The 71,641-nt window shown below is 43.3% G+C and overlaps 1 protein-coding gene across 4 annotated transcripts; it reads left to right on the top strand.

The window, feature by feature from the left end:
* The first annotated feature begins 36,579 nt into the window (after nucleotides 1-36,579).
* Nucleotides 36,580-69,173, top strand: DPY19L4 (dpy-19 like 4). 4 transcript variants are annotated; one of them, XM_062570498.1, is made up of 19 exons: nucleotides 36,580-36,756; nucleotides 39,898-40,005; nucleotides 40,980-41,104; nucleotides 41,768-41,858; nucleotides 43,624-43,745; nucleotides 44,580-44,725; nucleotides 46,574-46,697; nucleotides 47,274-47,408; nucleotides 48,650-48,781; nucleotides 48,872-48,970; nucleotides 50,225-50,298; nucleotides 52,157-52,315; nucleotides 54,086-54,205; nucleotides 55,384-55,504; nucleotides 57,354-57,410; nucleotides 60,503-60,585; nucleotides 62,363-62,495; nucleotides 63,471-63,629; nucleotides 65,846-69,173. In XM_062570498.1, exons 1-19 carry the CDS (start codon nucleotides 36,618-36,620, stop codon nucleotides 66,008-66,010), a joined length of 2,292 nt encoding a protein of 763 aa, XP_062426482.1. In that variant the 5' UTR covers nucleotides 36,580-36,617; the 3' UTR covers nucleotides 66,011-69,173. The 4 variants fall into 4 exon arrangements, with proteins under 4 accessions (XP_062426482.1, XP_062426483.1, XP_062426484.1 ...); XM_062570499.1 differs by lacking the exon at nucleotides 48,872-48,970 and having other exon boundaries at nucleotides 36,684-36,756; XM_062570500.1 differs by lacking the exons at nucleotides 36,580-36,756; nucleotides 40,980-41,104 and adding an exon at nucleotides 39,645-39,710.
* The last annotated feature ends 2,468 nt before the right edge of the window (nucleotides 69,174-71,641 follow it).

The raw sequence follows: 71,641 nt of genomic DNA, 5'->3' as shown, positions 1-71,641 counted from the left end.
AGCCGCAGTCGCTCGTCCTAAGCCCCAAGGCAGGGAGACTCATTCCCTGGAGACGTGTCGCTGGCCGTAGCAGCTACGTACGCTGTTGAGAGAGGCCGGGACGTGTACAGCACGAGCGGCAGCGGCGCGCGCTCGCCCGCGGCTGCGTCACCGGGAGCGGCACCGCCGTGTGTCCGTAGCATTTCCCGGGCTGCGCCGTAAGGCGAGCCCGGCTTCAGTGTCACCCCAAGATTTATTGCGAGCGACCTGCTCCGAGCTGTTTCGGGGTCGCCGCGGCGCTGTGAGCCATCCCTCCCCGTCCCAGGCCCTTCGAAGGCTGGGGGGCCCACGTGCTAATGCCAATATTCGTCAGCACAGAGCTCTGTTAACCAAGCTGTCAGCCTGACTCGAAGCATTTTCCGTTCGATTTTTATCTTTATGGCCTACTTGTCCACTTCGCTGCTCCCCAGAGGAGTTGTGTCCATCTTTGTCAGGAACAGCGCTTTCTGGAGCAGACTGGAAGAACATTAGTGTTCCCTCTGACTTCCATTATTTACACTTTATTTTAATTAAAACACGATTTATTTCAAGCTCCCTGCACTGCAGCAACATCAGTGAAACAGTGCATGTCCCACCCAGATAATGGAGAATGTTTCCCTCTGTTATTAATCTGTGTTATTTGTTAAATTCCAGCAGTGTTTGCTTTATTTAACTGCTGCCCAAATTACCTCCTTGGGGAGGCTGCAGAGTTATTAAAGCTTATCTCCCTCGGGCCTAATTCTCCTCTGCCTTGCGCTCTGGTTAGCCACTTATCCTTGGGCAAAGTGCGCACCAAGGAGCGTGTATTTGGGATCTGGCAGCGTTTCACCTGCACCCAAAAGTACTTACGGCAACTTAAACGTTAACGCTGGCAGAGCCACACTTCTGACCAGAGACCTCTTTGGCCAAGGTCCCTTGCAGGGGTCACTGGGATGGCTCTAGCAGCACAGAGGGACGTTGGCGACCCTTTTAAGCGGACAGCAGCCCTGAATGGCCAAGCAAGAAATCCCAGGGGAGAATCAAAGTTCTCGTCAGTGGGGCCCAAGCTGACGAGATCGAGAGCACCACTTCCAAAAGCACTGGAGAGGTGTTCATGCGTCTAAGCCTCTTGCCTGAAGGACATACCAAGTTCAGATTTGCAAGGCGGCAGATAGTCCCTTGGTGGAATTGGCTACGAAGTCAGCACACCTCGTAGCCCGTGGTTTCGCAGTATGACCTTCCTGCGACGGACACGGGTCTCGGCTCACGGATCCACAAAGGGAAGCATTCGAGGCAATGACAATTTAAAAAATGCCATGAAAAAAAGAAAGTGTCGACTTTTTAAGGCTGGACCAGTTTCCCAGCGCTGTGCGCTCCCGCAGAGCGCGCTGCTGGCTCTCCTGACGGGGCGGTGACCTTGGCCCCGGGGACTTGCAGCCAGGACAGCTGGAGGAGGACCGAGGGGACTCTGAGGCTTTGCTGCCCAGCTGCTTTGTGGTTATAGTCTAGATTTGGAAATATGGTCTAACTGGAGCCCGTTTACTGAGGGTCTCAGGAGAGCATGTCTGTTCTGCAGGCGCTGTATGAGGGCAAATTGCCATGTAAGAAGTGTACGGGAGCGCCGGAATGAGCTCCCCGAGCAGACGAGAGCCGTGTGAGAGCCACTGTTCGTCCTCACGAACGCCCTCTGGAGCACCTCCGTACGAGAGGGTGCAAAGAGAAGCCCAGGCAAAGGGGCTAAGCAGAAGCGTGCGCGTCTCTTGCCAATCGGCAGACGAGGCGGTGTGTCAAGAAAGCAGAGAATTTCTGAAACTCAGCTACACGCCGCGCTGATTTTTGCTTATTACTGTCCTGTAACTTTCGCTATATGTAGAAGGAGAGCAAATAATTGACGTAAAACTGGTTAGTTATTCCTCGGGCCTGCAGCCAAACCAGGTTATAGCTGATTTACTGTAAAGGCTTATCTGCACTAGCAGTGTTCCCACCCTCGCACGGGTACCGGGGCAGCTCCGGTCGTGCTAACAACTGCGGAGGCTCTCGTTAGCCCAGGCACAAGCATTTTTACTGCCATGTGGCCTAATCTCCTTGTGCAGTCATGTGTGCACAGCACAGCGTATGGATGTATGTTTTACAGCTTTTCCCTAGAAATGGCTTTAAAATGCACACCAGCAGCCAGCCTATAAAATTCATTTCCATCGAGTGATTTCAGTATATAGGAAAGACAGATTACAAGGCTTGTTATTATGCTACTGTGATGGGCTTTAAAAAGGAAACATTTTTCCTAGCATGTTATAAATATCTCATCATGACATTGCCATCACAAGATAGGAAACTACACATGAGAAAAATGTCAGCGCTGCAGTAATATAAAATCTCTTTGTTTTGTTTTGTTTTTCTAGTGGTGAGCTGCGAAAAGGAAAACCTGTTTGTGTTCAAAGGTTTCCTTGTCCTTTGCTTTTTTAACAAGACTGCTTGTTGTTTACCTTAGAAACTCCAGCTTTATTTACCATGTGCTCTGTGCTGTGAAGCATATGGAAGGACAGACAGTCCCTGCTTGAAGGACTTGTGTCTCGCTGAACCACTCCGAGGCTACATACCCACGAGAGTACCCAGGTTCAGGTCTGGGTGACTGACCCAGTGCAGGCAAGTGTCTCCGAGGACTCAGAACTGGAGAACACATTTGGAAACGTAAGCCTAAGTTTCTAAAGTAAGCAACGAGTTAAACAATAAACCATACCAGGTAGCCTGTTTATTACCATAGGGCTATTTCCACTGCCTTTCTCCATAAAGTTATGCCAGCACTTTCATTTTAAACACTGCTTTTCATTAGTTTATATAACACAGCCGTAAATAGTTGTTTCAGGCTGAAAGTTGGTGTTCAAAGTCATGAGGGAGAAACTGGGAAAAAATGCACCCCTGGCTAAGCTGCTTTTGTGTGATGTAAAAGTGAAACTTGGGAATTTTGCGTGTAACAGGTATGTCCGACTCAGTAACACTTTGGATTAAAACGGGAAGAAAAGGCAAAGCAGCATCAGCCGTTCCGCCAGCGCGGCGGCCCTGGGAGAGGCTGGAGAGTGGGACCATGCGGTGATCCTTGAACGGGGGTGGAAAAACTCGATAAACAAAATACTGCTGTAGGGATGCTGAAGGAATAGCACTACTCGCCATGTTCTCGCCTTGTGCTCTCCAGCGTTTGCACTGCAAATGCGGATCATCTCCATTTAGCGTGGAGAGGCCCACGGCCACAAACTTGTGTCCTCGTATAGGTGACACGGACCAAGGACCTGATCACTGAGGTTGAAATTGTACCGGACAGCTGAGCCACCTGATCGCCTGTTAGAAAACTAGCCTTTCTCTGGCCAGCTCAGTTTTCTGCTGGGTTAGTGCGTTGAGTCAGTTCAGTGAGGCATCCAGCAAACGCGCGAGCTGGCAGCAGAGAAACGGCAGGAGCAAAGGCTCCTACTTTTCCCAGTGATGCTACTGGAGTAGCTTGGCCTCCATGGGTCACGTCAGGCTGAGAGCATCCTGCAGGGGGGCAACTCCCCGCGAGCAGTGGTGAGCAGGGACATCTCCTCCCTTGTCCGGCACCCTGTGCCACCTCGCCGGTGTGGTGGTCAGCTGCCTGGGCAGCCACGTCGTGAACGGCACCAGGGAACATATGTGTTTTTGCAGGATTATTTCTCAATGCAGTTTACTGCCTGGATACACAAACACTTGGGCGGGTGCAACGCAGGACACTGGTGGCAGGCAGCAGTGGTTAGCTGGTGGAGATGCGGTAAACAGCAACTGCTTCTGCTGCTTCAAAGCAGTGCTGATACCAGAAGCTGAAGCACAGGCTTAAGTTATTACAGTTTTTGCCCCTGGCTTAAGTGGGCAATAATTAAGCCCCTTATTCCAAACCCAAGTCTTGCTCTCAGTGAAATCAGGGAGCATCTTTTTCCCATGGCTTCAATGGACTTACTTAAGTCTAGAGTCAAAAACTCACCTACATTTTGACTTTGATTATAAAGCTCCCGTCTTAGAGTATTGCTGGTACTAAGCTGGTACTAAGAGGGGACCCTTAGATTTTTTCCCCCAATTTCCTGCATTTTTTGCCCATTGTTCCTACATCTAAAAACCATCAATAATTATGCTCATCTCAGGGAAAAGTTGTGAAGCTTTATTGGTGGGCGTCCACCCATAAGTCGGTACACGGCGACTTCACGGCGACATGAAGGAACGGGCTCGGTGGCCCAATAATTCTGGTGTGAGTCAATGAAGTTGCATAATCCATGGTACAGCCGGGTCACGCGTGATAACCTGGAGCTATAAACAAGCTACATTATCACGTATTTGCCGGGGAGGGTGAACTGGTTCAGCTGAAATAAGAGCAGGAGCAAACCTGTGTCCAGCAGCACCTGAGCCTTGCCCTGCCTCTGCTCCAGCCCTCCCTGGCCTGGCTGAGATGAACCCGCAGGGAAGTTTGGTTTATTTTTTCTTGAAGTGTTAATTAATTAATTGAGCTAAATGAGGGGCGATGCAAATAGCACAGGGAAATGCATTTGCGTGCAGTGTTTCAGCTGAAGTTTGCCAGCTGAAGTACAGCAATAAATGTCAGGGACGAGCTGCTCCCTCTGTCACATAAGTCCGTGGGGAGGCCGTGCGATTCCCCCCAGTTCCCCTTTGGGATGCGCTGGCTGAGAGCATGGAATAAAGGATGTTAGCAAACAGCGGTGGACCTTACATTTCCTTCCCATTTATACCACTTCACAGTCCACCGCCTCCGCTGTGGCTGCAGCGGGGGGACTTGTAAAATCGCCCACCGCACATGAGTTTTGGTTGCTTTCCCCTCCGAAATCACATGCTGGTTCCCCTCGCCGCTGCCGAAGGAGGACGCGAAGCGCGGAGAGCTCTTAGCAAACCTTCCCGCTGCCGAGGACGCGTTACACGTCTCGGGGCGAGTCACGGTTGCTCGCGCGTGGCATGACGCTAAGGACGCGGGGTCGCCTCCGGAGGATGCTCCCAGCCCCTCGGTGCCGCCCGCGTGGGCGGTTAGGAGAGCTGCTGCAGCAGCGCGCGGCTCCGGGCAGCCGAGGGCTGCAGGCAGCGAGCGTTCTGTGCACTGTTTTTACTATCCCACAGCATTTATATTGCAGAAGTGATCAGACGTGCTAGAAATTGCACGTGCGAAGAGGGAAATACAGTAAGTAAGGGCAAGAGCCCTTGCACATGCTCGTGGGCCACGTAAAGGAAAACACGTTTGTGGCATGCTGTTTCTCTCGGCTGTTCTGCTCGCTGTGCTCTGCTTGTTTAGAAAGGCAGTCCGAGCGGTGGGAAAGGCTCCCCGGGGAAGGGGGGGGGAGTAAGAGCTGATCAGTGAGGAGATAAGAAAGCAAAGGGAGAGGGGGATAAAGCTGAAAGGAAAGAAAGACAGGGCAATAGGAACGGAAAACCCTGCAGATGGAGAGCGAGAGCGTGGGGAGGAGGCAGGGTGCGGAGATCAGAGAAGAGCGGCCGGAGGCAGGGCCAGCAGCCCATGGCAGCTCGGAAGAGTGAAAGAGAGCCCAGGTTTTAAACAGCTGTGGGAGCTCTAGGGCCATCAGGAAGGAGCGGATGGCGACCAGCCCTCCCTCCCTAGGTCCGCCATCAGCCCCGCGGCAGCTCCCCGACGCCCGGCCGCGTGCCTCCCTCTCCCAGCGCTGCCGGACCCTTCGGCCGTGCTGTTGCACCATCCAAAAAATGTCTGTGCAGCCGTGCTCTCAGCCCTGCTCGGCTCTCGCCCTGCCAGCCTTGGCTTCTGTCGCTGTCTCCTCAAAAACGAGCCCTCTGCCGCTGCTCCCATGGACCACAGCAACCAGCTGGAGGTAAAGGGCGCTGCTTCGCCCCAAAGCACCGGTGCTCAGGCTCCCTGTGACGTTGTTTTGCTGTTGTTTGCATCTGGGTGTGCTGAGCTAGGTTGGGCCGTCACACCGGTGAGGATCTGTCTGACGGCACCGTAACTCTTGCAACGTTCTCTCAAGTTTCATGACAGCAGGTGATTTTATAGGAGCCAGCTGTCGGCGTCACACATTTACACGTGAATCTCAGTTTTCTTTTTCCTTTCTTAAAGTAAGCTCATGACAGAAAGTCTGGCAGAGGAAAGCCTGACAGCACGATGCAAAGGCTGAAACACTTGAAGACCAATAAAAAACACTCCAAATGCATACATTTTGTAAAATCTCATTACTTTTTGAGGGCTGATTCATGACAGCTGAATCCTGGGGACTGGCGATATTCATATAATGTAAAAGAGCTATAAACATTAAAGAAGTAAAAATGCACACAGCCTGTACATCACACAGCTGCTGCAGTGAAGCTATGCCTCATCGGGATTTATTGCAGCATCCTCAAGCAGAGCAAACGGTAAAGTGGTACTATTACTTCTGATTACGAATGGCCTGGGTAAGAGCATCGGAGCTATAAACACCCCATTATATGCTGGGCTGCACAGCACAACACCTACTATATTAATAATGTTCAGTTCTCCAGGTTTAAAAATAGTACTCTCAGGAAGAAAAGAAAAAGCATTCTAGTCTGACACCTGAAAGGAAATGTGGGAAGGAAATAACTGTAACTGGCACAGCTAATAATGGGTTATGATGCTGCCACTTAGGCACCAGGAGGAACCGTCCAGTAGTTCAGACTGAAATTAGCCTGATTTCTCAGATGTAAACCTGTGTTAATCTTTCTAAAAGTTAAAAAGAAATGGGTGAGCTGATGAGCTTGTCTGCACCAGTTTGGTGGAGCAAAAGGGTCAGAAACCTGCCATCGTGGTTCATCCCTCACACGCGGGAATTGGAGACATCACTGATATCTCCATGCTGCCTCTCCTCTCCTGCTGCAGATGAGACGAGCACGGCTGGGGCAAGCTGCACTTCAGAAACCTGTACCCAATGTAATGGTCCCGAGGGGCCTTTGACAGCTCCAAGATTAGAGGCGCATCTGTACTCAGAAGCTGAACCAATTTCACTTATGTCATGGCTTTGATTCGCATTCCCAGAGTGAGCTTAAGGTGTGGTTTTGCAGGTTTCCTGCTCTCTGTTCTCATCCCCCTGCCAGAGGTCTGTCCCTCCCGGCAGAGCTGGTGACCTTCGTCGTGTGTGCTCATCTCAGCCGCCTTACTGCAGAAATTGGCACTTTCCCACACACCTGCCTCTATCAGCCTCTTAGGGAAGGATGCTGGACTTCGACCCTGCAGGAGTTAGGGCACAGAGAGGTTCGGTCTTGCCAAGTCACTGTAGCAGTGATGACACCTGACATAAGCTCTGAGTAAACACCTGGGGTGGGACCTCCTCAAATGCAGCAGCAAGGTTTGCTAGCCTTTGCCAGATGGTACTTAGGAGCTTCCACAGCCCCCAGCAAGTTCAAACGCTCTTCTCCCATGGCCCAGCAGCATGCCAAAGCCCTGTGGCAGGGGAAAGCCAGAGGAGAAGACGACACTGTCTCATCTTGTGATTTATTTTCTGCTGACAACAAACAAACCAGGATCCATGCACAAGGAGCAAAGAGACAAAGACACCGTAGATATCACTTCCTCCTGGTGGATCTCAAAGTGTTTTCAAAGGTAGATATTTTCATACCCACTGTATGGACACACCAGCAATAGTATCAAGTAGGTGGTCAATTTGCTGTAGGTCACCTAGCAAGCAAATGACATGACCAGGAACAAATATCGCTTTAGCCCCTTTCCAGGGATCCAGTCACATCACTGCAGTGCCTCCAACTAGGACCACCCTGGCAGAGGCAGACCATGGCTAAATGCTTCCACCTTCTTCCCATCCATTGACCAAGATTCAAATTTGAACTGAGCCTGGCCTATTCCTGCTTAGGTCCCCTTCCACCACCCAGCTCATGTGCAAAGTGCCATATATGACCACATATCCACCCTTAGACATGACAGGCAGCATGTGAGCTGTGAGGAACACCAGTTTATCCATCCCAGGCAAAGGGGCGTTATTGGTTAAACTGAGACAACGTTAAACATGGGTTAGTTGTGAAGCCCCCTTCAACTCTGAGAAATAAGGGAGCTGAAAGGTGGCCTAACAGTTTGCTTAAACCTTTGGCCTCTCTTTGATTCAGACTAAGTAGTGAGTTAGCACAACTGAAGATCCATCCTATTTTGCAGTAAGTGTAGATCAAACTGTCTCAATTTCAGTTGTACAATGAGAGGGTTTTTAATGATATAAAATCTGCCATCCCCATATTTTACACTGAGACAGAGGTTATGGGCATTGCTGTATAAGAAAACAGGTATGGCATTTTCTAAAAGGGTCTGTGCAGTGCAGAAGGGAGTATTCCAAACCCCTTAACACAGCCAAGTGTGTGCCAGCAAAACAGAGATTACCTCACCCCCAGAAATAACAAAACAGCTCTGTGAAGCAATTACAAAGTCTGATGTAAACAACTGGATATAGGCATATATAAACACTGCTAAATCAGAATACCAAGTATATTATCCCGGAGAACAGAAGAAGTGTGTTTCAAGGCATATGTTACCTGGTCAGCTCTTGCAGTTGTTTTTGATCATGAGTGTTTGAGTTTCCATATTGCCTTGGAAAGCTGTGAGCATCAGAGCATAGCGATGCACACACACGCAACGAGGTCCCCCAGCCCTGCTGGGGAGGTACAAGTCTCCAGCAAGCAGATGATAATGAAGAGCAGGAAGCCCATGAAACCACATCTTACGCTGGCCCTGGGAATGAGAATCAAAGCCATGATTTAAGTTACTTTGATTCAGTCTCTGTGTATAGACTAGAAACTGAAAATCAAAGTGAATTTTGGTACCTTTTTCAATGAGGTAACTCCATGGCCTAAATGAAAAGAGTTTGAAGCTCTCACAGAACCACAGGCTCAAATCCCAGCCAAGATTTGGGGAGCAGCTCTTTTCTCTCTCCCAGGGCTGGCTACACAAAGGAGTTTACTTTGAGGTGTGGTGGTGCAATGTAATTACTTCATACAAACTAGTATGCAGGAACAGTCTCCAAACGAACATACATCTTTTACTTTACTATGAGTCATTATTCCCGCTTGGAGAAAGGGATGAAGGACACAGCCAGCACTGTGAGTTGGGATCCCGTGTTGCCCTGTGGTGCTATTGGGCTGTGGGATCTTTCGTGTGGGGTGTGGTGGGACAGAGTAACAGAGTGTAGCCAGAAGTCACTGATTTCCACGTAGATGTTCACACTGTTAGTTGCTTATGATTCACCTTTTGGGAGTAGCTGATATCATTTTTCAAGTTTGGGACAAACCACTGTGGACAAAACAGCTCTCCCCAGTGTAACTGGGCTAGTGATTAGGCATATGTGGCAGTTAGTGTGAATATACTTGGCATATCAGTGCTGGACAGCTGCAAATTTTCAAACCAGGCACAGCTCCCCCCCCCCCACAATTTTGGCTGCCATTTTTCCAGCTTCCTCTTCCTTGCCCACAGCCGTGCCAAAAGAGCAAGGAGGCAAATGAAGAGCAGGAGGAGCTCGATATGGCTTAGCAAAGTGCCTTCCTGGAGGAACTTTCCATGAAATGTCTTCATGCCTCATTACACCATTTTCTCCCCTCCGTGGGAGAGGAGCGTGCTCCAGACCACCGCTGGCCCACAGGAGCTTCTTCTTTCGAGAAGAGGCAGGGCACTTTTCAGCAGGTAGTTCATCTGAGAGCCCCTGCGGCAGCCTGCCCACACGAGATGACCTGCTCAAAAGCAAACAGCCATCATCATCCTGCAAGGTTGTTGCCAGCACAGACCATGGAAGTCTCCAAGGGAAATGGTGATATTGCTAATGTCACATATGAGAAGCCCTAATTTCACTGGCTTGGCAAGTGAAACCAAGGCTTTCAGTTAACAAATGCAGACAGATACTCATAGCTGGATGTAGCCCTAAGCTAGATCAGCCCTAACCTAGGGCAGACCAAATAGCTGTGGGGTCACTGCTACCTACCTGGGCAATCCCATCTTGGACCCCAATACTGGCAGGACTCCCAATCCCACAACTTTCCAATGAAGCTTTATCTAGGACTTCTCTGCTCTACGTCAGGACTTGTGAAAAGCTTACAAATGGTAAGAGGTCTTGGTCTTTACAAAATGTACAGTTCACCAGACTGCCTCCTGCCTCTGCTGGAAGAAGTGTGGACTGCCGTCACGACTAAGAATGGCAGTAGCAGTACCAGGGTTTCTCCTGCAGTTTCTAGAAGATCCTGTCTGTTCCCTTCCTGCCTGGCTGAACAAAATATTTATGGGACATCTGGATCATGGAAAAGAGCCATTTAACTACTAGCGACAGCACAGTAGTGCAATGTAGCCCCCAGTTACGAAAAGCTGTGCTGAAGATGCGAGCACTGGTCTTCAGTTATAACTGCCCACTGTCTACACCAGAAGGAAAGAGGGACTCTCCCAGGCTGAAGAGCAGAAGTTCAAATACTTCTAGGTTGTTTTAGCAGCCCGTGTCACGCACTCATTAGAGTGGCACTTTCTAGAGCATGAGTCAGACAGCTCTCCTGCACTTATGCTGAGAGCAACACCTTGAACACAAGCCTGACATAATACTTGGGGTATTTGTCATGATTTGTGGTACAGAGCATCACTGATGCAGTGACATGACCTGCTGAGCTGTGTGGGACATTTCCTTTGCTGGGAGGTGTGAGTTCTGCATGCGTGGCAAGCCTGTATTAATTTTAAATAGAACAGTGGATGTCAATTAACTGTGGGAGATATGTCAGCGTTCGTTAACGCACCCTGTACTCCTTTATTAATTTTTCATATTGTCATGGATGTGAGTCTGCTCAGGGGAAACATCAACAGTAGCAGAGCGCATTTCCCTGCAGGGCCCTGTGTCGGGAGGCAGGGGGTGGAGAAGAGGGGGAGGCTCAGTATTACTGTGCTGCGAGATTTTTTTGGAGTGCCTGAGTACGCTCATGAATGTATAAAAATGTGGAACTTGTGCAGAACCTCCATGCTGGCCTGTGGGGCTGCACTGCCTGCAGCACCTTTACACAAGCTTTGTAGGCCTGTTCTAGATATTGATGGATTTTCTATATCAGGCTATAAATTGGCTATTTTACTAGGGAAAATACAAAAGTCAGCTTTAAATTGAAGAAAAGTATTAGTGTAAAACAGAACTTCTCTGGAAAAGGCAATGGTTTGATGTCATGCAGACAGAGCAAATGCAGGGGGTTTAAATTAAAGGACAGGGAGAATTTCAGTATACAAGGCTGGGAGCTCTTGGCTCACAGTGGAAAAATCTCCCGGGGTGTGTGACCAGCTTTCCCTGTCTAGGAATCTCGGGAACTGGTGTGGCATGGCTTTATAATCTGCTCACAGCATCAAAGGTGATCGCCTTTGGAAACATTTTTTCACCAGTTCTTTGATCAGGACAAAGGTTCTCCTGCATTCCCTGGCCTCTGCTCCTCTCAAAGAAATACTCTCTATTCCGGAGTGTTTCTGCATTTCTCAGAGCTCAAATGAGGTCACCAAACATTTCCTTCTTTGTTTTCTCCCTTCTTCACTTGGCCCTCCCAGTTTGCTGTACGGGATCGGCTGATCACAGTCCTGCTGCTCAGCATTTCATGGGGCCAGCATGGGGCAGCGAGCCCGGGGCTGCAGCACTAGTGTGCAGTGATTTGGGGACATTGGAAGAAGAGGGAGGGCAGGGAGCCTGGCAAAACCTAGCAATCGCAGTAGGCCCCGCCTGGGCCAGTCTCCTCCCGTTGTGTGTGACTACAGGACAGAGGAAGCACATTTCTGCTAAGGTCCGGGGATACCCGGTGGATCTGTATTTCCATGAGGCCATGAGAATGGCACTGCCAGATGTTCTGTTTGGCTGGAAGAAGAGAGCCATGGATTTGGGATCCCGTGAGAAGGCAGCCCTGAACTCCAGCACTTCCAGCATCTGAAATTTCATACATCTCACTTGCAACCCTGCTCCAAGTCCACTGGGCCTTTAGTGCTGCTTTGCAATGAATATCAAAAGTGGGAAAACTAACTATACCAAAGTCTTATTAACAGCATCTGCAGTGGATGTCTTGCTCAAACTTCATACATTTGTGCTGACAGAGAAATAGAAACAGGAAATGCTCCTCTGAGCTTTATATGGCCAAAGAAGCCAGCCTGGATTTTGTATGGTTGGAGAAGCGACAGACTTGCACCGATTAACTGACTTTGTTGCTCCCGTGTCAGACTGGTGCACAGCTGAGCTCGCGGGGCCCGCGCCGCTGTGCCAGATGGACACAACCCTCCCAGGTCTCACACGGTGACGTGTGAGTGCTCAGGCCAGGGAGGCTTGCACTGCACTGGCAAAAGTGGGCTGACTGGTGCACAAGCCAGCTGAGTTAGGATCGAGCACGGTGACAAGGCAGCGGGCGAGGGAGGCGGGAAGGGAGCAGGGGAGCTGCCTCGAAGCCAGGCAGGCTGCCTGTTGTATTCCCACGTTTGCAAAAGGAGGTAGTAACGTGGGGGTTGCTCCACAGCACCATAAACCAGCCCGAAATGGGACTGCCACGGGTTCACCTTCCCCTCCAGCCTTCTCTGGCCTTGCAACCCACAGGGCTGGCAGGGAGCCAGCGCAGGGAGCTGAGCTAGCTGAAAGCTAACACCAATAGGGGAGTGGGGGGAGAAGAAAAAAGATGAGTGTTCAGACAAACCAGCTCCCTTAACCAGCCACTGCATGCTTGCACTGGGGGCAGCGCTGGTGCCAGCGGTGGGAGACAGGTGGGGTTGCAGCCCCAAATTATAACAAACTGAGCTCCGACGGAGCTGCGTCCCCACCTGGATGTCTCCTTGGAAGACGGCAGCCTCCTGGCCAGCCTCTTGCTCCCTTCTTTCTCTTTGCTGCGAGACGCTGGCAGACAGTGGCACCCGTCAGCCGAGTGCGTGCCTAAATGGTACGACCGTGCTCGCACCTGTGCGCTGGCCCTGCTTAGTGCGGATGTGATGCAGACACAGTGGGATAGCTGAGGAGGGTAGAGAGCAGAGCAGGGGAAAGCTTCCACGCGCCAATCCAAAAGGTGGGCTGGCCTGCGGGAAGCCGCAGGCTCATGAGCAGCGGATCTCGCGGGGATATTTTGGGGCCCCACTGAGAAGCGATACGCTGTGTAAAATATTGACTCCCCCTTTGCCCCTAAGTAAATTTGCATCTGTAGAAAGACCATGCGTTTCACTAATGACCCTGCCATAAGAAACGACGCCCTGCCACCCAGTTTCCAGTGATGTGACGCATTTACGTAGCCCAAACAGATGGGACACTGCCTACTCTGGGAAGGGCTTTGGGGCAAAACTTTTGAAGGTCCTGTCTGCCATGTGCTGGTATTAAAAAGTCAGTTGCATTCAGAGAAGTTACTTTGCCAGGCACATCAGAAATTTGTCTTTCTAAGTCAACTCACAGACTCGCGCAGCTGACAAGTGAAAATGTGTATTTCCAGGTTTGCCAACAGCATGTAAGATCAGCTGTGAAAGCTAGAGAGGCTTTTTCTGGGTCTTCTACCCTCAGCAGCGAGGGCTGTGGCTTATGGCTGTTGATGAGGAAGGAGCTGGAGTAGAAATGTGCTATCTTGGGTGAGGAAGATTCTGCAGCGTTAGCAGGAATAAAACGTAGCAAAATCTTATTTTAGAGAGTGAATTCCCCAGATGAGCTTGAGAACAAGTCTATTGCCTGCAAAAGATCCATTTACCACAATCACTGTTTAGAGTAAAACTGCACTTCAAGGGTTTGAAGGCACTTTTGCAATAGAGGGGTTTGCCCTGGTGTCCTTGGACAAAAATAGTTCCTTCTCTTATTTTTGTCCTACTGTCGTATGCCAGCTGGCTGCCACCCTCCATTCCAGACCCGGCTGCATTTCAGTTGTGTTGTTTATGTGAAGTTTGTGCACTGTGATTTAGGGTCCTTTGGGGTGAAATGTACTATGTAAAGATAAACTTTTATTTCTAAAGCCTTCTGTTGTCACTAAGGGCCCAATTCATCCTGCTAAGCAGGCGTTCACACCATGAGGGGGGCAGGCAGAATGCAGATCGTAGCATCTTCTGGCACCTCGTGGCTTCCCTCACTGAAGGAAATTTTGTTGATCGTCTTCTGGAAATATTGCAGTGTCGCTCAGTGCCCTACAGCCAGGTCCAGTCTGCACCAGGATTTTGAATGTCCAGGTGGAGAAATCCCTTGAATACAGGGTTTTAGCTTGACATTTTAGTAAAAAATTCTTGCCGTTTGCAAGCAGATTTGAGCCTGGATGTTTCTTCATACTAGACTGTAGGATAGTTTGGATCCAGATGGTTAAGTTACAAATACAGCTGAGCAGGTGAGGAGGAATAAGGTGGGCTACAGTCATCTACGTACCCCTCTTTCAGCCTCTCTGTAGATAAAAACTGAGCTTGAAGCTTCGTAATCCTGCTGACATCTCCCTCTTCTCTGGCTCTAGGTCAAATATACCCATAATTGGAAGCAATGTGCAAATTTGCTGCTTTCACAAACAAATCCAGTCCTACTGAGGAACTGTGACTGCTGATATGAGGAGCAAATCTGGTCCAGTGTGATTATATCTTGCTATTTATGACATTTAAGGGCCTATCCCAGAATCTATGCAACATACACTACACAGTAAAAACTGCAACATTTGCAGCACAGCAAAGAAAATGATCTACAAGATATAGTTGCCTATTTAAATAAACAATAAAATCACAATGTCCCTGAATGTTTACCCAGGAGAGTTCCTATGTCCCTTCAGCCACAGAGAGAGTGGAAGATCAGGGTCTTTCTAATATGTTTGGAAAGTTAAAAAAAATCTGGAGAGTTAATGAATCCAGGGTGGTAAATTCAAGGGTCCAGGGCCACATGCCTAAAAAGCTCTCCCAGTGCTGTTTAGCTGGGGGGCTCTGGCCAGCCCCTCCGCTGACCACAGCAGGAATGGCATTGAACAGCCAGAAGTTGCCCTTAGGTTTTAGAAGCCACAAAATGTTAAGCAGAGCCTTAGCATCAGCTGAAGCTGAAGTTTCACCTGTGCCCAGCCAGCACCTGCTTCTGCCAGAGGAGGCAAAGCCTGTGACAAAAAGCGAACCTCGGTTTGTCATTCGGGAAGCAGGAAAATTGGAAAAGTCTTCCAGCTTTCCTCCTGCAGCTGATTCCACTCAGATGAATGTCACTGCCCATAAGAGCAGCAGTTGGGGGCAAAAAATAAAGTGGCTTTCTCCAGCGGACTTTCTCCAGCGGTCTCCGAGCTTTGCGGTGAATTTAGTTTCCGAACGCACAAGGGCAGCTGTGCGCTCTTCCGCAGGCCTTTCCTACGCACCTCAGCCCGGCACGGCGGCCAGCCGAGCGGCAGCAGGCGAGGCTTTGGGGAACCCCTGCTTTGGGGTTCCTGGTCAAAATTCAACCATGAAAGGAGAATTTGCCCCCGGGCAGGAAAAGCAAACACTAGAAGGAAGAGACTGAAGGGCAGACCGTGCCCCGTGTAAAATGCTGGGGGCTGCTTGCGAGAGGGGGTAGGCAGCCCTCCTGCCTCCTAGGGCGAGTGCTGCTGGATGAAAACCTCGGGCACCAGCAAAGCCTCGCAGGGACACTGGGCTGCCGTTCAAGAGGTCACCGGCTGGCTTTCTCAGATGGGTCACTGGGACTTCACAAAGCAAGCAGGAGCACTGTACTGAGAATTAAAACCAAGAGCTGCCAAATTTACAACAAACAGCAAGATTAATCTGGACATTAAACAGGTAGAGTGTATATAATCCACAAATCCAGGACAGAGCTGTAATCCTCCTCCGTTTAGGGACGAAGCACCTCCACAGCCCACCCCAGCACAGCCCGTCCCCTGGGGAGCATAGATTGGTTCCTTGTGCCTGTTTGAAGGCAGAAGTGACTTTTGGAGAGAAGGAGCCTTGGCGGTTGTGCGTGACACTAACCCAGGTGAGTGATGGAGACGGCACCAGGCCAAGACACTGGATTTAGCTTGGAAAGTAAAGACTCCAAGGCATTATTTGGGATTAGGTGTTGTTTGGGATTAGGCATTGTATGGGATTAGGCATCATTTTGCTGACAGTGTGTGCACCAGCAGGAGGCCAGTGCTGGCAGTGCCAGGGAGCATGGAGCAGGTCCCAGCAGTCCACAGCACTACTCAGCCCACCAACAGCACTGCTCTTTCTGGCTAAGATGGTGTCTCAGAGCACAGCAGCTCTCTTCTGGTCATTACCGCACAGAAACTCTTCCTAGGAGAGCTGGTGGATGCACAAGAGGTGCCACCATGCCGGGACTCCTCTGGTTGAGATGGGAAAGCACTGATGGAGAATATGGCCGGGGGTTTCTCAGCAGTTTTCAGTATCTCTGGAGAGAGCAGCAGCTTGAAGTCTATGCCATCCTGTGCATGGAGGAGGTGCACCCCACCCCGTCCACCTCATCCTCCTTTGCTAAGTCTTTGCCTTCCACCTCCTTGCTGAGATCTCAATCTCCTGCTCCCACCTTCCTACTGTACAGCCCAATATCCCAGTGCAGGAGCCCAGCTCTGCAGCTCTTCCCCTCCTACTACTCACCTACTCTAGGACATTTCTACACTTGCACATGCACTCTATAAGGCACACTTCAGCTGCTCTGGTCCTTGTCCCCACCAAAACTGGATCAGCCCCATCCCCATATCAATCTGCTGTCAAGTCCCACCCAAGCCCATGCTGTCTCCTGTATTGCCCTTAGCTCCTGACCCCGGTTAGGACCTCATTTGACTTCTACTGCATGCACTTGGAACAGTGCAAAGCAGGGAGCTAAAAACTGCTCACCTGTAAGTTAGTAAGTTACTCTAAATCAGCAGCATATTGTGCCTCTCTTGCTTTCCCCTTGCAAATTCAAACGAGGAGGGAAATGATTTGATTTTAAAAGGGTGGCTATGGCTGTTCAGGGCTACACGATCCCAGAGAGGTGATCGAAGTGTTCTGCACTCCTCTCTGATTCCTTTTTTTTTCCATTTTATCTTCATACCCGCTATAGCTGCACCAAGCTCAAAGCTCATTAGTTAAAAAATAATCATTGTAGAGGAGCTTAGGTGATTTCTTTGGGTCCAAATGAGTGAACTCAGAAGCAGTGAGGAACAGGAACTGTCTGAAACGGAGATACTCACAGATCTCCAGAACTGGGATGCCAGTGGATACCATGCTGGTCATTTTGATCTAATCAGGCACAATCAACAAATGTTGATTAACAAATACTAACCTCCCAGGCACTAATACATAACAAAACAAACAAAAAAAGCATTAATGGAGTCCTGTCATAACCTGTCTGAAAGACTGTACCACATTTTATGTCCTTGCTGCTACACAGGCTGCTATTTTACTCATGGTGAGCACGTCACTGTAAGTGAAATGTGAGACTAGTGTCAATGCGACATATTTTTTAGAAGACGTGCAAGAAAGGGGAACACCTCTTTTTTAAAAATATCTTCCTCTCCTAGAAGTTCTCATAATTCACTTTTCCTCTCCAGGATCTCCTCTCCTCATTACACATCTAGTGCTTTCAGCTCTTTTGTCTTTTGATTTGGCAAAGAAAAATTCATTGCTGTATTGCTACTCCTGGTGCAAGAGTTATGCCTGTAGACAGTGCATTGCAGGCTGGCAATGTGGCCATGATATGCAGTCCGCCTATCTCGGATATCAGCTGGGTTTGGGATGAGTCAGTTAGATAAGTGAGGGAATAAACAAGTGGGAGAGCGAATAGGCCAGTTGGTGGTGTGGCAAGGGTGCGTCCATGGCTGACTCAGAGGACTAATCAATGTATTATCATTTCTCACACATTCCAGCTCCAGCACAAAACCTTCAGGAGTTCTTGTCAGGATGATGAATTCCTCCTCCTCAAAAACATGCAGTTAATCCCTCTGCATGGGAAACACCCGTCTTGTCCATGTGGTTTTTCCTACAGGCGGAAGCACTGAACCAATGATTACACAGACAGGCTAAAGTGCAGACAGGCTAAAGACACACATATTCGAGCTGGTTATATGTAGATACCTAGTGTAGATACATTATCTCCAGCTGCAAGCAGATCACAAGCCTAACGAATGATTAGATACAGCTTATAATAGAACTAGGTAATTGTGAGGGAAGTGGAGATTCAAAGAAAGAAATTCGGGTATCCTGAACTAAGGGGAGACACTTAGGTGGATGCATATTGTCCTAAAACATGAGTTCAGTAGAAGCAGATGAATCCTGTGTTACAAAATTAAATGGTCTTCTGGTGTCGTTCTGCTGCAACTGTGAAGTTTCGTCTAAAGAGACACTGTGAAGGCCAGAATTCAGGTTGTAAAAGGAGTCCTCTTGTCATGTGAAGAGAAGAAAGAGATAACTATGAGGCAGAATGAGTCCTACTCCAGTGTCTTGCATATGAACCTTGTTGTCTAGATCGGCATGTCATGCAAAATATTTGCTTTTTTTTTTTTGCCCACCAGAGATGAATGTGTGGACTTGACAGCTCCATTCGCTGTACAGGGGGGCACATATTGTTGACATTGTGTAGTCAGTCTGTGACCTGACAAATCCAGCAATGTAAATTGCAGCAAAAGGCTCAGGTTTCTTCTTTTAGATGTGCACCTCATCTTCATTCAGCAGCAGAAATGGTTCCTGCTCAGAAGCCCCTAACTGTACATGGAAGCCAACGCCCTAAAGAAGAATAGTTTTCTTTATAACACTTCTGTGTGTCTTCAAGCTGACTGTATGTCCTCATGGAGGAATTTCTGTCTCTCATGGAAATAAACATATGTTTTGAGCACCTTGTAGCAGAAATTTGACTAAGGCCAGCAATGTCTTGTATGATCTTCCAGAAGATCTCTGAGAGACATAACTGTGACATGACTTTTCCTAGTCACATCCCATCACATGGGGGACCACATACGAGGGGAGCTGTATTGTGAAATTCCCAAGCACCAAGCTCAAGAATATACACTCTGGCTCCTTGGTAAAGCACATGAGCATTTCGTAGTGGTCTTTGCCTCATCCTTCTCTTTCTTCTTCACCTGTCCTCTATGCCCCTTCACTCTGGACAGGGTTATGGTAATAGTTAGTGGTTGCTAACCATTTCAGACAGCCACTGCTGACCATTTCAGACCGTTCTGCCTCCCTCAGGGCTCCTTATCCCTCCCCGTTACTGGACCTGGCTATAATTATTTTCCTTCTTCTTGCCCTGCCTAAACTTTTGTTCTCTCTGTTGTGCATTCTCCCTCTCTCACATTCTCCAAAGTGCTTGGCATATGTCTCTGATCTGCCTAGAGCAGGCTCCTTGGGAGTGCAACAAGCACAGGGGATAATTAGTGGCTGATGCCTCAGGGTTTTAATTTGAACCTGGTGGTGTAGCCATGCCTTGAATGTAAATAAGGCACATGCTTTTGGGAGAGCTCTTGAATGGAGACCAGCCTGTTGCTCAGCCCAGATGTGACCTCTGCAAACAACCTCTGACGTACTGAGAAGACTTGGGCCCTACTAGCAAACTGCTTCGAAAATTCCTTCGGTGTTCAAACATGCAACAAACTCTGCCAGGAATGCCAGTGAGCTACTTGCAACTACATATGTGTGTAAAAAATGTGGAATCTGCTATGAACCTTTAGAGAGAAATTTGGGAGATATTTGGAAGAGCTGGTCAAGCTTTCAGATGGCCAACTCTCATCCCTTCTGGCCCCTATTTACTGAAAGAAACTCAGTTTAAACAAGGAGAGTAAAATCAAGGAAAGGATACTACTGAGGCTGTTATTAACATTATCAAGAAAACAACACAACAATCAAATCAGAATCAGACAAATGCATCAAGATATTTGCAATATTGGATTGGAATTAGACATTTCAAATTGTTAAATTGCAGTAACAAAAATAGGCAGTCCTTACAAACTTTAAGAAAGGATCTTTGGGAAGCAGCTGTCTCTCTGGTTACAAACCTCAATTAAAGAAACATGCTAAAGACAATTTAACCTAGAAACTGGAGCTGCTTAAATAGTTTAATTTTGAGACGTTGCTATCTAATGTTCTAATGACAGAGCCAGTTATAAGGCTCCCTTCTTAGATTTCCACTCTCACAGAGTGGATAACCCTTTCCTCCCCTCCGCAGGCAGACTGTCAGCAGAACACCTCTAATGAGCAGAATTGTGACGTTTCTTATCGACCAGGAAATTATCTGGGACGGTTTCCAGTGCTCTAGAGGCTTTTAAACACAGAACAGTTTTGACTTTATGAGCCAACATTGAGGGCTTTTTAAACCTAAGTTTTCTTGGTAGCACTCTGCATGCAGGTACTAGGGATGGACACATACATACATGCACACAGCAACATTTTCATGACATAGCATGAAATCTAAGGAAGTCCAGACATTTCCCATCTATTAAACACAAACAGCAAACACTGATAAAGAAATCACTTCCCAGAGGACCGAGCCTGGAGCTGCAGTCGTGGAGGCGGAAGACGTCTGCTTGGCTCAACGCTTCTCATGAATAGACCTTGTGTGGGCGCAGGGACAGAGGCCAGAGGTGGGACAACATGTCTGGTCCAGTTTTGACTTCTTCTCTTTGAAATGACTGTGCTTGCAGAGACCGGAGAGCCAGTCCTCTCTCAAGAGGCTCATTGGCCTTAAAGGTCAGACTTGCACTTCAGGGTCTTTGCTTACTCTGCCTGGTGACATCTCCACATCAGCCTGCAGATAAATCTGGTGGAAGGTCTAATTTAGAGCCACACCAGATTCGAACTTAGCAAGTGGCTGGTCTGGAAAAAGTCCCGTTTACATCTGCAGAGTAAAAAGTATTTGGTATCTTGCAGAGCGGACACTTTAAGTCTGCAAATATTCCCCTGAGCCTTCATTCTCTCTCCCTCCCCCTATTTTTGTAAATAAAAAATTAAATGCACAAGATGTTTCCTGAAGATTTTGGCATGGTCTTATCTGGATAAAAGGTCTCATGACGACTCCATTGCCAACTTATAGAAATTTCAACACAAAACTATCCTACAAAAATAGCTGCTTGCCAGGGTTTGTTTGTTGTTTTTTTTCCCCCCAACCCTCACTTGACATTCATCCATCTGCAACTCAAAAATAAATGTGTACAGTTTATTACCACTGTCATCATTCTTCGCCTAAAGAAGGCAACTTATAGTTATCGTTCTATTTTGGAAACAGGCTAGAAGTCAAGCAGTTCATCTTTCGCCCTCCTTCGGAGCTGCAGAAACCCGCCAGCTGTTTCTTCGCCGGGCTGGCCTCCGAGCCGCGCTGGGCGACGCTGCCTGAGGCTTCCACAGCGGGTGCCAAAATCGGCCTGCAGCCCCGCCAGGTTCCCCTGGGACAAGGCCGCCGCCGGGGGGGTTGGAGGGCCGTGGCGGGCACCGGGGAACGCTGGCGACGTCGGCGGGAGAGACAGCAAGCTGTCGGGAGAGACCCGGGCCCCGCGCGGGCTGCCAGGCGGCACCGGGCCGCGGCCGAGGCAGGCAGCGAAGGAGCGGGGCGCGAACGGCACTCCCGAGCGGAGCGGCCCGGCCCGGCCCCCCGGACAGCTCGGGCCTCGTCCTGCACGGCCCCGCGCCGCGGGGCTCCCTCGCGCGGCCGGGGCTCCGCGGGACGCGCCCGCGCTCCCGGGGAGAAGCCGGCCCGGGGAGCGCTGAGCGAGGACTGAACCAAGCCGGCAGGAGCCCTCTTTACACAAGCGCACGTTTCAGTGGCCGGCCGAGAAATCCAACCCGGCGCCGGTGGCAGCGCGCCAGTAATCCTCTCACCTTTCTCTTAATATCCTGTGACTCAGTGATACATGTCAGGCCACTTAAACCCAGGCGGCGGAGTTCAGGTGCTGCACCAATTACCCCGAGTGGACGGGGAGACCTGCTAGCTGAGCGGGAAATAGGTCAGAGGAACGATCTGACTAATAAATTATCTTAATGAAAAGTTCCTCAGGGAGCTGTTGGGTTGGTAGCTCTGCAGAGGAGAAGAGGGTCGGCAGCAGCCGGGCGAGAAACAAGCGAGCAGGTAGGGAGCGGGTGCGGGGAGAGCGGCGGGCAGCGCGGCGGCCGGGCAGGGGAGGCCGCACGGAGCTGAGGCCGCCGCTCGCCCCGGCGCGGCGTCCACGGCCTGCCCCGGAGCCGCTCACGTCAGCCCTCCCCGCGGCCCGGCGCCGAATGGAGCCCGAGCCCAGCGTCTGGAAGCAGAGCTAGTGAAACCGGAACCGCTGCCAGGAACACGTCGTATCCATGCGTTGCCTTCCGTAGCGCTCCGGTCCCAAATGGCTCTTAAAGGCTAATTTGTGGTGCGCTGGCTGCCGGGGCTTGGAGATACGTGGAGGAGCTTCAGCAAGGGAGGACCCGAAACGCTGTTCCTGCTTCCTTCAGCACCCTGTCGCCGGTTTTGTACCTGCATATAAACAAAGCCAGAAAACAGTTCCCAGCGATATTAACAGTAATTCATTAATGGGGCACAGGGCGTTAGTGGGTGCTGGGCAAAAACTGCAACAACAAGCCGACGAAGCACCTCTGGAGCCTGGCCGTGGCCTATAATAATAGAAGAATGGCTTCAAAGTTACGTTTTCATCACAGCAAACTAAGACCTAGAGATCTGTGACATCTAATTTTAGCTGTTTGGATGCCTGCTGTCAGCCGGGGGAGTAGCTCCATCTGTAGCAAAGGGAAAGGGTGGCTGGGACGAGACGGGGGCACCCACCTCAGCACCCGGTCTGGGACGGGGTGAGATCTCCTAGAAGCGCCTGCTTCTCTCCGCTGTTTACAAGGGAAGGCCAGACAATTAAGTTAGCTGCCGTCTGAAGGGACGAAGCCGGGGTACAAACCTCCCCATGCATTGCCTGCAAAAGCCGTCGGTATCGAAGCTGCGTTGCCTTGCCACCTGCGCCGAGGCTGTCTCAGACAAAAGCCTCCTGGCAGGAGCCACGAGCGGGACAGGGGCCTCCCCAGAGGCAAGCAACCCTTCCTCGTGTTTAAAATTCTCCAGAATCCCCTTTTTTGAAGTGTTTCGGCGCCCGCCGGCCAGGGCACGGCGCCGCTGTGGCAGTGTCCTCGGCATGCCGTGCGTGGTGACCACACAGCGCTGCAGCATTGCACGCACCCGGACTTGGCTGGGACGCCGGGTGCCGCGCGGGCCGGCGCAGCCCTGTGCGCTCCAGTGGGCTGTAGTGAAAAGGCAAAGGGCTGGGCAAATCCCGGTGTCCGCGGGATGAGACAGCAACCACGGCTGCAGGTTTTGCCGAGAGCGCATCACCCTCTTCACCATCACCTTCAGTCGCCCCTCCAGCTCCTTGCCCCCCTCCCCGGCAGCAGCAGCAGCAGTGCTAGGAGGACGCTGAGGACCAGGCGACACCACCACAGACCCACAACAGGTTCCCAGGTGCAGGGTCTCCTGCTGGTGCGCTGCATTTGCCCCACGAGGCCGGTCTTTGGGCAGCGGTGCTTCGGCCTCCTGACTCCTCTCTGCCATGCCGCATCCAGCCCACAGGCTTCACCGCACATCGCTGCCGAATGTCACTTGGGTCCAGTACTGAGCAAACCATGGCAACGGGGCCTTTACCTGAGCATGCTCGTTATTTTTGTTGCAAGATTTGAAGTTTTACAGTGCTAGCAGTTTGAAAAATAATCTTCAGCATTCATGAGATGTTATAAATTGGGGCTTTTATGTATTAGAGACGGGGCAATAAATGCCAAAGTGGATTTATTGGTTATTGCTGCTCTGATAAAAGGGTCATTAAGAGTTGTAAAAGTCTAAACGATAATGGGGAGATGCTGTAAACGCTGTAAGTGAGGAGAATGAAGGAACATGATATACTTGTCAGCTGAGGTCACTTCCTAATGGTTTACAACCCTCTTCCAGCCATTGAGGAGAAGCCTGGCACCGTGAAAGTGCAAATCCATGCCTGTCGTTGGGGCCTCGGGTCTTCCTCTCTGGCACCTTGGCCACTGGTGCCTGGAGGAGGCAATGAGCCCACGAGAAGCCCGTCCCGTGCAGGGCCACACGGGGAGCACTGGCCTGGGCCCCTGCCACTGGCCTTTCTGGGGGATCCGCCCAGACGGTCCCACGAGGCGACGGACGTAGGCGCCCCGCGTCTGCCGCCGGGGTAGAGACAAGACCCATCCTCCTGCTAAGTGCACGAGGAGTTTGGTCTGCAGCACTCTTGTGGGGTCGTCGGTGGCTTAGCCACACTGTTCGCTTTATCTGCTATGCTCGCAGTGCCTGGCCAAAGAGACCCACCAAAATTTAAGTGCCAAAATGATTTAAAAATAAATACCTTCAGTTTCCACAGGTTATTATAAGCAGAGCTGCCAACTTCATCTCTTACTAAGGTGTCCAGTGTGTCCTGCTAGAAGTTTTGTTTCCTGTTGCTTATGGTCTCGTCAAACTTTAACTGTCTGGGCTGAAATTTTTCATTCCAAATCTCTGTCTCCTGCTGAATTATCGTGGAAAATTTCAGCCAGACCAGCTCAGCTGCGTCCAGCTGTGAGGCTAAAGGAAATGATACCGTTTTGCCTTGGTAGAATAGACACCAGCCGCTCTTGCTCTGAGCGTGTCCCACACCCAAAGTCCATCGTGGCAGCGTTCTTGCTTTCCAGGGACATGCTTTTCACAAGCATGCATGAAAACCAGGGAAATCTGGTAAATAGACAGACTCTGGGAGAAAAAAGAGGTCATCCAACCTCTTCCAGGGGGAAAAGCTCCTGCCCCCGGGGCCCAGGGCGAGCGGTGGCTCGAGGCGCCAAGGCGCGGTCGGCGCTGCGGGGAGGGGAGCTCGCATAGTGCCTGCGGGGTGCTGGGATTCCCCGCACCTTTCCCCCCGACTGCACCCCCGGCACGATCCTGCAAAAAACCCATGCGAGAATAAGCGGCACTGCTTTCAGAGCCGTGTTTGAGTCATGCCCAGCAAATCTGGGCTGGGCGCACGCGCCGCAGAGCAAACAAATCGCGCACCCTGCGCACCGGCGGAGGGGAAAACACCGGTGGGCGACCCTGCGGCCAAGGACCGTAGGGTTAAAAATCCAGCACAGGGAGGGGGCAAGTCGCAGTTGAATAATCTGCCTTAACTCTCGCACTTCTGCACTTTCGAGTGCTTGGCTCTGCAACCCAGTCGTGCCTTCGGCTCCCGAGACACACCTGACGCTGCCGCGTATCGCCGAGGCGGTGCAGGCTCTCCCCGGCACGGCAGATTTATTCACGTAACAAGACCTGACCAGGCACATTTCAGAGATGTTCTCGGCAGCGGATGAGCTAAGGCACTTGGCATTTTACCTGTCCTTATTTCCCTTATTCAGTGCACATCATTTGAAATTCCTTGTGGAATCTGGTGGAACATAAAAGCTATATACAGTGTATCTCCAGCTTTAACTTATTCGCTCTTACAGACACTGGAGCACCTTGAAATATCTATCAATCTCACATGAGTAAAATAATCTGAATAGTATTAAAAAATTGTTGGCATTTGGGCACACAAGATAAATCCTTTTCCCCAGTATGGTCTATGAGTCATATTTAATTTGGCTAGTCAGACCACTTTCAGATAGTAACAAAACTACTTCTAAACCCTTTACTTATTTTAATCGCCCTTTACCTATTTTAAGCGAAAGAGCATCGCTGTTGATTATCTCTCATTTTAAAAGTGCTTCATTTTGTAGTCAGGAACAAGTACAATGACGCACTTTGCAGATCAACTATAAAATGCAAGGGACAAGGAGTAAAGAAATTTGAGATGTCACATGAGAAGTTACCCTCCCAGCCATTTGCAGAGCACTTGCAAATAATGAATCTGTGTAGAGAAAACAGGGGCCCCCATGTACACTCGAAAGGGAAGAAGTCCATCAATAAAATTGTACGAGCAACCATAACTGTAAATCCAGTTTCAAAAATGTTAGCAATGAGCCAACCCAGAAAATGGTTTGCAGACAAATATCTTAAAGCAACTGATCGATTACTCAATTACATTACTCAGAAAAATCAGATGGGTCCCAGTCCTGCAATGGCTTTGGCAGATGACCAGCATTATCAGAGAGGATAACCTCATTTCCAGGCCACTGCTGGCAGCAGCCAGCCCCATTTGTTTTGTTTTCTACTTAGTTTTTGTTTTCGTGTTATCGTAAACCGGTATGATGTTGTTTTGGATTCCAAACACTTACGGCTAAGCTACTTATAAACAGCATGATTGTAACTTCATCCCTGAAAATCATGGTGGATCCATTTACAGGATATTCATTTGCACTTACGTAATGGAGTGGCAAATTCTCCGCCAGCTCCAGCGCTCCTGCCTGCCTTTCTTCCTGTTTGCTTGTTTTCAATTACCTATAATGCGCACCCTAATGCTCTTAATAACTTTGCTCACGAAATCCCCATCTGCAGCAGACTTTTAATTTACAGCTTGAATGTTCTTGTGCTCATTTTCTTTCTTTCCAACAACAAAGCAGGAAACATCTACTGATGTTTCCGACCTTAGCGGATGATTTAGACGTCGTGGCAGTGCGCAAAGTGTGACTCCTTCTCCTCTGGCAGCACCATCCCTGCAGTCCATCCGGCACCTACGTGGGTGCTCGGACGAGCCCCGAGCATCCTTCTCCCGCGCAGAGGCTGTGGGGCACCTCGGCTGCAGTGACTGACCCGTGCGCAAAGCAGGCCACCGCCAAACCCTCCTGGGCCTGCAAGGTCATCAGGAGTTTCAGTGTAAGCAGGAATCACGGAGAGCCCTGATTCTCCGAGTGCTCGCGGGGCGGTACGGGTCCCACAAACTACGGCACGGCACAGAGTCACCCGCACGCTAACAAGTCTCAGAGCAGGACGTGAACTTGGAAGTCGTGGGATTCATTAAAAGCAAGTAATGATGTTTTGGGTATACATTTGCCTTCAGTGTTTTGAGTCTTTATGTTTCTAAGTTTCTGTCTGATCACAAAGGCTGGGAGTTTGCTTTTTTTCTTTTTTAATCGAAACTAAACAGAGCAAAAATAAAAAGGTAACTGGGATCCTTCCTCAGGGACATGACTTCTGGAATGTAAGTTTTTTAAAAAATCAAAACGAATGAATATAAAGCTTTAGATGTCATGAGAAGCAGAACCACTGAAAACACTAATCTGCACTCGGTTTTTATTGTGGTATATGAATAAACAAATCATGAGGTCAAATAACAAATAATGATTGTGATCTATGATCTACATTACAAAAAGTCCCATTCAGTTTGCATTTTTAAACATAAACTAAGTAATTTTCTTAAAAAATGCCTATACTTCGAAAGCTCTTTTACTCTGTGATAGGTGAAATAAATACAGAGCGGCGTCTGTATTTACCTACAAGAAATGCACACAGCGATGTGTTTTGAAGAGGACGAGCGCTAACGCTGCGCGAGAGGGGCCGGGGCCAGGGCTCTGCCTGCTGGAGGCTTTCGCCGTGCGATGGGAGCCGCGTGGATTTAGCTGCTAGTCTCTCCTGAGAGTTTTTCCGGGTCTTGTTGGTAAAGTGGCGATTCAACACTTTCTTTTTGTTTTTAACGGAAGATAGACAAAGGAGATTTCTTGAGAAAAAGCCTGCTGCGGTGCCGCTCTGCTCGCGCCCGCCGCCGCCGTTAAATCGACTTCTGAAAGCAGACGGAAACGTTCGTCCGTGTCAGCGCGTTTTGGCCTGCTCAGAAGGGCCCGCTGTGAGCGGAAGCACCTACCCCGCCACCGAGCCCTTCGCAGAGCAAAAAGCATTCGTGGGGCAGCGCCGAGGAAGCAGGATTTTTCTACCCGAATCCGCTTGCGCTGCCTGTTTGCCTTTGAACCCGACCGGTGAGTGAGGAGCCGTGATGTTTCCTGCGCCCCGAACCGACGGACGTGTGGCACGTCCTCCCTCCTGGCGCACCGAACAGCTCTGGATTTACTGAGAATCGGCAGCTCGTAATGGTAGAAACCCAGCGTTTAGCGCAGGAACCGCTTGTCGCGATCAGATCCGGACAGCGAGCGGGGGCACAGGGGAACGCTACCCACCCGTCCGGATCAGTGCTCCTCAAAACACGCGTTCACATTGATCCGATTATATTACAGTATGTTTTGTTACAGTCTAAAAGCTACCAATGGAAATGGCAAAGAAGAGAGGAAAGTACAAGTAATACCAATGTTATAACACGTTGCCACAACATTTCCAAGAAACAGGAACCTCCTGGGAGCGGCGTAGGTCGCGTTCACTCACCTCACTGCCGCAATGAACTGCATTTCTCTGCAGCTGCATGTGCCAGCGTGCGCCTTAATTTAGACTCTGTTCTCGTAACGTCCTAACTCCCTCACCCGCCATCCTCTCGAGGGTACAAATGGCAGAAAAAAGTTGCTTGGGACTGGTCTGATAAACCCGCTGCCGCTCGCAGCAGCTCAGCAGGGTTAAATGACGTACACCTGGGGTTGGAGTCAGTCCGGGATTTCTCTAAATGTCAACTCAAAAAAATGGGGGCGAGGAGGATTCGGGAGGAAAAGACTTTTCCTCACTTTGTTCCAAGCTCTGGAAGCAAATGTAATGCCCACGAGGTAATTCCTCCGTTCGCCCGGCTGAGGAATGCTGGTGTTCTCACAGCCCGTCTGATTTCTCCCCGCTTAGGTATGTACTCTTTACCCTGCCTATAAAGTGTCTAAAACTAAAATTTATTGTAGGAGACTGGCTATTGATTTGCAACCCCGCACATCTGGAAGACATGAAACAAAAGTCCATTCTTTTAACCAATGAAAGTTTAAACTTTATCGTAAGGAATTGCTTTAGGATAAAATTAGCTGACATTCTGAATACTTGCAATATATATTTGATTTTAATTTATAGCAAAATCCTGCTTACAAAACTCACAAGAGAAGTTTCAGTGGTATTTGTGGGATTATTTGACTTCAGTTAAACCCAGTCTGGCCCTAACAGGTATTAATTATACCTTCCTGAAGTATTCCAGGGAAGGATTATGTGATTGCTCTCAGGGTCCCTAATGTCTATGGGATGAATAGTGTTGTCTCCCATGATATTCTCTGTAATGTTTTCTATGAATGAAACAAATAACCTAGCCCATGACCAAGCAATTCAACTAAACTTTCTTTCTGGGAGGGAATCCAGATTCTCTTGTTGTCTCTTTTTGTTTCATTCCTTCATGTCTCTGCCAAAAATGATGGGTTCAAGGACTCAGGCTGAATTTCCTGTCAATTCCTGTCCAAGCAGTTGCTGTTGACATCCAGGTATTATGGTATTATCTGCCTCTTGTCAACAAACATCATTCCCCCTGCAGTTCCTAGGGCAGGACCAAACTCTCCATCTGTATGTTCAAAGTTACGTAAACCTGGAAGGATATTCAGCAAATGACTCCAACGTTGATGTATGCAGGAAAAGCAGCACAGCCAACTAAGCTCAACCACAAAGCTTCATTTCTCAAGATTCTCCCATCAGAGAAACAGTATAAATATTTGGCACATTCACTAGCAATATGCATCAACAAGTAAGATGTTTGCTCATCTGAACTTATACAAAATCTCCTCATAAATTACTCATTAATGATAGATCTCTACTCCACCTACTATCCAGCATGCCTTTTAGCTGCTCAAAAAGTACTTGCATAGTCAATTCAAAAATACCCGGAAAGATTCACAAGGAAGTAAAGAATCTGTTTTTGTTTTGAGATGACTGTATTCAGATCCGTCGTCAAGTTTAGCCATTTCTTGCTTGAACAAACCTATAGCTTTTGTTCTCTCCCTCTACTTGCCAAAGTATATTTCTTGCCTCCTCTGTAAATATTATAATAATAATATTAGAGTAAAAGCCACAATAACATCAATTATAATAGCACTGACAATAAGCAGCTTGCACTAATATAGAGCTTTTCCTCTGGGGATCACACTGTGCTCTAAAAGAAGCAGGGTAGGCATCTCCTCCACAGCCTCCTTCTGAATGGAAGGAACTGAGATCCCTGCCTAGCTGGCTCATCGCTTCGGTGGCATTGCCCCCTTACGCTCCCATCTTTAAGTACATTCATTCAATGCAACGTGGTGTTATCCAGAGCACCCTGAAGGAGCTAAACAAGCTTTCGTAGGCCCCAGAGGTGATAGGGCTCCTTTAGCCAGAAGCAGGGAATAAATTCAGCTGCAGTGAGCATTGCAGTAACACAGCTGTTGTGCTTTCAATACTCAAGTTTTGATAAACTTTATGCACATCAGGTCAGCAGAGAAGGGTGATGGGGCTGTTGAAAAAGAAATATGGAATTGCAAAAATGAGTCAGAGGAGAATGGCACAAATAAAGATGTGGAGACTCCAGATGGGGCAGGAACAAAACACCTAAATCATGGTTTGTATGTTTTGATCTGCTACCCTAGCTGATAGAAATGTGCCTGTCAGGAAGAGAGTCAGTTTGCAAACGAGCCGTAATACTCCAGTAACACTGTAACAACATTCCTGTCTGTCAGACCTCTACTTCAGAAAACCCAGTTTTATCACTGCCTCAATTTCTCATCTTCATTAATTACTATAGAAATTGTAAGCAGTAATCCATTTGCTGTACAAGAAGCAGGAAACAAAGTATTATGAATCAGTGCCTTAACTTGCCCGAACATGATAGGCAAAGTTGCTTCAGTCAATGGTGATTCCCCAAGAAAAGCATTTATGTAACAGTATAGTTACGCATAATTATAAAGCGATGCATGTTCTGTTTACTTGTCAGATCTATTTGTTCCATGCTTTTTTTACAACGCACCGTGTCTCATAAAAGCAGTTACACCGGGTGATGGAGGTGCCAGTAAAAGTAATAATTTCAAATGCTGCAATTTAATTCACACAACTCTCAGTTTGGGGAGTATCAGTTCTGGGAATGATGTCAAAGCTCAGCGATGCCAACCATGAGTCAAGGAGAGCCCAGTGAGGAGAACGGGACTGCCCTTCCCGGAGGAACGGGCACTCAGGCTCCAAACAGGACTTGTACTTCTCCATAACTAACTGTATGACCTACTACTGCTGCTCAGAAAATTGCAGCTGGGATTTTCAGAGCTGCCTCAGAGTTCACAATCCAAATCCCCGAGGGAAGCTGCCCCCTACTAGAAATTGCACAGAGTCCAATCCGCTTCTTTTCCTGCCGTCTAGGAAATTCTAGCACATAAAAAACAGGGCAGCAGCTTAGTAAGAATTACAGCCGACCTGCCCGGGTGGACTGTGTTTTGCCCATGTTGAAGTCTATTTCTGCTTGCTCCCCTGAAAAGCAGCACCAGCTGCAGAGAGCTGCTTGACTCCAAGACATTTTAATAACACTGGACACAGCTCTTGAGGAGGGACCTAGTCTCTCCTTAACGCTAGGATTATTAGTTGCATTACTGATTTATAATCTTTAAACACCAGGCCAGACTCATTCCTGTTTAAAGCTGGAAACCCATCAAAAGCAATGATATCGCCCTCCTTCTGCCAGCAGTAAATACAGCCTGACAGGCCAAGAGCACAGGGTAAGTGTGTGAGACACTGCATTCAGCCAAGGAAATGTGCCTGACTAGTATATTTAATAGGCTACTAGTGCATGAACGCATTAAAATTGCACTGTACCACTTCTCTGAAAAATACTGGTGTGAAAAAAAGCAAGCACAGTATCTCAAGAGCTGCTTCCTGCACGTGATCAATCATTCTTACTGGTGTCAGTGCCAAGGACGGGGTTTTAGTAACTTCCAGTCATGCTAGCCCTGCCCTGCAGAGGCAACACAGTTACTGGGAAGTGACCTGGATTCTAGCACTTGTTTTGCTCCGGCTGAAACGCTTGCTACGCTCTCAGCAGCAGCACCTGCGCGATGCCACCGGCCGCACTGCCATCACACGGGCGTCGCGGCGGGGGACGCCGCTCGGAGCCGCCGAGGCTGCGCTGCTCTCAGCCCAGCGGCCGGCCAGCACGGCCGCTGCTGCGCGGGGCGGCAAAGGGCCAGGCTGCCTCCCCACGCCGGCAGCAGCAGCCCCTCGTCCTCGGAAACGCGGCCCTGAAGGCCGGGCTCGGGAATCTGCAGGAGACAGCTAAAAAAAAAAAAGCTGTGTTACTCTAGGGGGAGAAGATAAGAATTTCGGGGGGGGGGGGAACACATGAACAACTGTAAAACAACAGGTCCAGTTCTGATCCAAAAGAAGTCATAGCAGATCAGAGGCGTGAGCTACAAGGAGTGCTGTCATAGGCAAAAAAAAAAAAAAAAAGCGGCGTTTTAGTAAGAGATGACCAATGTCCTAGGTGGCAAAGCATGAGTCAAATCAAAGGAAGTGCTGAGCTGTGAGTCACCTACCTCAAAGGGCTTATCCTTGGATAAAATTCAAAGAGGCAGCCTGGAGAGAAAAAGAAAAGCAGAAAAGGAGAGGCAATGGAAAAGCACTGGACCTCCTCAGCGAGCACAGGCCAAGCTGAGGGCAAGGCTGGTATAAGCCAGTTAGGCTCCTTTATAGCTATTTCTGGCCAGGCACATAATAGTCTGTGTTTTACAATTGTGAGGGTCAGGCTGCTGCCCTGCAGATCTTACGAAGACACAGACAAGAACTAGATCAAGAAGAGAGAGGGAAATGGTACAGAAAGCAAGTCACCTCACCAAAGGGAAGGGGGCAGGCTGAAAGAGATAAACAAATATATATGTATATATGTATGCATTATGTTTTTCTCCCTTAATCCTTCACCACAACATAATTACTGATTTAGTGCTTTGCACACATTTAGGCTTGCAATTACCAGCCAAAAAGGCCACTGCAATTTGGGGGCACATACGCAAAAGCCTTGAGAGAATCATTTCCCGTGGCAATCTCGTCAGGCGGCAGGCAAACTGTCCCAGTCAGTTCTTTGGTTCTGCGCAGAACAATTTTGGCAAACTACAGTGAGCTCAAAATAAGAGCAATACAAGCAATTAGCCAGCTGATGTGCCTTGATCTTATGAAGAAAGATGAAAAATGTGAAAATAATACACAAAATTACAGGTCAGATAAAGGCAATTGTGATAACAATCAATGCATTTTTGGAGAACCAAGGGAGGGTTATTTAGGGTGGTACACAAAAGTCTTTCAGGTTGTTAGAGGGAAGGGGAACAAAAAACGGACAGCAGAAGAGGCTGTACAGCACCAGACAAGTCTAAACACAGACTGACTTACGAGGTAGCTCTAGATTACAGGGAAGCATTAGAGGTAACTGGAAGAAGTAAACAAAATGAATGCAGGGTCTGATGCTGTTTCAAGGATAGTATTGGAAAATTACCTAAGAAATGGAAAATACAAGCATAAGAGGCAGGATAGAAAATGTGCAGGCAAAAAGGAGGAAGGTAGTCTGGGTAATCACATCAGCAGTGTTTTCCGATTTGAGGGAGATGATAGAAGGGATAAGAAAAAAATACAAAGGCCCCAGCAGAAATCAAAACAGAGATTTACCACTACAGGATTAAAAAAAAAGGGGGGGGGGGAAAGAACAGAGCCAGAAACATGTCCACATGCCTAACTCAGTTTCACTGGTGCAAATCTAAATCAGCTCTATTGATTTAACGGATATTAACCACAATTTACAATGAAGCAGATGACAATAGAATCTGACTCACATCTTGTGCGAGGCAGGCAAGAGCTAATAGGATCAAAAGCACTGGAAGCTGCACTGAGATAAAGTAGGAAGAGAATTCAATAGGTGGAAAAATCTGAGCGGTTTATATATGATATTCAGAGACTCTCATGAAAAGAACTTTTTCTAGAGGGCGTGAGGCATACTTTATGCAACTGTAAAGGAAACAGGGTCCAAAGATATTTTTCCTCTAGCTAATAAAAAGGCCTTTTGCAGTTACATATAAGGCCTTTTGCAATTACATATAAGCAGCAGGTTATGGAAGACACATCTAATACTTTCACAAGGAATTGCCTGCCCTGACAATTTGTTGTCCTAATCCTTCTTACCATGTTGGATACTAAGGGGAAGACAGACACATGGCAAGAGCACACCTGGGAAACACAAGTCTTGTGCAGCTTGCACCTCTCTGTGTACTTGAATTCTCTGACTTCTAAATTCCAGTTTCAAGCATTGGTTACATATTGTTATTATCCCTCGGTTTCCCCACACTTATTTCCTTATATCCCATAACAGATAGGAAGATGCAGGGTTTTTTATTCAACTCCTTTTTGGTTATATATACTAGACATCTGCAGGACAAGGAGACATAAATGATACTGCAGAGAGCACAGTGCAAAACCTTAGTCCCACAAACACTTACACGGGTAATAATCTTTAAATCCCAGTAGAACAAATACAACTTTGGGGAGGGGAAGAGTCTGAAATAATAAAAATAAGCAAAAAATTGGCATACTGATAACACAGAAGTTAGAAGCCAGAAAACTGAACTCCTAAAAGGTTGAAATTAGCAGAAGAGGTGAAATATCCATAGTAGCTACCTGATTATTGAAACTAAACTTTATAAACTTTTTTAGGCATGTGAAATATTTCTTTGACAGAAATTATGACTTAGTATATTTATGAAATAAAAAAGTACGCATTCTTTGCTTTTGAATAATGACAGATACGCCCAGTAGTAGTGCTTTATACTAAGCTATTTTGGGGTATTTTTTGCCTCATGATATCTCTAAAGAGAGAAAAACACTGTTAAAATAGAAAGCATCAGTATCGTGGACTCGTGAACAAAACAGAAAGTTACATCTGTAGAACTTAGAAATAATACAAAAGTAGAGAACTAATGTGATAATGCAGATATATGATGCATGTTTGAATAGAGGAAGCTTAGAAAAAGAACACATCTGTACATTTATTCATTTTAATGTATTACACTCCAATGCTTGGCACGTTTTTTCCCCTTTCCCTGTAATATTTACATTTATGTATGTAATTAACTTCATGTGTACATGTAGTTTTACTGAATCTAAAGTGTGAATCCACATGCTAGTTAGTAGAAAAGTGTTGTTGCACAAAAAATGTAACATGATACAGTATCAAGCAGCAACATGAGGAAGGCTGAAGAACAAAATTTGCAGCATAACTGTGCTGCCATTTGTTTTACTCCTGTCCACATATTGATGGCCTAATTACAAATATTTAAAACTATTATTGTTGTTTTGGTTGCTAAGATTATTTCTGCTTATTCCAGTAACTTACAACAGAATCAAGTTGCGAAGACAATAAAATAGATCAAAACCAATTACATTAAAAACACAGTGGATAATTTATGGATCATTAAAAACATAAGCAACTCTCTTCACTATCCAATAAACCAACAGCTGCAGAAGTATTTAAAATTTTATTTGAAAAAGAAAAGATACCCAAATTAGTTTAGTCTTTCAGCTGCTAGACAAGTAACTAAATTGGTCTGCTGGTAGTTGATCGGACATCGGCCCATCAGAAGACACGCAGTCCCTGAAGGGTAATGCCCACAAACCTCTTTGATAGCTTGTCAGACAATTTGTTTCTGAGATGTTTAAATAAGCCCTGGTGCTCTGCTCAGCGACGCGCTCCCGGAGCGTAGAGGGCAGGCTGCCTGGAGCTCCTGGGGTCACAGCCCTAGACGTTAAATGAAGCTGGGGCAGCCTGGACCTCGGCAGACTGTGCCTGGGGAACTCCCTCCACACGTACCCTCGATGACAGGCAGACAGCACAGATCCACCTCTCCGTTAATTCACTCCGTTCATTTCTAAACTATCAGTCTGCAAATATCTGTCTTTTGGAAGTCAGATCAACACTGCCCTGTTTCCCGAGATGGTGATCCTAACCTGGCAGTTCCTGCTCGGGACAGGAGCCCCTTGCAGCAGGGCAGCGTTCAGGCCAGGGCATAGGCGCAGGGAGCCGTGTCTGCTCCCTGGCAGTGAACCTCTGCGCATCTCCACACACACATCCCAGATCGCTAGGGAGAGACCCTCCACCTTCGACATTATGGGTTTGACCTTCTCTTTCATAAACTGAAACACAGAAAGTTCCAGCTGAACGTAAGGAGGAATTTCTTCTGTGAGATTTACAGAGCACAGAACAGGTTGCCCAGGGAGGCTGCGGCGTCTCCTTCTCTGGAGACATTCAAGGCCCGCCCGGACGTGCTCTCGGTGCCCCTGCTGAGCAGGGGGCTGGACTAGATGATCTCCAGAGGTCCCTTCCATCCCCAGCCACGCTGTGATTCTGTGACTTGATATTCAGTCGGGCAAAGAGAAAGCTGAGCTGATCTAACTGAGCATCAGATCTGGCCCGAGCCCCCCAGCTCCTCCGAGCCCCCCTCTGCCACGGCGGAGGTCCGGCCAGCTCGTCGCTCCGCTCCGAAGGCGCCCCCGGCACAGGCCCACCAGATGACCCCGCTCCCTCCGCCGCCGGGCACCGTGACCACCTTCAGGCAGCGGCTGCGCTGAGCCGCGCCCCCGTCCCCGGGGCTTACACCCCTCCGTCGCTTCCTCGGGCTCTTCCATTGGCCTCCCTTTACCCAAACGCGGCCTGTTTTCCTCAGGAAAGCGGTGGCTTTCGAGCACCCCTCCTCCCAGCGGGAAGGCCCCTCGCAGCGGGCCAGGCCCCGGGCGCCGCCCCGCCACAACCGCCCCGGCCCCCCGCGCCGCGCCGCGCCGCGCCGCCCGGCCGGAAGCGCTGGGAGCGCCGCGCCGCGCCTCGGTGCGCCTCGGTGCGCCCGCTGCTGCGCTCCGGCCGCCCCTCGCCCCGCCGCCACCGTTCCCGCGGAGAAGGCGCCGCGGCGGCAGGAAGTGAAGGCCGCCCGCTGTGTTATGCGAGAGCGCTCCCGCACGCGGGGCCGGCGGGAGGCGGGCGGCGGCAGGAGCGCGGGCAGGGCGGCGTCGCCCTGGCGAGAGCGGCGCGGGGCCCCCGCGGCGGGCGGCGGCGGCCGCAGCCTGGCCATGGAAGGAGGTGAGAGGCGGCGGGGCGCGTGTCACCCTTAGCCCCCTCCGCCGGCGGGGGCCGCTCTCGGCCGGGCCCGGGGCTGCGCGGCGGGGAGGGCGCGGCGCGGCGCGGCGGCCCCACGGCGGCCCACGGCCGCCCGGCTCAGGCCGCGGGGGAAGCGGCCGCGGGGAGAAGCCGCGAGCCGGCAGGTTCCGGCGCCGCCGGGGCCCTGCGCGCCCTCGGCCTGCCGCCGTTCCCGCCCTCGGCGGCGGCAGGGGTGTCTGCGCTGGCCCCGGCGAGACCCGTGCGGCTCTGGCAGCTCTCTGCGGCCCTAGCAGGCCCCGGCAGCCCAGCAGGAGGAGGCCGGGTTGGAGGGGGGGGTCCCGGGGCCGCTCCCGCCCCTCGTCCGGCAGCGTCCGTCCGCGCTGCGAACGCCTCCGGGGCGCCTCGGAGTTTGCTCTGCTTGGGCTCCTCTCCATTTCACTGCCGGTGTGTTTCGGTCTCTCAGCTTCCCCTTGTTTTGCTTTTAGTCCCCCACAGCCATTTATTTTTCTCCTGGTCTCTTCTGTGCTCTCTCTGCTTGGACTGTAGGAGATGGTGTTTATTCTTGGGGGGAATCGGTAGAAACATGACTGTAAGTAGACACCTAGAGAAGAACAAAGCAAGCACAGACAGCGCTGCCCTCTAATACGTTACAGTCTCCAGCTCTTCTCGGCTTGGAGACTTCCTGGCTGGATGTGATTTCTCTGCATCTTCTAGTCTTCAGTGAGTTTGTCCTCCACAAATGTGTCCCTCTTCCCTTGAAACCTTGGAGCGTGTAGAACATCGAACAGGAGTCCTGCGTGAAGGAGCTGTGTGACAAGCCAGTTCTTTTAACTAGACTCGCTAGGTTTGTTTTCTAGCATTAGGGAAGAAAATGAATCACCCTCTATTCAGCCTCTTCATGTTGCCCATTAGCTTGTAGACCTCTGTCGTATTTTCTCTTGGTCATTTTTTTTCCAGACTGAGGCATCCTAGCTTGCTTATTTGTTCCTTACCTGGAAGCCATTGCACACCTCTGATCACCTTTGTGACCCTTCTCTGAATGTTTCCCGGCTCTCCTGTAGCCGCCTTAAAACAAGGGGACCAGAGCTCCAGCGTGTTCAATTTGCAGATGAACAGTATATTGCTATAGTGGCCCACAGGAGCAATGAGCAATGCTTTTCTGCAATAGCTACACAAGAATAAGTGGAATGTGCGTTCTCTAAATAAAAGTTTGGAAAAACGTACTGGGAACTTACAGGGAACTAGAAAGCAATCTTGGATAAGAGATTGCTTGCTGGATACAGAGGAACCAAAACCTGTGTCATCAATTCAAAATATTAGATTATTTTTAATTGTCACCTTATATGACTTTATTTTCACCCCATTTGAAGGATTCATGGAAGTGCAACAGCGTTTTTCTCGTTTAAAGCAGCTGCAAATGAAAAAGAAATTGTACACTTGAATCTTTTTTATTACTAATTAGGAGAGAGAATTTGTTGAGCAGTCTTCAAAGCCAAGATGAAGATCATTTGCTGCCTCAGATGTAGTTGTTTCAGAATTAGAATTTTAAATTGTTCATTTTTAGGAGTTTTCCATGACTGGTAACTCTAAAGTTTACAAGCATCTTATAATTTGGCTAGCTTATATGCTAGAGTAAAGAACAAAAATACCTGTTTTCTTCAGTGTTCTCACTGTAATTGCTTTGGTCATCTCCAGCATGACAAAGTAAGGCAGTTATTTTCCCAAGCATGTAGGTACCCACTCTAGTGATTTAAATATTTTTTTTTCACTTCATTTTGTGTGGTTTGAGTAGTTATTAATAGCAGTGCACTCTATATTCTTATTACTGAGTTACTGAATGCCCTAAACATTCTTTGCTGAGTATCTTTTCAATTCTTGTCCTGTTTAAGAGGGCAGATATTTTCTGTTTATTCCATGAAAAAAGATGTCCAGTTATAACTGAGATTTTGATTTGCTCAGAGTAATTCATGTCTTTCTTTGAAAAACCTGTAAAAACACATATCCATACTTGCTAATATTGACAGATATCATTTTAATGGTTCATTAATATTACTATCTTGTTTCTATCTTATGAATCAAATGTTCTGGAGATAAAAGTGGACTAATTTAAACTTGGAATAATATACAACCAGAATAGTTATCAACTGGAAAACTTTATCATGAAATGTGAAGACTGACTTTATAGAAAATCTGTTCTATGTTCACAACAAATCACTGGTTGAAATTTTGTCACCAGTGTGGGGCAGTAGGTCAAACTAGATAGCTAAAAATTCTAGAGCATTAATGACACTTAAGCCTTTTCATTACACTCCTGAAATTACATAAATGTTGTGGGATGATGTTTTTAATATCGTAATTATAACAGATTTTTTTTAATGGAGACTTGCATTCCATGAATTAGCCTGATTGCCTCTCAGACTGTAAAGTATTCAGAGCAGGGTTTAAAAATTCCATTGTTTACAGAAAATTTAACAGATGCTGAAGAAGTCCTGATATGCAATGGTCTACATAGCCTAGCTGACTGGACTTTTTATTGTATGTTAGACAAAGAATCTTCTATCTGCTTAATTCTTGTAGATGTGGAAGCGGGGAAAGAAGTGTTATTTATTATACTTTACTTTATAAAAGCTTTCACTATATAAATATCAGGCAGCCCAATTTGAAAGTAAGGTATTAGCCCAATTTTTATGTTACAGTAATGTGCATAGTACACGATTTTATTATAGCAGTGTAGAACCAGTGTGAGTGTGGAATGGCATTGACACCAATTTCTCCCAGTGTCCATATCCACTAATCTGAACTACTGATTTCCTTCATTTGTATAGTGAGTTGACCATGGAATGAAACAGGAAACCTACAGCTGGGATTGCGGGGAATTGCAGAGGATGGCCTTGAGAGAAAGTTGTTCATCTTTCTAAGGAGTACGATTGGAATTGGTTTGTGTACTGCGAGATTATTCACTTTAGTTATGCCTGTGAAATACTTCCATTGGGTCTTTCTGTCAAATGTGTGCGCTGCGTGGCTGAATCAGCAGCAGTAACTGCCTGTTACCGGCTGCTGTGTGGATTTCTCAGAGTGCAGTTTTAGATACTGTGTTGCAATAACTTCAAAAAATATGTTCAGGGGCAGCAGACCTGCGACAGAGAAAGAAGCAAAATGACACGGAATCTGACAAAATGGCTCCAGAAGAGAGAAACAAAGAAAATTCAAAGCTGGGAAGATCGCCAAAATGTAAGCTACAGAATTTTTAGCCAAGTTCTGTTTTTTTTTTTTCATTATTCCTTTATGTTTTATGGGAAGATATTTCTAGCACAGTAGTTTATAACAGACTTACTGTGAATTAGATTCTTGAATGTTTTTTTGAAAAATAGACATGAAATAGGCATGTGCTTCAGAATTATTTAATAATGACATTTTATGTATTGCAGGGTAAAATGGTAGTCTTAGATTGCTTCAGTTTGTGTTGGGGGGAGGGTAAGAATCTTATTGCTGTCTATTTGAGTACAAATAAATATTTTAATTGGACTTGGAATTATCTTTTAGTTTAGAAACTGGAAGGCATGAAGTAATGGTATTGAGGCAAGAATAGACACAAAGTACTTACAGCTTTATGAAAATTAGAACTAAAAACCAAGTGTCATTTGAGACAAGTGCTCACCAAACTACCAAAGACTTAACTTTGATGTTGAAAGTACATACTAACCTGAGGGAGCTACAGGTCAAATAGATACCAGTTGAATGAGTGAACAGATTAGTTCTTTACTCTTACGTAGGAAAAACAGAATGGAGAATAGAATTCTTGATATTGGTGTTTGAGTGATATCTTACTTTTTTTCTGTTCGTGTATTTAATAATTTTATGATGTTTTGGGTAGAATTTAGAGTTTATTCTGTTTATTTGGAAGACATTTTCCATTCTTGGAATTCCTTTGAAAATGAAGCTTGTTAAAACATAGAGAAACTTGCAGTAGAGTGTATAGGTATTTTACCTGTAAGAGTCATATGAAGCTATAGTAAAAACTGAGAGAGAAAACTGCAGAAAAGGAATAATAGTGCAATTCTTCATGCATCTGAGATAATTTTGTTGAGATAATTCTGATGCCAGTAAGTTTACTTGATATTTAGAAACTAGTCATACTTCAGGTCATACTGTGTTTGTTTGTAAGTCCTCTGGACTATCTTAGCATTTTCACTGTCCCTTTTCAGATGTGTTAATTCAGCGTTTTGCAAAACTTTTTTTTGGCTGTCTTGCGGCAGTCACTAGTGGAATGATGTACGCTGTGTACCTCTCAACATATCATGAACGGAAATTCTGGTTTTCCAGCAGGCAGGTAAAGAAAAAGTTAAACCATTCTCAAATAAAGTGCTGAACTGTGACATTGAAATCAAAGCTGATCTGTGTCAGTTTGAACTGCTTGCTTTCAAAATCCCATGACTTTCTGCTCAGGCCTCTTTCTTTGATATGGTCTCTCTGTTTCTTTTTGTTTCTTTTTGTTTCTTTTCCCTTAAGGCACTTCTGCTACTGATGGCAGTTTTGCCTTGTAATATTTTTATGTGCTCTTCCCACTATTTTTTATAGTTGAAATCCATTTCAGTTTGGAGAGAACACTGAAACATACCGGGATTGTATAAGCTAAGCATGCCAGAACTGTATAAACTAAACAACAGGGATATATGGTTTTTAAGAAATGTAGTGCTGAGTGAAGTATGTAAAAACTGAATGCGATTCAAACATGTGAGTATGAAGCAGTCCTGTGAATCTTGCACTTACTATGTGAGTTTGGGCTGCTTTGATTCAGAGCATACTTGCTTAAGTTAGAGAGCATTATATACCTGACAGAGGTGCTGTGAAGATTAATGTTTTGTAAAATACTTTGAAGAAGTACAGTGAAGTAATAACCATGTGCTGTATTACCAAATCAGCCTATCTGAAAATATGTGGTCTTGTATGGGAAGAGATTGCAGGAGGTGAATATACATATTTTTTTTTCTAGGAACTTGAACGAGAAATTACATTTCAAGGTGACAGTGCCATTTATTATTCGTTCTATAAAGAACTGCTAAAGGCTCCTTCCTTTGAAAGAGGTATGAAAAACATTTGTTTTATTAACCTTGAAAAGTCCCGTTTTACTTTTGGAGACAGCTTTGAAAACTCCTGCAGACTAAGGAGGTTGGTTTTCTACTCTCATATAAGAATATGGGTCAGATTAATTAAAAACTGCATGCTGACCTAGCTTTTCAGAGCCTTTTAAAAGAAATAGACTCTTAACTATCCTATATTCCAGACAGTTTGCCTTTAATAGTGTAGACTGGGAATTGATATTTTTCTGATATTGTCCTATATGTAAGTCCTTGTTGGGTTTGTCTCTGCTGCACTGTTGATTCTTTTGCTGCGTAAGCACAATTGATCTTTAATTTAGGGGTGGGAGCCAGAATTACTGATTTCCATCCCCTATCAGAAAATAGGCCAGTTTCTGTCAAGAGTTGATCATCTCAATGCTGCCAGAGGTTTCTACTCCTGCCAGCTCTGATGAACTGGTGTTGACGAGAGCTGACAGAAGGGGGAGCCAAAACCTACAGGCAGGAGAGCAAGCTGGGTGGCCGAGGTCTCCCTTTGCACTCCTGCTGCTTACCCAGCTCTGGCTCCAGTGCCTGCTGACCCCGGGTGAGCTGGATCAGGTCCTTGAACCGTCAGAAAACTAAAGCAGTGGTGAGACAAACGAACAGTTTTGTGCTGGTTTAGTGAGTTCAGAAGACCATCAGGACTGTTGCAAAGAAAAAGATAAGAACTCTAGGAGAGAGGAAGGAGTCAATGGCTGTATCTGGCAGCAATCAGCTGCTGAGTTAGTCCAGTCCTCTCAAGAAAATCATCCTGAGCTAATGAAACTTCATAGGTACGGTTTTATTGGTTGAACAGTTTCCTGGCTGATGGATAGCATATGTCAGCAATATGTTTTTGGTACAGTCAGTTCCTTATTATCTGTGGGGTGATTACCCAGACTGTGGATGGATAGACTACCCCATTCAGGCATGCTGGAGCTGCCTCTGCAGACAAGTAGACTTGTATCTGCTAGGTACTCTGAAGGCACTCGGGTTTGGATGCTGCATCATGGCTATGCAGAGCCCAGTTATTAGTCCTGCAAGACCTGATTTGGCCTGCAGAAAAACAGCTGCAGATCACACACCAAGATATGTTCAGGGCTGGAAACAGAATATGATTTGACTGTTGCACTGTTGTGTTGTTCTTTTAATTTGTTTTAATTAGTCCTCTTCCTCCATTACTGTAAGTCATGACAAGTTTTTTTTTTTTTTTTTTTTTTTAATTCTAGTATCTTTCAAAATTATGTATAATACTAGCATGTCAACATCAGTAGAATATCAGTACCATATAAAAGCATATTATGTCAAGTGAATGATTCTTAGAAATCTCGGAAATATAGGACTGGAAAGGTTGTTGAGGCCATCATAACTTACTTCTTTGTGGACATGATTTTAATAAATTACGATTATTCTGACTAGAGCTTTGTCTTGTGTCTTAAGAACATCCCTTGAAGGTGTACTGTAGGTAGATTGTTCCAGGATTGTGACAATGTGTTGATATTGGAAAGACTACAGTTTAACCAGTTACTTTTGAGTACTCCGTTTAAAGACTGGTTTAAGAAATGGTAATAATTTTGTCACAAAACCAGTAGGGTGTAATGGCATCTAATGCAGAAATTTATTCTTTGCTTAAATGCTTCAGTAACTTTAGTAGTCAAATTTGTTTCCCTGTACTTCTGAGTACCATTTCACCCCTTTTAGAAACAGCAATAGTGAGTGTTTTCAGTAATATATATTTTTTTGTCTATAGGTGTTTATGAACTGACACACAACAATAAGACAGTGTCACTGAAGACCATAAATGCAGTCCAGCAAATGACTTTATATCCAGAGTTGATTGCCAGTGTATTGTATCAAGCATCTGGCAGTGAAGTATGTGTATTTTTTTTCTACTATTTGTGCATACATTATGATTGTGTGAGTGTGTGTGTGTGTATTCTATGCTGTATACACTGAATACATGTAAGTTGTTGAATGAATTGTGAGCTAAGCCTAACATGGATCCAATTTCTCCTCAGTTCTGGTCAGTCTCTGGCATAGGATTTGAGGACTTATATGCACAAGGCTTCTGTCTGTTAGTTCTTTACTTCTGTTAAGTTGCTTAGAAATGTGGAGAGTATCTGTGCCACCTGTTAAAAATGGAAAAGTTAGCTCCTTCAGAGAACAGTGTAGTGGTACCTGTCTGTAACTAGAAGTGTTTTTCCCTTTTACCTGTACTTATATAGATGAACCTCATCTCTTTCTGCTACACTCAGGCCTTGTTCTGCTTATGCTGCATAGTGATGTCCTGTTTTATGCTCTTTCATTTATCGCTCTTACCTTTTTTTAATATATGCTGCTTTTCTGCCACATCATTGCCTCTCCAAGTTCCTGCTCTGCATAATTTCTTTCACTAGTCCTGTGAACTTTATACGTCACTGCAATATGGATTTATTAAATCTGACACACTTAATATTCATGCTAAAGCAAACACAAAAATCATACCACTAGCAGGCTGAGTGTTGAAGTGTGCTGTTCATTCACAGTGCTTTGTTCTCCCTGAGCTCAAAATAAAAGTGTTTGATACTTTTCTAGAAGAGCTGCCATCTCTTACCTGTTTGTAAAGCACATAGCATTCTGTCAACAGTATGCAAATAGTAAATAGTAATCATTTTCAACTTCAGCTCAGTTGCCACTATGTGTCTTTGTTTTTATTTGTGATTTCAGGAAGTTATTGAACCAGTGTATTTCTACATTGGTATAGTTTTTGGACTGCAGGGAATTTATGTGACTGCATTGTTTGTAACCAGTTGGGTTATGAGTGGGACTTGGCTGGCAGGAATGCTGACTGTAGCATGGTTCATTATTAACAGGTAAGAAAAACATCTTTATATAATCTGGCTTGTCAATAGGATATTTAAAAATATTGGAATGAGGTGGAATGCTTTCTGTTAAACTTTGTGTTCAAATTGTGAAAGCAAGCTCTTGTGCGGAGTACAAAACATTTCCTAGAGATGTTTTGATTCTGATGATGCTTTTATTACTGGAAAGGCCTCCTGAGGTCTAAACCAGCCATGCTGTCACTTAAACTGAGCTTATATACATGTGTGAGTTACATGAGTATCCAGATACAATTCCATTTTGCAAAAACATTCATCAGAAGGCTTTGATTTTGTTCTGGTGAAGAATGAAAACAGATTTCAGAAGCTGCTGTAGAACAGAATTGTCTGAGGCCAGCTGTAAATATTCTGATGGTTGTTCTCTAGCCTAGAAGGAAATGACCACGCACGTTTTTCTTGTAAAAATTCTTTGATATTTTTGAATCTGCTTTGTGCAAGTGCTTTGTATGCAAAGTTAAATCTTCCTAGATGATTCTGATCTCAAGATTTTTTAAAAAATCTTTTTGACGTGTTTCACGTGCGTGAAAATCTCTCTCTGCTTTATGAATCGCCACAACAATAGGAAGCATCGTTTAGGCAATAAGAACTTGTGTTCTGTTTCTTGTTTGTAACAAATGGCTTTGGGAATTCCTGTGAATTTGAGAGCACTTTCTAACTGTAGATAATGCTGATGCCCTTGAAGGAAAAGAGTTACAGAAGAGCACAGTGTTAGTGATGTCTTTGAATTTGAATGTTGGAAAGCATCTTTCAGGGGTGAAAAGTCATCATGAGTGCATCTGTGACCAGTAGCTAAAAATACTATTCATTAAGCTGATGTGAGCAATGGAAAGTAGGAGGAAATGTTGAATAAATCTTTTTTTAAAAAAAAAAACCAACAAAGATTAAACACTGCTACAAAGGTCCAGTAGTTAAAAAAGCTCCAAATATGCTTTTGTAAGAAGCTTCAGAAGTAAAAATGAAAAGTGACACTTTCAAATATCTAAATGATAAAGGAGCTCAAGGCTTCTTTTCAAAAGCATTGTAGATGCAAAGAAGCCTATGTACCTCTGAAATGGTGCCTTTGATCACATTTGAAAGTGTGACTTGTGCTTCTAAGTCACTTTAGCACTTTTGAAAACTTTCTCCTACAGCTCACGTTGTGCAGATACTATCAAGTCATTTCATGAGAAGATCCTGCTGCTCTTCTGTCCCATGCTCCCCATACGTCTTTAATCTTTTATGTTGCTAGGCAGAATTTCCCCTCTAGACAGAGCATCTGCTGGTGCTAAGGGGGAGCATTACTTTGTAATCTAAATATGTTGTGTTTGACTATCTAAACCACTTTTTAAAAACTTTGTAAGAGAACTGAGTTTTTTTCCCCTCAGCTGTGAACTAGTTTTTATTCTCATGTGAAAGGCTGCTGTTAGGGCAGTGATCCCCTATGCCTATGGACATAAGATCATTTAGCACTGCTCACAGCCAAAGGAGCCTCTCTTGCCATAGCACAGGTTGGCAGAAGGAACAGGCTATGATACTTCTGTCTTGCACAGTATTGCAGGGCAGAAAGGGCTGGAAGCAGGTGCTTTTGGGTTCAGTCCTGCAAATTCCACTTATGCAGAGACCTGCGGACTAAGTGAGTAAAGATTAGGATCTTCCATGCTGATGCTGTTAAATTTGTGACCTGTATCAGCAGCAAAACTGTGTCAGTGTTGCTTTAAACCTAATATAGGAATAGTTTTATTACAAAGCCATGCTAATGACTAGAAGCAGTGTTTAGGCTTTCCATGATAGGTTTGTTCTGTAAATCTTTTAATAATTTTGTTTGTCTGTACTTTGTTGTAGGACAGATACAACAAGAATTGATTACTCCATACCATCAAGGGAAAACTGGGCTTTGCCGTATTTTGCATGTCAAGTAGCAGCTCTCACAGGCTATTTAAAAAAAAACCTAAATTGTTCTGCTGAGGTAAAACAAAATTAATTTCATAATAAAGAATACCTGGTAGAACTGTGCCCCAGAGTAGTTGTTACTTTGTCCTTTTTTTTTTTTTTTTTTTCTGTCCTAGCAGGCAGAGAACAGTAGATGTTTTGTTTGTTCTTTTCAAATCAACCACTTGGATTTTTCCTAGGCATGTGCAGTTTTTGCTTGTAGTGCTAAGGGACTTGGGCCCTGCCTTGTTATGCCCCCATGAGGGTTTAGAGAGAACAGTGTGGTAATGAGCTGTGCGATATATTTTTAAGATAAACTGATACAGATTTTTTTCTCAATATATAGACAAATTGATTGCTTTCCCTGTTACCTGCTCTCCCTGTCTCTCTGTCAAAGATGTTTCTTCTGAATGGCTGTAAATGTTTTTGAATGTTTCAGCGATGACTTTCTTTCCTCTGAGAAAATGTTAAATAAGTCTGAATTCAATATTTAAATTAATTCCTAAAATAATGAATTTCCACAATTTCTGTTTTAATGACCTCTGTGTTATTTAATGATAGAGTTGCATAGTGATGAAAATAATGCTTTTTTTGTTCTTTTTTTTTTCTCTAGAAGTTTTGTTACCTTTTGGTGAGCGCTTCGACATATACCTTCATGATGATGTGGGAGTACAGTCATTATCTCCTGTTTATCCAGGCTGTTTCTCTTTTTCTACTAGACAGCTTTACCCTGGCACAGACAGAAAAGGTATTAGAAGTCTGATATTAGAACTTTCTGATAATTAGAGAAGTAAATAAAGCCTCAGTGTTGCCTGCTGTACATACTTCTGAGGAGCTGCAAAGAGCATAGATTGAGCAATGGCTTGAATGCCTTGGAATAGGGGCTGACCTGAAGTGCACGTCGTGTCTATCAGGAGAGTGGAATGACTTCAAACTTACTTTTGGTCTGCTTTCTTAACAAGGGTCTGAAACTAAGCAAAACTCTTAAGGCTTGAAAAATATTCTTCAAGAACCATGCATCCTTTGCCCTAACTGCCTCTCCTTTCCCTTTCCTCTGTATTTGCTGTAGAATGGAGGTGGCCCAAAAGCTTCCCCATTGGCTTTGTGCTATTAAGATGCTCATTTTCACCTTGGATAGTCCACCCTATACTGATTTAGTCAAAAACAGGGTAGCCAGATGCTGTAGGTGAATTGATATTTCAGTACAGGGAAATTTTGAATTTACTCTGCAGAATAGTTCTTAGGAATGTTATACTAGTAAGACATTTCTACTCAGCCTGTTCCTGAGACATACATGTTCCTTCGTACATGTGTGCCTTCTAGTTTTATTATATGAAACTTTGGTTTCAGACTGCATGCAATAGTGATTGGTGACCTGTTCTTTCATTGGCTTTCCTTCTGTCCCTCATTAGTGGGAAATGTTTGAGCTGTTTAAGTCCAATAGAGGCCTTTTAAGATGGGGCGGGGGGGAGATGTGTGTTTCAATGAAAGTTCAAAGAATCAAGTGTCAGTGTTTCTGAGATCTGCTTATCAATGAGTAAATAACAGTGAGTTTCAGTAAAAGTGTGTGTATCCTTGAGATAGGTTAAATGGACAGTTGTGGGGCCAGGTAAAGTGCATGTTTACAGTAGTCAGCTATTTCACAGAAACTTTGTGCATTTATAGTGTTGCGCTGTGGTTTCTGCTTCTTGCAGCACTGGGTCACAGTAAGGTGCTGCAGAATGGAGAGACTACGTAAAATACAGCTTTTTTTGGCATATTCACAAGTTTCCTGTGAAGTAGTTGTGCACTAGTTACATAGGCTGACCAAAGTCATTTTGATGTGAAGTACTTTTCAGAGCCAAATGATGTCCTGACACATTCATAAGTTGGAAGATAGAAATTTAGCTGAGCTGATTAACTGATATGGAAGCTGATATGGAAGGAATTATCTACTGTTCTAGAAAGCAATACGTACACACTGTAATTTTATTTTATTTTTCTCAACAGGTGCATGAAGTATACAAAATCTACTTGTTTTCTCTCTTCTTGGGGTACCTCTTGCAGTTTGAAAATTCAGCCTTACTAGTATCACCATTACTAAGTCTTGTAGCAGCTTCAATGCTCTCTAAATGCCTTCAGGTAACTAGCCTCTTCTATAACTCTGACTGTAGTTTTTATTGGTTAGACTGAACTCCAAATAATGTGGAATTTAAAAAAATATTTTTGCAGATGAATATGAAAAAAGGTACATTTATGTCAAGATTGCTGAAAATAATGTACATTTACTTGGTACTTACAATAACAGTGACACTAAACTTCTTACTGAAGGTAAGATTCCTTAGTAGAAGGAGTGATACTAAGTCATATTCTAAATGTTAGGTTACAATTAATGTTGGAAAAATCTTTACAAGTGTTACTTATTTTATTGTTCTGACAGTTCATAGTTTATAGTTTAATTCAAAGAAAATGGAGGATTAAAGGTTGAGTCATTTTGTGTCTATGTTTATAAAAGTCTTCATAACACTCAAGTAGCGAGTTTTTGTAGTTTTTTTTTTTCTCTGAAATTCCAGAAAAAAAAATACCTCTTGGATTGAGATTCAAGCATGGTCTGTAAATCACACTTTGGCTATTTCATAAGTGTGGGTTTTGTTATAGCTTGGATGGCCTCTGCAAATTGGGCTGAACATTAAAACAATATTCTTGTGCATGGAAAAGAGCTGGTAGCCAGGAACAGGTATGAGTTGTCCCAAGGTAGATGTTAATTCTCGATTAAATTCCTACTAGGACATGGGAACAGAAACCTTTACTTAATGTGGGAGTTGTTGGGAGCTGAGATTACACAATGGAATTTTAGCCTGGTTTTGCATTTCAATTAGCAACTCCCTCTTTCTGGCCCTAACCTTTTACATAGTTTACTGTGCTTTTCTTCTATGTCTCAAACTCACTCAGATTGTGTTAATTAACAGAGTTGACTTAAAAATAAAGAACCTAGTGAACCCTAAAAAGTTTGAGAGAGTGCTAAGATCTGATTCTTTTCTTGTGCCATTTAGATTGGCTAACCGTGCTGTATCTCCAGGAAAATAAAACATAACCTTGAAAAGTATATGAGCTAAATTATGTAGACAGTACATAACTTTTGACTGCTCAAAGAGTTAATTATGTGAAGATCTCAAGTGCTCCTAACTTTCGCTAGGCTGCAGTCCTATTGTTTAGTGGAGCCAAACACAATGTTCTTTGGCTTGCTTGAGGGTAAGTCTCTGTCCATTTTTCATGATCCTTCTCACATTGCTCAGTAGTCTTCTGGCAACTTGTTGACAGCTTTCCACTTGCCCTATGATTGGGGTATATCAATGAAATGAAGGATGTGATATTTTCCAGGAAACCCTAAAGACAGATTTATTTAAGTGAAACTTTACAATACTGCCTTGGTACCTTAATTACCAGTCCAATCCAATTAACTAGTTTTAAATAAATCTTGAATAGGTGATTATTCTCTGCCATTTTGTAAGCTGAATGAAGTGACTGCTTGAAAGCTGTTTCCAGCACTTGATAAGATTTTGTCTCTGCTAAATTAATTTTCAGATGTTTGTTCCTCATAAAGAAAATGAGCACTTGCTGAAGTTTCTTGAAGTTAAACTTGGCTTAAACACAACTAAGTAAGTTTTAAAGCTTTTTACACCTTTTAAGGTATCCAAACTTCTGAAGCTAATCTGCGAAGAGCAGAATTTCAGGAGCTTACGAGAATATTAAGGGGGAGTTAGGGTAACTTTTTATTTGCCATCTGGTTTTAAACTTTAATTAGAAATTATGCATATACAGAGGTATTGTTTACTCTTAGGATTTGGGGGGCAGGTTCTGAGGTTAGTGTTTCTTTTGCCTTGGCATAAAACCATCTCAGTTTTTGTTTTCTTTCAATGTTGAAGTGCAAAGACTTTCTGTATCCTATCTAATGTTTCTAATAATACTTGAAAGCAAAGATAAGAAGAGAAAGGTAGTGGTACTAACTTCTTACACTTTGGAAAAAAAAAGGCTCTGAATAGAGTCATGAACTATCAGTGGTGTGTCAAAAGAGAGTTTTTTTTAGTTATCTTGTAAAAATAACTCCTTCCAAAACCTTATACGTTTTGGAAGAAATTAGGACAAGGGGCAACTTAAAAGTTGGAGGAAATTTTTAAGATTCTAAGAGAAAGTTTTTGCAGCTGTAAGAGACTGAAAGTTGATCTACAGAAGATACCATGGCTACAGTTTTTCTACAAAACTTCAAACACAGTATTGATAAGGACCGAGATGCCTCCTGGACCCAAGCCAATGTTCGCAGTTCTGTGCAGGAACTGGTATTCCGTTCTGTAAAGTGCATCTTTCTCTTACAAAACTACTTCACAGCCTTTCAGGGAAGGGAGTGGAAAATGACATCAAATTTAACTGAAATTGTCGAGAATTTCTGGAAGACCAAATGTTACAAGGTTGACCAAGACACACTGTTTAATACGTGCACATTCTTGAAAGTCTTACAAGATCAAAAAGGACTGCTTCTGGTCAGGATTTTGCTTTGTTCAACTACCAGGTATTATGGGATATTTTTTTTCCCCCTGAGACTTGCTACATATTACTTTCCAGGCTGTGAAGCTCTGCAGTGAAGCCAACGATTGAGACAAACTGAGTGCAGCTGCCTCTGGAAAATTGTGTAACTGTGTGTTGGAATTATGGTTTGCAGCACAAGAACTTCAAGATCTGTCTTTAAGGCTAGTTTGGATGTGCTCAGCTGTTCATCCTTAAACTGGTTCTGTCTAATTGAAAGGGGTTTAGTTCCCTGGTCTTCAATGGAGGGGGGGAGAGGGAGGGTTGAAAAAGAAAAGGAGGAAGGAAAAGCAAAATAAAAATAAGAATGTGTTCACTGCATCACATGCCGCATCAATTCCAGTGGAGAATACAGATCGATAGTGCTTCTTGGCAGACTACATAATCTATCTGCTCATTAACTGAGAAAGAAGAATGATTGAGTGGGTTCAGCTCCAGAATTAGAATTTCAGCTTTAAGAATTCCTTTTTTGGCAATGCCTTAGGCTTGTGTGTGATGTCAGATGAACACTCTTCCTTCTCCATCTCTTCCTTTGAAACAGGGACAAGCAGACCTTCTTGCTTTTATATCCCTAACGTCTTAATCCACTGTGACAACAAAGTGCTTTGTGATCCCCATAATGGAATTATACAGGCCATTGGGTTTTTGTAAGATAGAAGAGTTGTAGTCTGATCTCTTCAGATCACAGATTCTTTTTTGGCGAATAAGCTTTTGACAGTTACTTTAAGAAGCACTAGCAAAGCCATTTTGAATTGTTTCAAAATAGTATTTGAAGATGAATGCTGAAAAATGTGTTTCGATATGAACAGGTTAAATTGTGATTGATTGTGTGCTTTTTTCTTTTTCTTTTTTTTTTTTTTTTTGTTTTTTTTTCCCTTTCTCTAATCTATGTGGTACTATTACTGTTTTTTAATTGATTGTTTTTTGCCTTGCTAGGAATTTTACAATGAATTGGCTCCTTTGTCAAGAATCTCTTCAGGCACCCTCCCAGGACTTTTTTTTGCGGCTAACTCAGTCATCACTATTGCCTTTCTATATTTTAGTATTAATTATCTGCCTTTTTTCTGTAACTCAGGTCATTTTTAGGAGAATTTGGTAAGTAGTTTGTTTATACCTAGAAATAAGTAGTTAAAAATAAGAGGATCTTGAATTAAATTAATGAAAGTGTAATTCCTAACTGAGGCCTCTAAAGTTTGTTGTATCTCTGAGCTGCAAGGGTGTCCTAGAAAATGGAAAGGTCCAGCTGAGGCTTCTACAGAAAATCTTTTTGTGAGAAGCCTTCTGAGCATCCCTCCTGTCTGGTCAGAGAAATAGTATGGTTTTCTTCCAGAGGTGCAGGACCTGCAGAGCTCCTGCTAATGGTTTTATGATATGTTTATGTCCCTTCCCCTTACAAGGGAAAAAGATTTTCTCTGTTTTCCCTTTCCAACAGTAAAGTCACCTGATCATTGCAGGAGGATTTGTTTTCCTGTTTTGTTTTGTTTCCAGTTTACCTGTTGCTAAAAATGAACAGGATGGAGTTGAGAGGATTTCAGACTTCTACTGCTTTCCTGTCTTTTTTTTAATCCCTTGTTTACTGTGATAAGGTTCATCAGCCTTTGCTGCCTCAAATGGAGCTAATTAGTAAAACTGCCTCAATTATTTTTAGTTTCACAGTTGTTTATGGTTCTCTTGAGAGAGGGGGTAGTGTAGCTGTCTGTTTGCAGGCTCAGAACAGCAAGACTGCGTAGATCTTGGCATAACTTATCTTGGAAACTGTAATGGCTATGAAATTACCGCTTACTGATAGAATGTGATGAATGATACAACCTCTCAGAAGTTAGGGCAAATTTCTCACTTGTCTGCAATGAAAATCAATGGATTTTTTTCAAGGACAGACTTCTTATAGATAAAGATTATGCTGTTATAAATGAAGAATTGTGTCAGGTTGAATGCATGGAAGTATATTCAAAATAATGAAGCTAACTTCTGGATTTTTACTAGTGGTGCAATAGCCATTTATACTTCGTTATGAGCAGTGGCTTCGGAATATTCAACAGGTTTTTAAGAAAAGCTTAAAATAAACCTTCCTCTCCTCCGAAAGAACTTTCTAATTTTGAAGCAGTTAATAGTATCAAGTATTTTTCCTATTGTGAGGAAGGTTATTACAAAAGTGAAACCTCTATTTATTTAATGGTAGAATAAAATGTCTTCTATCCCATGCTTTGCTATGTCATCTGTAGGAAAACATTCATTGTAAGATTTCTGTTGTGCTTATTTTATTTATATATTATATATATTTATTTATATAAAAAGCATAGCAGATGTGTACACACACACATATATATTTATGTGTGTATGTGTATATGTGTGTGTGTGTATATTTTTTTTACATACATAAAACCTGGAATTTATTATAACGTGACTAAAAACTTATGCCTTACTCTGGCATAAGGCAGTGTACACAGTCATGCAGATTCCATAGTTTTCCACCAAGTTAATACTGTGAAGAAATTTAGAATAGTTGAGTTTAAGTGCAGCATGCTTCATCTAAATGTTTGCAGAGTATGCGTGCTCTTGAATTAGACTGTCTCTTGTTGCTGAAGTACCTTAAAAGAGGATTTATGATCATAAGTAGTGTTTTCATTGTATTAATTCGCAGCCATTACTCCAGAGAGGTTACAATCTAAAACAAGGGACAGCAGATACCAATAGATCATTGATGAAGTACAAAAAAACCAAATAAGCAGTGCAGCAGTATTGTATGATATGACACAGAATGATCTCAGTGTACTGCTGACTTAATAGTCATAAAAATATTTTTATTGGCACCTTTGCCTGAGATAATGTCTGAATTAAGTGATGTCTCATTTTCTCCAACTGCAGTGGTGAACCACTGAAAGAGACAGTTAAACTTGAGGATGGTCGAATTGGAGAGAGGCCAGAAATAGTTTATCATGTAATTCACACAATTTTACTTGGTTCTCTAGCGATGTGTTTGGAAGGGTAAGTCTAATTTTGATGTATCTCTTTTGAAAGCAACAGAGAGTTCCTAACTGGACATGATACACTAGTCACTCCTTTGAAATATTTCTACAATTCAAAATTCTTTTCAGAAATATCTTTGACATACAATGGTATTAGTTAGGAGCGTTATAGTAAAGAGTTTTGACTGTGTAAATTGTACAGAGGAAAATGATGAATTGTGTTACATTTCTCTAAAGCATGTTCAAAGTATTTATGCAGCCTAAATCTGAGAGATTAATTGGAGCAAATTTTAATCACTTTCCTTATGATACCTAAGTTCAGCGTTTCACTATCATTCTCTAAATATTCTAGTGTTCTAGTGAAATCTTATGTAGTCTTTTTGATGAGGAGTATATGTGCTGTAATATTGAAATGGAAAAGGTTTCTTACCCATATCCCTGTGTATATCTAAGCTAGCATGAAGTATACATTTTCTTGACATATTAAAGCAGGAACAAAGCAGTTTTGAATGGTATTGTGTATATTAGTCCTTAATGCCATAGGAGTTAATGTTTGAAAAATGTTACTGTCTAGTCTCATCTCTCAGCTAAGTCAACTTGGAGGCAGCAGACTTTTGTTTGCATTACACTCATAATCCTACTGTCTGAATATTCACGGTTCTTACAATAAGCAGACTGTCATATTGACTGGCAATGACCAGGTAGTTGTCTAACTAGATTGGTCTATGCACAAGAGGCAGACAATACCAGTCAATAGTAAATTGTTTATTATTACTTCCATTTCCTTTCTTTAGGAGCTCCCTTATAATACAGTGAGTGTCTATACAGCTTTGCTGAATAGTTGCTTTTTATTCTTCCTTGACTGGAAAACTGCAACAGCCAAGTGACTTTACTAGTCTGTCAGTTTTTTGATTCGTTGTTTTTTTTTTTTTTTTTTTTCCGCTCCTTCCCTAAACTCTGTGAAAGATGATGTAATTTTTGACCTGGGATCTTGTTTCTCCCTCTTGCAGTGGATAATCAGGTGGCCTGCTCTTCTGCTGGAGATTTCCTTGGGTTCCCTCTGGTCCCATCAAGTATGGTCACAGATGTTTTGCATATCCAGACTTTGACATGTGAAAAAATATCAGAATGTTTTTATAAGCAGCTTAAGTACAGCGGCATATGCAGTCTCAACTAAGATCTTGCCATGTTTTTCAGAATGAAATATCTGTGGACTCCTTACGTTTGCATGCTTGCTGCATTTGGCGTATGCTCTCCAGAACTTTGGATGACACTTTTCAAGTGGCTTCGACTGAAAGCTGTACATCCGATATTGCTGGTGAGTCGCTGTTGCCACTGTCTTGGGATTTGCAGCTAGCAAGCACATTGCTTTTTAAACAGCAGTTACTGAAGACCTAGAGAAACGCTTGGTAGAAGATCAAGTAGTTCTGTGAGTGGTAGATCTCATGTATCCTGTTTTTTCTCTGCTTTTCATTCCTAATATCACTCTTCCATATCTTCTCCAAGAATTTGGTGATAAAGTTGTGTTCATATTATGGCCTTTTTCTCTGTAAAGGAGCAGAACAGTCTGGGTTTCTCCTGCTTTTACTGATCCACCTATTTTCTATGAACACATCTTTCAGACCTCAAGCCCTCTGTCATTTTCAGTTGAGACTGGTCAGGAAGATCGAATGCTTTATAGCACAAGTGCAGAAGAAAGGGTACTGGCATGCAGGGAGGCATGGACATAAGCTTTGTTTCAGTAGGAAATGACACAAAAAATGAGGTAGCTAGGTGGTTTTGATTGCTGAGAGCAAAACACCTTCATAAGAAATGGTAATTGGAATTATTTGTGTAAGATTTACTCTTGTGTGGCCATTTCAGAGATGCTCTGTGACCGAAGTCGAGAGTCCTGTAATGCACAACTCCTGTGCTTCTAACCCTAGCTTTATTCCTAATGTGCTGAGTAGCTTTGGGCAAATTCTGGCAGCTTTCTGCATTTGTTTTATTAATAAATAAAATGAGGATAGGGTGTTATTTATTTTCAAGATGTTTATAGGAATAAATATTTAATACTTAAATAGTGATTCATATATACCACTTACTATGAAAATGCGAAGTACTGTTATGTCATAAACTTTGATGGAGTTTTTCCAATGAAGAAGTAACAGTATGTTCTGTAGGTACAAAACATATTCCTTTATACATGACATGGTTTCTGTGATATAGACCTGGGTGTGGTATTTTTTGTTTGTTTGTTTACAGTAGCTTCATAGTTTATTATCAAGAGAATGTCTTGTGTGTACTCCTTACCGAACGCTTCCCTTACCATATGGGCCATTTTCTCCACTAGCTAGAACAATACTGTGCTAAAGAATGAGATTCTGTTTTTTGCATATCTGTATTGTTAATCTGAGCGAAAACATCAATAACATCAGAGGTTTGAAATGTTTGTTTTGTTTTTCCTTCCCCCTCCCCATTGCATTGTTCTGACAGGTATTCACTTTTCTTCTGCTACCTACTTCACGAGCACATTGAGTTATTGTTATCTGAGCAGTAATTAAACGTGTCTGATACTGGTGGTAAAGTTATCATGGGTCAAATAAGTTCTGCCATGCTAAGTTAGGCAAATTCTTATTTGCAGAGTGTTTAGCCTGACAGAGAACAGCAAATTTTCACCTACTGTCGCTCTTAGGTCTCAGATGAGACCTGATAACGAAAGGAGACTGAGATGATATGAGACTGAGAGGGGATCTTATCAATATAAATATCTGAAGGGAGGATGTCAAGAGGATGGTGTTTAACTCTTTTCAGTGGTGCCATGCAACAGGACAAGAGGCAACAGGCACAAACTGAAACACAGGAAGTTTTACCTGAGTATGAGGAAGAACTTCTTTACTGTGAGATTTACAGAGCACTGGGCCAGGTTGCCCAGAGAGGTTGTGGAGTCTCCTTCTCTGGAGATATTCAAAACCTGCCTGTACACGATCCTGTCTAACGTGCTTTAGGTGACCCTGCTTGAGCAGGGAGATTAGCCTCGATGATCTCCAGAGGTCCCTTCCAACCTCAACCATGCTGTGATTCTGTGATACAAATGTAGCCTCCTGCATGAATAGTATGAACAGACACTAAAGTTGGGGAATGGAGAAACAATCCATAATCCATTTCTTCTAACATGTATTTTCTAGGCTCTCGTTCTAAGTATGGCAGTTCCCACAATAATCGGATTCAGCTTGTGGAAAGAGGTAAAAAAAAAAAAAAAAGGGGGGGGGGTATGTTTTGTCTGTAGGCACAAAATGAATCATAATGTTGAACAAATATAATGCTAAGGTAAAATAAAAACTTGTATACACTTACGAAATCTTCTTTTAAACAAAACTTTAAATTTATCAGTGAGGTATTAGACAATTTAATCTTTTTATAAATAATTGCTTATTTTAATTAAGAAATGTTTGAATTTGATAGCGGAAGATCACGATGTCTCCATTTATGTTTGGGGTATATAAAGTGACTCAACAGGGAAAATACTGCAAAATAAAACCTAGAATAATGGAAGTAGGCTGTCCAATCTTATTTTCAGTGAGAGAGAGTAAGGTTAGATGGAAGTACTGAGCCAGCAATGTGCCCTTGTGGCCAAGAAGGCCAATGGTCTCCTGGGGTGCATGAGGAAGACTGTTGCCAGCAGGTGGAGGGAGGTGATCCTGCCCCCTACTCAGCCCTGGGGAGGCCTCATCTCGAGCACTGTGTCCAGTTCTGGGCTCCCCAGTCCAAGAGAGACATGGAGCTGCTGGAGAGAGTCCAGCGTAGGGCTACAAAGATGATCAGAGGGCTGGAGCACCTGCCCCATGAGGAACGGCTGCGAGAGCTGGGCCTCTTCAGCCTGGGGAAGAGAAGACTGAGGGGGGATCTGATCAATGTGTACAAGTAACTGAAGGGAGGGTGTCAAGGGGACAGGGACAAACTTTTCTGTTGTCCCATGTGCCAGGACAAGAGGCAATGGGCAGAAGCTGAAGCACAGGAAGTTCTGCCTGACCGTGAGGGGGAATTTCTTCCCTGTGAGAGTGACGGAGCCGTGGCACAGGTTGCCCGGAGAGGTTGTGGAGTCTCCTTCTCTGGAGATCTTCAAGGCCTGCCTGGATGCAACCCTGTCTACCATGCTCTAGGTGACCCTGCTGAGCAGGGAGGTTGGACTAGATGATCTCCAGAGGTCCCTTCCAACCTTACTGATTCTATGATTCTAAGTAAGGTTATGGGAGGCATATAGGCAAATATCTACTTAAAATGTTTTCATCAAATCATAATGGAACTAAGTTCTTCATGCAGAGCACTGTGTAGAGATACTTAAATACTACAGTACAGAGGAGAAAAGCTATAGATGTTTTCTTGCTCAAAATAAATATTTAGTTCTTTACTGCAAGTCACAGACAGACTGAAAAAAAAAACATTATTTGATTTTTTTTTTTAAACTGCTGCAGGTTTAAATATGGAAAACCTGTAATCTGCACTATACTGATACAACCTCAAAATAGTTAATTTTTTTAGAATTTAAATAAGTTTATACTAAAAAAGCATTTAAATATCAATTAACAGTATTTTGACAGTTTTTTTAATGTCTGCCTTATAGAAATTTTGATTACAATATAATATGACTCTTTACACATTTCTCACAGAGCCATAGATCTTCTCCTGGAAAACAAAAAAGCTACAGTTGCTCAAAAGAGTTATGAAATCTTTTGCAATAGAGAGAACTAGTTTAGTTCACCAGGGAATTTTCTAACAAGGGCAATGAGAGGGTTTTAACTCTAGAGGGCTCCATCCATTGCAAATGCAGTTTTTGCTTTCAAGTGATGGTGAACAGACTGCTTTCTGGGCTCATAGCTCACCCCTGAGCTTGGAAGGTATCATTAATAGTAATAGGCACTGTAAATGCACTGAGGGTCTTAATTTGTGTCTATAAAGGGCTAAGTGTATAGCTCAGCATCTCTCTGCTCAGCTGCCTTCTGACTCAGTCTGGCATAGACCTTGATCTAACTAGGTTTGCTAAGGGCTCTCATTCATAACTGAAGCTGGTTTTTCTTAGGGTGGCAGTAGCGATTCGTTTTTCTGCCTGTTTTCTGTTCCTAGGACAGGTCAGGTCCATATATAACAGCTCCTCAATTGCTACAACTTTTAGCCCTGCGTAAGAACATATGTCATCAGTTCTTGGGCTACCTTAATGTGCTTGGTTGCAGATTGCAGTCATTTGACAGCTGAATTGTCCCTGCAGTGGGGGTGGAAACTTGTCAGTTAAAAGCAGGCTCCGATTTCCAGCTGTCTGTACACTGTAGCCGTTCCAAAGTAAGCTATCCCTTTTGTATGGCATAGTGTTAACCTGTAAATTTTACCCTTTTCACAGCTCGCAATCAGTAGCTTTCCCTTAGCATTTTCAAGAGCATGTACGCACTCCAGCTCCTCTAGGATGGCCAGCTCCTACCTATGCCTTCTGCAGATGAACAGTCAAAATGACTCTAGGTCTGACAGAATCTCCTATGTTAATAAAGGACCTGTTGCTTTTTGACCTCCCAAACCTGACAGGTAGGGAATCCATAGTGCAGGCTTGCAATCTGGGCTGCTCTCCAGGAGTTGGCATTTTGTCTGGGTTCTCAAGAGTCCCTTCATTTCCCAAAATGTTTTTCAAGAGTATAAACTCAGATGTCCTACTTTATACAAAGTGGTGTGCTTTCCTACATTAGAAGTGACTGAAGTAAGGGAGGCCCAGAGCAGATTACCCACATAATACTCTTCTAGTAATTTTTTTCCTCTCCTTTCCTGTTTCTACAACACTTTTCCACCAAGTCACAACAGGCCAAGGGACTCCCAGTTAATTTCATACTCATTTTAGTGTGATCTCGTATTATGAACAATCAGAGCATCAACAATCTGAACTTGAATCTAGCCATCCATTCCATGAGAGAAGATTTGTCAGCTTCCTCATTCAGTGCTCTCATTTAATATGCATTTGCAGGGATCACCTGAATTGTTTTTAGTGCATTTAATGCCAGTTAAAGGTGGTGAATGTTGTTGCCGTGTAGGTTTTTGATCATAAGATTAGAGATGAGAACTTGTTTTTAACATTTATTTACAGGGCAGAAGGTCTGCAGGTAACCACTCAAGACCTGCTGTCAGATAAGTTTAAAAAAATTTTTTTAAATCACAAAATATTCAAACAAAAATGCTACTTAGGAGAGAACACTCAAATGAATCTCTATACATTTCTGTTGTATTATTTAAGGCCTTAACATTATGAGAGATCTCATGGATTTTCAGCTGTAAGTAATCAGGTATGATTGTCCTTCAGTTTTTTCCTAGGATAATGACAGAGCTTTCAGAACTACAAGAATTCTATGATCCTGATACAGTAGAACTCATGACCTGGATAAAGTAAGTATGAAGTATTACATTTCTGTGTTACCTCTTTAAGTCAGGATATTTTTTGTCTCAGCATTTTGTGGAACTACCTCTATTAATCTGAATTTCCCCGTGTTAAGATATTACGTGATTTAGAGGAGATAAGAAATGTGTGTTTTAAGTTTGGCAGTACTCCAATGGAATATAACAGGAATTTATCATTGATTACAAGAGAAGATGATCCTGCAATATGCAAGCAGGACATATTTAATGTCATTACCAGACCTAATTTCCAAATGAAGTTGAATAGCATAATCCTTGGAAACAAAGGTGAATGTCATTAATACTTAGTTCTTCACATGCTAACTTTCCACTAGATTAAAGGATTCTTTGGTTATAATGCTGCAGGGGATAGAAACACTGAAGTTTTTCTCTACATGGGCTGCACTGCCAGTATCCTGAAAAATAGACCATCTAAATGTAAGGTTTTAGAGACTTCAGTTGAGAAACATAGAGTGTAGCCTCAATGATTCAGACTTCCCTTTTAACCAGGAGGCTGCAAATCTTCCCTGACTGACTACACAGGGCAAACACTGAGCACATAGGTTATTTTCACAAATATATTCATTTTTCCTACCAAAATTTTCAGAACTCCATTCTGGCCTCCGTCCATCTAACTTTGATCTGCTTCACTAAGGACTACACTACACTGTGTTCAAATACCTTATTTGCCTTTAACTGCATGTTTTTTAGAATATTATTTTCTGTATTTATGGAGTCTTTAATGTCAACCTGTTCATCTTCAGAAAAGAAAAGGCTAGTAATTATGGTGTTCCAGCCAATTTCTTCTTTCTGTTAATAGTGGTATATGTTATTTGTCACTGCTGTAGCTCTTCAAGGCAGCAAGTGGAATAATGCCAAGTACCTAATGGCTTTTATATTAGTCTGCATATATTACACTTCAAGTACATAATTAATCATGGTGAGTTGCACTGAGTTTCACTCAGCTTAAGAGCAATTTGACTATCCCCATTTGTAGCAGCTGTTCGTATTTTTAATGGAAATAAAAATTTTGCTTTGGTTTTATTGTTGTTTGGGTTTTTTTTAGGATATACTTAGATATCCATATTGGAATTTTAATTGAATGTCATTATTATTTTTATTTTCTTTTTGATAAAATGAATTTATTTTGAATTTTCTCTGCAGAAAAAGTTGCCAAAGGTCTGTAATAGTGTGGCAATGGCTGTTTTCTTTAATTAAAGCAGGACAGTGAATAATTCAAAAGATGAAATCAAAAGCCAGTAACAAGCTTACTGTAGATGTTAATCTGTATCGTGGCACTGTTTATTCATGGACAGTGAAATGCATGGTCATCAGATCAAATGAAAACAATCATAAGTTTTTCATTATAAGATAACACCATGTTATGGTTCTTCTTACCTATCTTCCCTTCCAAGCTTACTTTGGCATGAGACGGCAACCATTCAGAAAAGCAGTAGTTTGATCCATTCCAGGACAACTCTGAACACCACTCCATGTGAGAGAGTGAAAGAGAATGGCCATCAACCCTTGCCTGGTGGAAGGCCTTCCTTCAAGACTCCATATTGTTGCAGTTCTGTGCTTCTCTCCGAAGAGATTATTGTCAGTGCAGCATTAAAGTCACTTGTAATTAGACCCCCCCCAGTGATACCTTCATGAACTTTAATTCTTGCCATAGCACCGTAGAAGATTCACACAATGTATATAATTAAAAATATTATTTTTGGAAATGCATCCTGTTCTCATGTGAATATTGATGTTGCTTTTGCAGAAGGCAGGCTCCTGTGGCTGCTGTGTTTGCAGGCAGTCCACAGTTAATGGGTGCGATTAAGCTTTGTACTGGATGGATGGTATCAAGCCTACCTTTATATAATGATGATGATCTCCTAAAAAGAAATGAAAATGTGAGTATCCAGTTCCATAAATACATGTTATCAGAGTAGACTGTTCCATCATGTAGAACTGAATTGCTTGATGAAATATTTGGGAGTACTGTAAATGTTAATGTTCCAGGGACGATGACTTTGTAATATTCCACATGATAGACGTGTTTCCATTGCTCTTGTGTGCTCCCTAGGCCACCTGGCAATGCAAATTATTTGTTTGGTGCAACTCTCACTACACACTAGTGGTTTTCAAAACACCATCTTTTCTCTGAAGCATTTACAGTCTAAGGTGAGAAAAAAGCACAAAGTCTTGTAGAGAAAGGTAGCAGAAACACCTAATCTATAAACCCAGGAAGTAGACTCCTCAATGAGCAACCTGACAATAATGGGTTTTAGGAAGACTGGTGTTTCTGAATGATTTTGAGCAACTTTTATTCTGCATATTTTGCCAGGGAGAAAGTCACAAAGTAAAAAGGACTTGCCCAGTGACTGTCTGGCAAAGAAATCAAAATTGGAACTCTACATTAGTTCTCACTCTCTGTTTGAACAGTCCAGAATTACAGTAGGGAAACAGAAATCTCTAGCATCACACCTGACTTGGAAAGCATCTTACAGAAGCTGTCATCTTCTTCACAGAAATGTAATTGGGAAAACAATAAATATAGGGAAGGAGGATATGGGAGGGAAAGTAGGGAAGGAAGTATCAAATAAATTATCAGTATTTCACTGTTACCAAAATACTCATGCTGAAGATTTTCAGGAGATTTTTCAGGCCACTTAAAAAGCGTGTAGTATTAAGATATTGCCACCAGCAGTGACACGTACTTGCCATTCAGCTCTCCATTACCTCACGTGGTTGGTAGATTTCAAAAATAAACTTCACTTTATAGGTTGATGTGTACCTATCATTTGTTCATGATAAGTTTGCCTCCCCCAAGGTATTTAAATTTCCATTAATTTTTACCTTGCACTAAATGTTTTCCTAATCCATAGATTTATCAGATCTATTCAAAGAGGTCAGCAGAGGATATTTATAAGATACTCACATCTTACAAAGCCAATTTTTTGATTATTGAAGATTCAATTTGCAATGAAGTGGGACCTGTAAGAGGATGTAGAGTTAAAGACCTGTTGGATATTGCTAATGGCCATGTAAGTAACAGCTAGAAAAATTTGAATATTTGAATGAATGATTCATTTAAAAAGAAATATTCTTGTAGCGCTGACTTTTATTTTCTAAATATAATGTGTAAGTGAAGATTGGTAAATGTTAAAAGTGATTAAATTTTAAGTTCCTTGTACATCTGTAATCATTCCCTTAATTGTTCTTTAATTGTCCTAATCCTTCCTTGTACATCAGTACGAGTGCTGATTCTATTCCAGTCATTAGATGTTATTTAACTATATATAATACCTGAAAAGACTATTATAGAAGCAGTAAAGCCCTGCCTCAGAGAGTGTTCTTTACTAGACTTTAGGATGTGCTTTTAAAATGTATAAATTGAAATATTAAGTGATGCATAGTTTGTTTGTTTTTCTGAGCCAGAAGTGGCAGAAAGACTGGCTGATTAAACTAGAGCTGTAAGAATTTCATCCGTGAATGCTAGCACAGATGTTATCTTACTGTGTCTATTCTGAATGCTGATAGTGCTGCTCTTGCTGTTGAAGCAGGGAGTGTGATTGGGCTTGTAATGCAACCTGCCACTTGTTGAGCTGCTTCCTGGGGATCCAGCTTTGACATTACAAAGGCAGGGGAGGCTGTAAGCTCTAAATTCATTTGGGATTTGGTTACTTATTCTCCGGTCAATAGGGAAGAGAGAGTCACCAGTTACTTTCAAGTAATCATGGGTTAGCTTTATTTTCCCTAGTCAACAAATCTAATTGTGTTTGACCTTACAGCTTGTTGTATCTATCAACTTCATCCTTGGCTTGAATGCTGCTTTTTATAAGGGGGAGAATACATATAAAATCATTTGTAGTCTTGTATTCCATTTTGGGGGAAAAATACAAGCTGTTTATAAGATATCTAACACAGATTATTTATTAACTCTATTTTTAATAATACAGCTTTCAAAAGAATTTGCAGTGCAAACATTTAATTTCTCTAGCTACTTTCATTTTGTGGCGTGATTATAGGGGTAATATGTTTTGGGGGGATACTCTTAATTTCCTCAGGAATCTATGTTCGGCTGACCAGCCTGCAGTTGCCTGGGTCCTCCTTCTTGCCCTTTTGGAAGACTGGAGTGACATGGACTTTCTTCCAGTCCTGCATCTGTAATCTAAACCTGTGACAAAACACACAATTTACACATTTAAGTGTTGACAACTGAGTGTTTGGTACCTTTAGAAAAAGGTTGGATGGCTGGTGAGGAATATCACCTATGCTTTCTGTCTGTGGCTGAGTCTGTGTTAGGTTGAGTTCTACAAGAGCTTGTTGTAGGAAAAAATTTTGGAATGTCTGAATAAAGTAGTTCTTTCAAAAAGTTGACATGGTTTATTCCAGATGTAGTTGATGTAGTATGTTCTTACAGGAAGCTTTGAAACAAAGTGACTGAGCTCTCAGTTTGTGTGCTCGTAAGAGTTGTCTTAAGTTGCACTGAAAGATTGCCAGGACTTTCCAAGCCAGTGAAGTTTGCATACGTAGTTTGAGGCTGAAGCATTTACTTAGTTCTAAATTAAGTGGGAAAGTGGACAAACTCTTTTGCTGAGATGTGGCTGTCAGCGGGTCTGTGGATGTGTTTTCCAAATTTGTTGTATTTAAGAAAAGAATATAAATGTGGAAGACTGGTTTGTACTATCTAGTTCAATGTCCTCTTTCTGACATTGACTGAGAGCGTAGGCTTTTGGAGCATTACAGACGGGGCAAGCCAGGGGTGTTCTCCAGCAATCTGTTGCTGAGGGACTGCCTTGCTCAGGGGAAATGACTCTGATAGCCACGGAGAGATTTTTCTTGTCTTAGCAGCCTTTCTAAACTCATGTAAACTTTTGCCATCCGAAGGAGTAGAGGTAGGGAAGTTGAGATTTTCCTACACAGGTGGTATGCTATTTGCAGGTGAGGCTTGAAGTACTGGGTAAATGGAGGACACGGATAATTTTGCATTGCTGCTGTTCTTTGTTCTATGAATAAAGTGCATGAGTTCTAAAATCTGCTATTCTGACAAAGGTATTAATTCACAAATGTTATTTTAGATAGTTTAAAAAATTATAGGGGAATATATTTTCAGCCATTGGAATTGTGTAATATAGAAATTAAATGTCTGAATTATAAATGAAATTTCTAGAATACAGAAATAAATGAAATATACAGAATAACATTCTGTAATTATTCCTCTTGGCTATTTTAATTAGATTTTCTTATTTTATGACAGGTGGTTTGTGAGGAAGGTGACACTTACGCCTACTCAAAATACGGACGATTTTGTCATGAAATCAAAATGAACTATTCTCCATATGTGAATTATTTTACTCGGGTATACTGGAACAGATCCTATTTTGTATATAAGATTAACACTGTGATATCCTTCCAGTCATGAAAAAACATGCAAGCTTCTTTCTGAAGATAATTATGAATGGAAATCAGCTGGAAAAGTTCCTTTTGATCAAGGAAAATATTTTTCCAGATACATGTGGACACATACAGTGTACTGACAACTTTAATTTACCAAACTGGAATTTTGTGAACTACAGATCAACAGACAGAAATATCATCCTTGAAGGGAACAGGAAAATTTGTCAATTTTAGTCTCTACAAAGTGTGACAGTCTTCCATGTTCTGGCATTTGTCTTCCCATTACAAATCATCTTAATTTTCATGTAAATGAGATTTCTAACATGAATGTTCAATCATTAAAAGAGACGTTTTGTGGGTAGATTTCAGTAAATGCAGAAACATTATGTTAAAGACCTCATTTAAAGTCATATATTTTTTATTTTCTAGCAAGAAAGCAATCAGTATCCTAAGAAAGAGTCTTTCAAATAAGCGTTTGGGTTTTTAGCTTGTTTTTGTTTTAATTCTTTCTGTCTTCTACTATAAACATCGTTATGTTTATCAAACATTCATGCATCTTATGTGTAGGTATAGAATTTGTGTAAATCAAATCAGGAAGATTTGATTAGAACAGTCCTGTAGATTAAGGCACTGACCACGTTGTTGGAGCCATGTTGGTGGAAGCGCTTGGACTTGGACCTAGCTGCAGGACTTGACAAGATCAGATCTTCCAATTTGGAAAGAACATGTCTGTAGGATTTCTCTGTTACTTAAACGTGTATATGAACATGCTTATGTGTGTCTTAACAGTCATCAGAATAGGCCAGTATACCACAGTATGCCATACTTGTATTTAGACAAGTGTTGCAGGACAACTAGGTTTGCTACTGAGACTTCTGCACTTCTCTTCAACCCCCTCTGTGCGGGCATATGTGTGTGTGTAAGTGTGTGTCTGGGGAAGGAGGAGTGATATTTCATTCAACTTATGTAATAGTTATATTAAAATAGTGCCATAACTTTGATTTTAAACACTATAGTCACCACCATTAAGAAGTAATGGTAAAATATTTCATAGCTATTTTTAAATCAATTGTATAACTACACTTGGATCTTTCAAAATGTTGGAAAGTACTTTGAAATTTTCCCTCTAAAATATCTGTCTTCCTTATATGACCCTCTATGTTCCTGCAGCTAATTTGCTTAACAAATCTTGTGTTCATCCTGTTTGTTTTGTACCTAGCTGATGTACTTTTAAGAGAATGAATACTGCTTTAATTCCAATGTTGAGCCTAATCCTGGTGTTGTGAATGGAAAACTCAACAAAACAGTAACTTTGCTTAGAGAGGTGGAGCTGGCCAAAAAATGAGAACTTACATTTTGGAAAAGGTTATTCATCTGGCAGGAATTATCTGCACTTATGGATTCTTTTAACACCTGGGCCAAGGACCAATCTATCAGCCATGTGGGAATAGTTCTTTGGACCTCAAATGTCTTTAAGGAAACATCTGACATAACAGGGTGAACTTTGTGATAAAAATCTCCAAACTATTCTGTAAATGAAAGCTGCAAAACTATTCCCATTGCATTTGTTGGTAAAATGCAAATTCAGAGGCTTTAACTCTGTGAAATTACTAGGAACTGCAACATGTCAGTGTATATGTATGGTTCCTAACTGTTCTATGCACATATGTTTACTTTATGCTAAAGGTAGTGCTGAGGTTTTTGGGTTTTTTCCCCCTTTTTAATCTATTATCACTATTGGAGTGATTTGAAAGAAAAAAAAAAAGCTTTACTGTTGTGAATGTTAACATGTCTATAATCTATTTTTCACTTACATTTTTAAGCCTAAGAGTCTTGACAAAATGTTAAATTACTCATTTTATTTGAAACCATTGTTCAGATAAATTCGTCAAAAAATAGTGGATGTGATTATTGAGAGAAACATTAGTATAACTGAGTTACAAGTGAAAGTAAGTATTCTTCCTGGGAATACAGTTACTGTGTTGAAGATTGAGTGTATGTTTGTCCAAATGCAGTCTGCAAGTATTTGCTTATGTACAAGTACGTATGCTGGACTGCACTGGACTGTTTCAGACTTTACTATTACAGTATAACAACAGAAGCTACTGTATTAACTTGAACTCTGGCAGGCATGCAGGAACCTTCTCTGTATGTACTAGTATGGATGTAGATTTATTTAATATTTTGCAGTAAGTTTAGAGTTCCGTATGTAATTCAAGTTTGTTTGAATCACTGTCCGGAATTACACATCTGTGTGTCAGTCAGTCATTCACCTGACACGAATCATTCATGAATACCATTTCATAACAGCAATAAGGCATTCCAGGTAGCAAGTTTCAGGGTTACAATTGCACTTGGGTGGTTGAAGTCACTTCGCTTATGGCTTCATGCCTTATAATGCCATGCCAAGATGCAATATTTAACTATCCTAGACTGCCTGTTGTGTTTTACTGCAGTGCTGTATGTGTGTGGTACCACATAGAACATAGTTTGAATACGCACATGGAGAGCACATCTGTTGAGGAAAAACACAGACAAGGCCATCCACACACTTAAAGATAACTCTCTTAGTATATTGGCCTTTATACATGTTTGAACAAACATGTTGAACCTTATTTGAACTGTGACATAGTTATTGTTATTAGTTTTGTCATAGTTTTTAAAATGTATTCTTGATACTTCAATTGATTCTGCTTTAGGAGAATCACTTAAGATTTTTACCTTGCTTTTTATATTAGGGAAAATTGTATTGCAGCAACATTGGCACAGCAGCCTTAAGTAACAGAGAAGGAGTCTTGTATCTGGGAGAAACATAGCTGTTGTCCCAGTGAGAAGGCAGATTTTTTTAAAAAGAAGTGACTGGAAGAATTGTATCTTATGAAGAAAATGATAAAATTGAACTTACTCAGTTACAGACTAGCTAAAATAATACTGTCTATTCCAATTTCCACATTCTGTAATAAAGGAAAAATAAGTTCCATGATACCCTCAGAAGGACAAGAACAGGGCATAATTACATCTGATGTGTATGTACAACCCTAGCTTGTTTTTCAACACAGGACACAAGTCTAACTTCCTGAAGGAGTTGGGGGAATGTTTTGCAAATTTTGATCTGTTTTGCTGTAGATGTTGCAATTCAGTTGAAACATGTGCCTTGCAAGCTTTTATTAAACAGACAAAAAACTCAATCTGTGTTTCTTCTTGTGAAGATTTTTTTTTAATTCCTATCCCTCCGATTTCTAGAGCTCCAGTTGTGTCTTAATACCCTTGCCTCCAAAGATGCTCATGTAGTAAAATGGTGCAGCTAGGATGTATGCCAACTATCTTATTAACAGCTCTTCACCGGGAAAAGGGAGAATTTGCATAGCAATTTTATTGCTGTTGTGTTTTATTTCCTCCTTCACACTTGCAACTTCTGATATACTTGGTCTTAATAACTGCAAAAAAAAAAAAAAAAAAAAAAATATTCAAGCACTCCCCTGCCACCATTAGAGTTGTGGATTCAAGTTTTATTAAGTCACCATCAGACTGACGCGTACAATTTTGTTGTAATCTTTTAGAGATACTCTTTCATTTCCTGAATTACCACATACTTGAACTCAGTTGCTATATTTGCCAGGTGGTATTAAAGACTAATTCAGTAAAGGTATTTCAGAACATAAGGCGTTCTGTTCATATTATCATAAAAATTTCTTCCAAACTAAATACAAATTTTAAAGTTAAGTACCATTTCCATTTTGGAGGGGACACGCAAGTATCTGAAGAAAGGACTGAGGTTCAACAGGCATTAAGAATATTTCAAACTATTTCAAATGTGCTGGTTGCATTACTGTTTGCTGAAAGAGACAATTAGGGATCAAATCTTGTACTTGCCATCTTATTTCTGTAAGCCATTTGTGAGGGTCCAAAACTTGTGACCCTTCATCAGCTTTCCCATGCAATTCACATAAATAGGAGTTGCAAGATCAAGTCCTCGGGTTTATAAGCTGTCATGGAAACACTTGTTAATGACTGTTGTTAACTATGTCTAACCTATGCTTCAGCCAAAAATCTGACAGGAGAAAGTCCAGGCTGTCTGCGTGTATGCGTGGGCACGCGTGTTGTATTTGCATCCAGAAATGTTTGTTTTACTATGGTGTTTTGTAGAATTTAATGAGGAATGTCTATTGTTGCTAATAGTGGTTGAATCTGTAAAACCCCTAAAATTTATCGGCAGATGAACTCTAGAGTATCATGGTATTAAAGATGAGACAAAAACTGAATTTATTCCAATACAAGCAATATTTCATATAAAGTAATACCTCAGCACAAATCTATTTAATCATGTCTTCAATACTCTTTTTAAAACTAACTTTAGGGGAAAAAAAAGTGAATGTCCTAAAACATGCAGTGCATGTTTATTAGTAATCATTTCTGCTTTATCAGTACAGCTAAAATATCACCATTAAGTTGTTGCATTCTTTAAAATTGCCTACTTACGCCAAATATAAGGCTAACTATGCCTAAAACTTTTCTGAATTGTTTGGTACCTCAACTAGATGTTTAAATGTATTATTAGATCTGGCAATGTTTTAGATTGCAGCACAATTAAAGGTATGTAGTTCTGCCTTTCAAGTGATGAGAGTATGTTTAAGGTTATCTATCTATTGATGGAAAAGAGGAGGGTGTTTAATACCCTATAAAAAGTTTCAATCTTTGTACTTCTGTAATGTAGAAGTATTACTGGTAATGCTTTATTTGTTAGTGGTGACATTTAGTAGTAGCATATATGGCATATGAACATATTTATGTGCAGGTATTTAATAACAAATCCGAGGAATTCAATTCCTTATGTCCTGTTTGTTGTCTTGGACAGATTTTTATCAAAACAATGTATACATGGTAAATATATTTCTTTTGTGATAAACTTTTTCTGTGGAAAAAAAAATAAAAGCGAAGTCCAAAAAGTATTGATTGTTTGGGACACAAACTGTTTTATACTTTCTTTTGGGAACTCTTAATACCCTTTCAGAAAAAAACATTTAAGTCCTAATAAATTAACCTGCTTCCTCTGTCACTGTAACAAATGCTTTTGTACTCTATTGTATTACTTGCATATATAATTTTCAATCAAGACTAAACAGCATGTCTCAAATATCTGTCTTACCTGGATAGAATAAATACCCTTAAAGATTTTGAGGATTAGGCAGCCTATTCATACAGAATCCATACATCATGCTCACTTTGACCAGCTATCAAGACTGATATTGATACAAAGATCAGCAACAAAGTAAGAGTTGCTTCATTTAAAATTATAAAAGTCTAATTTTCTTCCTAACAATCAACCTACAACAAGCATATCTAGTGGAAATAAATTGCTATGCAACATCAAATGCTTAACTCCTTTTTTTTAAATCAACTAATTTATTGTCTGTCTTAAGCTTCAGGACTTTTACAGATAATGATTACTGATTACACTGGAACCTTCTATCATTTGTATAAGATAGGAGGAGGAGCAAGATCTTTGAATACAGACTGCTTTGTTATTACTTACCAGACAATAGCATGAAAACTTGGAAATTAATTTAGCTAAAATTTCTGAAGATGATAGAAATATTTGATTAAATGTTTCTTGAAAAATAGATTGCATAGCATATGCAAAATATTTATTTAAATC

Source organism: Rhea pennata, chromosome 2 (genome assembly GCF_028389875.1).
Source record: "Rhea pennata isolate bPtePen1 chromosome 2, bPtePen1.pri, whole genome shotgun sequence".
NCBI lineage: Eukaryota > Metazoa > Chordata > Aves > Rheiformes > Rheidae > Rhea > Rhea pennata.
This window is presented reverse-complemented; position numbering and strand designations above follow the sequence as displayed.

Coding starts and splice junctions, on each gene's coding strand:
- DPY19L4 (XM_062570498.1), top strand. CDS start 36,618: ATGCGAGAGCGCTCCCGCACGCGGGGCCGGCGGGAGGCGGGCGGCGGC. Junction 41,105..41,767: donor TCTGGTTTTCCAGCAGGCAG/GTAAAGAAAAAG, acceptor TTTTTTTTCTAG/GAACTTGAACGAGAAATTAC. Junction 43,746..44,579: donor ATCAAGCATCTGGCAGTGAA/GTATGTGTATTT, acceptor TTGTGATTTCAG/GAAGTTATTGAACCAGTGTA.